Below are 72,089 nucleotides of genomic sequence, written 5' to 3' on the forward strand. Positions count from 1 at the left end.
GTCCTTAGACGACAGGTGTTCAATTATAGTGCCTTTTACACGTCCTGATGTATACTGTATGGGGGATGAACAATCGTTAGCGCGATCATTCAGTCCCTATACAGTTTGCATATTGTAAGTAGCACATCCTGCTAGTTAGTCCAATTATCGGCCAGCATAAAAAGACTTTAAAGGTGTTTTCCGAGATTTTTTTTACTGATGACCAATCCTCTGCATACTTCCGGTAAGAGGGACCCCCACCGATCAGCTGTTTGAGAAGGTACCTGTGAGCGCTACGGCCTTCTCCCTACTCACCAAGCACAGCTCTGTACATAGTATGGTGGTCGTGCTTGGTATCTCGCTCAGCCCCTTTCACTTCTATGGGGCTGAGCTGCTCGTAGGCCACGTGACTGATGAACGTGTCGTCACTGGCCGTGAGAAGGCCACTGCGCTACCGCGAGCGCCGCTGTCTTCTCAAACAGCTGATCGGCGGGGGTCCCAGGTGTTGAACCCCCACCGATCAGATACCGCAAGTCTCGTAAAATCCCTAGGATCGGTTCAGTGAGAGGGTCTTTATATATTCAACAGCCCTTGATAATATTTAGGTCAGGGTGGTGATTCCCACCCATTTTACCATAGAGGAACACCTGAAAAAATGTTTGCACATTCGGGGAGCCCCTAATGATGTTCCTGCCTCAAAGAGCATCGCTCTAGACCCTAATCAGAGCTCAAGGAACTCTGGTCTGGAAACACTGGGTTATGGAGGGACAGAGAAGGGGCGGACTCCTGTGACAGATGCCTACAAACTTCACAAAAAGTGTAAGAAAAAGCTCCATATTCTACATCTAAATAGATTACAAAAAAATCTTATTAATAATGCATAACTGAGATGGCTGCTGACAGGTTGCTTTTCTCAATCAGCGAGCACAGTTATCCGCTTTCTATAGGTACACTGCCTAATAGCCTGTTTAGGAGTTTGTACAGTAGTGCGTCTGCAGCGGCCAGCCTCTCTTGAAGTATTCAGATCTTTTAAGGCTAAATGAGTTGAGTGCAGAGAGTAGACAGTGATGAAACTGCTTTTCTGCTGTATTAATCAGATTTTTTTTATTACAACACACAAAAAACGACACACATTAAATTATAGACGCAGGGTGAGATGAATCAAAACTGACGTAAAGTACAACTGTCTTAGCAACCCGTCAGATTCCAGCTTTCATTTTTCAGAGCTCCTTTGGAAAATGAAAGGTGGAATCTGATTGGTTGTTACGGGGAACTAAGCCAGTTTTACTTTACACCAGTTTTTATAAATCTCACCCGTTCTGTCATACATACAGTCTAATAGAATAGCACCCAGCAACTCTTCATTCAAGATGGGATGTTTTTTTTACTCTTTCACTTCTAGGCAGCAATAATTCATAATCTAAGTCATTTTGCGCTTCTTGGCTTTTAACAGATTTGTACCCAAAAACTTCCATCGCCCCAGCACACACGTCTTGTATCCTTTGGACAGATTCAAACTGGAGAGATTTCCGCCATGCTCTAGAGACATTGACCGCGTCTCTGGAGTTGATAACAAACTTACTCCCTTGGCCACTTCCATGGGTTAAATTGTGTATCAAGTATTGAAGTTTGGGGGTAAAAGTAAGATTACCGAATTCATACATCTGCCTAGTTTTCTCGATAGGGTTCTGTACTATGTCTTCATAACGTACCATCATATAGCGACTATCCAAGCCACTGTGGTTGCCATTGGTGGCTGCAAGGTATATGTCTACTTGACTCTTACATATCGTTTCCATCAGTCTATAGGGTAGGTCCTCATCACTAGATTTGTTTCCCGATAAGCCCTTCATAATGATATTGTTATCGGAATGGAGCTCACCAGCCGCCCTCTCTCGGGACTGGAAGATGGCTCGTGGATCCCTCACCAAGTGAAGAACTTTGAAGTTAAGAGACGGATCTTTGAACAGTGGGTAAAGACTCTTCAAACTGAAGAACCTCACTTCTTTTACTACCACATGGCTGTAGGTATGACATGAGGTCTCAACGGTATCAAACGGGTACAATTTACAAAACTTCTGGCAATCGTTCTGGGATACGATGTCACCACGCCCAAAAACGTTGCAGGCTGGCGGAGAACATAAAGCTCGGCTGGTCTCCCACTGAAATAAAGTGGACTTAAGCCTATTCTGTGGCATATAGGCATCAAATACTGACATGTCGCATGAGAAGATGGAGCGGACCATGTCCCGCACGGCCATTTGTAAGACTTTAACGCTGTGATGTGGCAAGGAGTGCCACACGTGCCACGTAGGTTCCATCAAGTAGAAGACATCGGGGTGTTGACTGAAGATTTGACCGGTGAAGGAGGAACCCGATCTCCACGTAGAGAGGATGAGGATGTGCACGCGTTCAGGCTTGGTTTCGGGAGGAGGTGGCTTGTTGTATTGCAGCGACATCATAAGATAGATGTATCCCACTGTCTGAGCAGATATCAGGAATATCAGGGAAAACTTGCCTCCCCAGACCTTCCACATAATCTACATCAGCCCTATGCAAAGGGAAAAAGGGGAAAGCATTAAACAGGAAGCGTAGTGAGACTCATAGCTATAAAGCGACCTACGCCACAAAATGAGGAGTTGTGAGGAACTTGATGGAATATTAAGGCAAGGTCAAGCCAGTTTCATCTAGTGATGATAATAACGTGTAAAGGGGTTTTCTGAGAGTTTTTTTTTTTTACTGATGCCCTATCCTCTGGTCCAAATGGAGAAGATGAGGAAAAAGGACATCTACATCCAGGCATGGGATCCAGCCAGTTGCCTCCAGTTCTCCAGATCAGGTAGTTAAAATTACAACTGGATGGGAGAACCGTGTTACCGGCTGAGTCCCGATCCGGTGCTCTGGCGGCAGCAGGGCAGCTGGAGACGTTCGCTTCCATTGCGTCACGCACCGTTGATAGTTTAGCTCCTTAGTTGGGTGGAATGTGTGTGTGTAGTGTATATATGGTGCATTTGTGTGTGTGTATCATGTATATACAGTGCTGCCCATAATTATTCATACCCCTGGCAAATTTTGACTTAAAGTTACTTTTATTCAACCAGCAAGTAATTTTTTGACGGGAAATGACATAGGCGTCTCCCAAAAGATAATAAGACGATGTACAAGAGGCATTATTGTGGAAAAAAAAAATTCTCAGCTTTTATTTACATTTGAGCAAAAAATACAAGATGTTCCTCACTGTGGAAAATCTCAGAGGACGTGGTCGGAAGCCAAAAGTGACACCTGTGCTGCCAGGAGGATAGAGAGGTGAAAAAGAATCCAAGGATCACCACCAAGACCATCCTGGTGAATCTGGGCTCTGCTGGTGGCAATGTCTCAAGGCAGACAATCCAATGGACACTGCACAATGCAGACCAAGGAGGACTCCACTTCTCCAGATAAGGCACACACATAAAGCTCGCTTGGCCTTTGCAAAAGCTCATCTGGACAAAGAAGACGACTTCTGGTCTTCTGTGTTATGGTCAGATGGAACAAAAATTGAATTGTTCGGTCACAATGATGTTTCCTTCATTTGGCGTAAAAAAGGAGAAGCCTTCAACCCAAAGAACACCATCCCCACTGTCAAACATGGTGGTGGGAACCTAATGCTTTGGGGGTGTTTTTCAGCCAATGGACCAGGGAACCTAATCACAGTAAACGGCACCATGAAAAAAGAGCAATACATGAGGATTCTCACCGACAACATCAGGCAGTCTGCAGAGAAACTTGGCCTTGGGCACCAGTGGACATTTCAGCATGACAATGACCCAAAACACACAGCAAAAGTGGTGAAGAAATGGTTGCAGACAACAACATTAACGTTTTGGAGAGGCCCAGCCAGAGTCCAGACTTAAATCCAATTGAGAATCTGTGGAGGGAGCTAAAGACCAGGGTGATGGCAAGAAGACCCTCCAACCTGAAAGATGTGGAGCTCATTGCTAAAGATGAATGGGCAAAAATACCTGTGGAGACCTGCAAAAAGCTGGTCTGCAATTACAGGAAGCGTCTGATTGCTGTAATGGCCAATAAAGGCTTTTCTATTGATTATTGAGAAGGGTATGAATAATTTTGGACTGGACACTTTTTGCTCAAATGTAAATAAAAGCTGAGAAAAGTTTTTTCCCACAATAATGCCTCTTGTACAGTCGTCTTATTATCTTTTGGGAGACACCTATGTCATTTCCCGTCAAAAAAATTACTTGCTGGTTGATTAAAAGTAACTTTAAGTCAAAATTTGCCATGGGGTATGAATAATTATGGGCAGCACTGTATATGGTGTATTTATGTGTGTGTACCGTGTATACATATGGTGTATTTGTGTGTGTCATGTATATGGTGTATGTATATGTAAACATGTGTCGTGACACCGCGTTTCTGACATTAAGTAGGGAACCTGTCGTTAAAAATTTGAATCCCACCCCTGTCTACATCAGAGGAGACGTCACTGGATGTAAGAGACATGTAGTGCTGTATTCTAGTAAGGTTACTTTCACACTCGCCGCAACTGCCCGCCGGATCAGGCAATCCGCATGCAAGCGGACAGCATTTGTAGACGGATTCGGATGCGGATCCGTCTCACAAATACATTGCAAGAGCGGATCCGTCTGTCCGTTTGTCATACGGACAAACAGATCCATTTCTATTTTTTTTTCACATTTTTACGGACGGGTCCGGCATTCCAGTATTTTGAATTGCACTAATACATTCCTATGGAAAAAAAATGCCGGATTCGGCATTCAGGCAAGTGTTCTGTTTTTTTGGGGGCCGGAGATAAAACCGCAACATGCTGCGGTATTATCTCTGTCCTGATCAGTCAAAAAGACTAAACTGAAGACGTCCTGATGCCTCCTGAACGGATCGCTCTCCATTCAGAATGCATTAGGATAAAACTGATCAGTTCTTTTCCGGTATTGAGCCCCTAGGACAGAACTCAGTGCCGGAAAAGAAAAACGCAAGTTTGAAAGTACCCTAACAATAAGGCTACATGCACACGACCGTATGTGTTTTGCAGTCCGCAAATTGCGGATCCGCAAAAAAAACGGATGATGTTTTTTGCGGATCCATTGTAATAATGCCTATCCTTGTCCGCAAACTAGAAAAAAAAAAGGACATGCACTATTTTTTTTGCGGAGCAACGGAACGGACATACTGATGCGGACATGCACACAACCATATTTTGTTTCCGTGTCCGCTCCGTTTTTTTTTGCGGATAGGATGTGGACCCATTCATTTCAATGGGTCCGCAAAAAACACTGTGTGCTGTCCGCATCAGTATGTCCGCCAAAAAAATAGTGCATGTCCCATCTTTTTCTACTTTGCGGACAAGAATAGGCATTATTACAATGGATCCGCCAAAAAAACGGATCCGCAAAAAAAAGGATGCTGTGCGGAACGTCATCCGTTTTTTTGCAGATCCGCAATTTGCGGACCGCAAAACACATACGGTCGTGTGCATGAGGCCTTAAGGTGTATGTCAAAGCATTATTTTGTGACATCTTTCAGTCTGAGTAGTGAGTCTCTAAATAAGGCCTCATGCACACAACCGTATGTGTTTTGGATAGGCCCCACCTATCATGCGGTTTACTCAAATCACGCTAGAGGGGTGTCTAGATTAGTGGCGAAAAGTCTCCCGTTTCATGTATTGTCTGTTCAATTAGACCCTTATGGTAGATATGTGATTCTACATGCCTGTGTCAGAGGCTTGCAGTACTTATTTGTGGGTCTATATATTCCTCCGCCTTTTCGCAGAGAGGTCCTGGATGTAGTTTTAGCTAAAATAGCAGGATTTCCAGTGATGCCCTATATTATTATGGGCGACTATAATGCCACTTTAGATCCTATACGAGACAGAAGGTTCCTCAGGCCTCGCACAGTAATGTGCTGTCACATTGGGCTAGCACATATGATTTAATAGAGGCGTGGCGCTATTTCCACCCCACGGAGGCACAATTTGCGTGCTACTCCGCTTCCACTGGTTCCCTTTCTCGTATAGATCTGGCCTTTGTTAGCAGAGATTTATCCCCTTATATCAAGTCCAGCGAATATCTACTGAGAGGGGTTTCGGGTCATGCCCCCCTCCTGCTGATTCTGTCACAGCCGTTGGCCTCAGCAGATAAGCAGTGGCGGTTAAACCCTATGTGGCTCGAAGTACTACCAGTGGTGAGTGATAGTCTGGAAGCCATAGGAAACTACTGGGCAGAAAATGAAGGATCTGCGAATCCTCTGGTAGAATGGGATGCTTTTAAGTCAGTAATGAGGGGGACACTGATCGCTGCTATAGCTACCCACAGGAAGGAACTGACAGTGAGGCCCCATGCACACTGCCGTGTTTCACAGCCGTGTGCGGGCCGTGGAACCGCGGCCTGGATCCCTCCTGAGAGCAGGAGCGCACGGCGTCACTGGTTGCTATGACGCCGTGCGCTCCCTGCTGCCGGCACAGTACAGTAATACACTGGTATAGATCATACCAGTGTATTACTGTATTGCGGTGGCAGCAGGGAGCGCACGGCGTCATAGCAACCAGTGACGCCGTGCGCTCCTGCTCTCAGGAGGGATCCAGGCCGCGGTTCCACGGCCCGCACACGGCTGTGAAACACGGCCGTGTGCAGGGGGCCTGAAGAGGATGAAACTGGAAATTGAGTTAGTTGATAGTGAGAGGGAATTTATACTAGATCCGTGTCCTGAGAAGCAGATTTTGTGGCTGGATGCACAGCGTAGGTTTACTTTACATTTAACTGAATATACTGAGAAGAAACTTTTAAATCAGAGACAAACAATTTTTTCAGATGGGGATAAGTGTGGTAGGGCTTTAGCGTACCTGGCTAGATCTGAGACTCAGCAAACGGTGGTGGCTGGAGTTCTGAATGATCAGGGGCTCTTGTTGAGGGAGCCTAGAGATGTCTGCCGCCAGTTTGCCTCCTATTACGCGATGTTGTATGCCCCCAAGATTACACGCTCCTCGGGGGAGATTACTAATTTCCTAGCAGGTATTAACATTCCTTCTTTGGACAGAGAGGATAGGGAGGTCCTGGTGGCAGACATATCTGACCTGGAGATTGAAGCGGCCATTAGCTCCTTAGCAACCAAAAAAACCCCGGGACCCGATGGGTTTCCTGCGGAATGGTACAAGCGGTTTTCTGAAGACCTTGTTAATAGATTTGGGAAGCTGTTGAGGTATGCGCTGGAACGGGGATCGTTGCCTCCATCTTTCTTGGAAGCAACGATAGTAGTGATACACAAACCCGGGAAACCGCCCGACCAGTGTAGCTCTTATCGGCCTATCTCACTTCTGAATCTTGACGTCAAAATCTTTGCGAAGGTGCTGGCGTTAAGATTGAGGGGAGTAGTTCTCTCCTTGGTGGGGGTAGATCAATCGTGTTTTATGCCAGGGAAAGCTACGGATATTAATTTAAGGCGATTGTTCACTAATCTTCAAGTCAAACATGACAATAGAGGTATGAGGGCCCTGGCATCTCTGGACAATGAAAAAGCCTTTGATTCTGTAGAGTGGGAGTTTATGTGGGCAGTGCTGATTCGAATGGGTTTTCCAGAGAAATTTCTGTGCTGGCTGCAGATGCTTTACAGATCCCCTTCGGCAAGAGTCAGAGTAAATGGATACACATCAGACTCCTTTCCCTTGGGTAGAGGTACTAGACAGGGCTGCCCTCTCTCCCCCTTATTATTTGCATTAATTATGGAGCCTTTGTCGATACTCATTTCCTCTAACTCAGGTATAGAAGGCTGGGAAATAGCTGGAATTTCAGAAAAGATTTCATTGTATGCGGATGATATGCTGGTATACCTAGCTGATCCTGGGAAGTCCTTGGACACCCTTTTGAATGTTGTTGATCGTTTTGGTAGCTTCTTAGGTCTCCGTGTGAACTGGACTAAGTCTAGTCTCTGTCTAATTGATGACTTTGACCCGGCTCGTATTTCAGTGAACAATAAGCTCCAGATTGTGGAGGAATTTACGTATCTGGGAATTGTTGTTCATAAAGAGGTGGCAAAGTTTTATGATTTGAATATGGTTCCTACAATGCAATCCATTACTCGAAAGCTGGAAGCATGGGAAAACCTCCCTTTAACTCTGATTGGGCGTATTAATGTTGTAAAAATGATTCTTCTCCCGAAACTGCTGTATTTATATAGGGCTGCCCCAGTGCTGCTTCCTAAGAGACACTTTGCTACCTTGGATAGAGTAATAGCTCCCTTTCTCTGGAGGAAGTCTTCTCCCAGAATTGCGAGATCCACCCTTCAGGCATCCTATCTGCGGGGGGGCCTTGCTCCACCCAATCTATACATGTACTATGTAGCGGTGCAGTTAAATTATGTGGCGTGGTGGGTACGGGCTGACGCAGGTAATCCGGCAGTAGTGTTGGAGGCAGCTTTGTTGGGGTCCTATGAAGCACTTACAAACTTGGCTTATAGGAGGGGGGCTAGGTCTACAGTACATTATACCCAATCAATGGCGGCTGCGGTACAGGTTTGGGTTAAATGGGGGCGGGTGCGCAATCCTGGAGGAAGGGATATTACTTGGTCGCCATATCTGCCATTATGGAAAAATAGAGTGCTACCAGAGCTGTTCTTATTAATGGGGTTTGAATTCTGGCCCCAGAGGGGGGTGCGTTACCTTACCCAATTGTATGATAAGGGCCTCTTTAGAACCTTTAATAGTTTGAAGCAGGAGTTTGATTTGCCCCAGCATTGTTTGTTCAGGTATTTTCAACTTAGGCATGCCTGTCAGGCTCAGTTTGGTAGCGATCCTGTAAAGCTGGAGTGTGGTCCAGTGGAGGCAGTGGTTAGGAGAGTTCCTTTGGTCAAGCCGGTGTCAGCTCTCTATGCATCGCTGATGGCGTTACAGGACTCCCCCATGGATAACGCTTTTGTCAGGTGGAGAAGGGATGTTGAGGGTTTGGAGGATGTGCATATTAAAGAATTTAGCCATACATGGAGAGCTACGGTGGTAAGTGCTAGGGACCAGTTGATTCAAGTGAAGTGGCTTCATAGGATATATTATACCCCTGAGAGGTTATTTAAAATGGGTAAGTTGCCAAACCCTCAATGCACAAGATGTGGTCATGAAAACGGCTGCCTTATTCACATGGTTTGGCAATGTCCGATCATTCATGGCTTCTGGGAGGAGATTCATAAGTATATTAATGAAAAACTGGGCTTTCCCAATGTTTGTACTGAGCTCACTAGTTTGTTGGGGGTAGTGAATGAGATTATCCAGACGAAATTTGGTAGGAAGCTATATAGAGCACTCTTATACTATGCTAGGAAAACTATCCTTCTTAATTGGAAACCCCCTAAGAGCCCTACGGTGCAGCAGTGGGTACGCCTAGTTAATACTGACCTTGACTTCTATAAGTTTGTGTATGAGCAAAGAGGGATTCCTGACCGTTTTAATGAATATATGGGACCCTTGGATTGGAGCTCAGACTCTGGTGCCATAGGCAACAGTGAGTTTTGTTTCCGGCCAATGAAGGTGTGTATGAGTGGGTGAGTGTATGTGCAGTATGTTTTACCATCCTGGGACAAAATTTGTTGGGTACTATTCATATTGAACTTGATATTTGCTTCTAGCCTCAATAAGAGATAAAAGGAGCTGCTATGTCTGATCCCATGTAATTGAATGTACTGAACTCAATGGCTGATTGTCTGTATTGTAGTGTTTGTTACGCTTTTGCTAAAATTAATCAAATAAAAAGATACTATTAAAAAAAACAACCGTATGTGTTTTGCGGTCCGCCAAAAAATATGGATTACTTTTTTTTGCGGATTCATTTTTTTTTTGCCGAAATTTCCCGGTCCGCCAATGCCTCCTTACAGCCGGCAAGTGGAAGTTTTTAGGGATGTATTTTGTGATGGACTGTGGTATTTGGCTCTGTTGGGGCGGTATAATGTGCCACGATACGGTATTGCTGGCCCTGCCTTCCATCAATTTGAACCCGACTACAGAACGGGGCCACTTTTAGTATTTTTCCCCAGTTCCCAGCCCCTGGATCCACATCTATCTTTAGAGAAGAGGTTGTCTTTAATGATGAAGGTTAAAACCTTGGTGGTCTAGGTTAGTAAGAGGGTGTTAATGCGAGAAAGCCTGATGGTACAGGGTGGGTTTGAAGTTAATACATTTCATCCTGGTTCATGTTTGTGACTGAATAAATTTATGGTAAAAATAACCCCATTATAAGGTATAAAGGGGTTTTCCAAGATTTTCATACTGATGACTCAGGATAGGTCATCAGTATCTGACCAGGGGGGGTCCAACACCGGGACCCCGCCGATCAGCTGTTTGAGAAGGCACCGGCACCCCTGTGAGCACCATGGCCTTCTCTTAGCTTTTCCTAGGCCAGTGACGACATGTTCTTTGGTCAAATGACCACGGAGCGTAAGTGAAGTGATGCCTCTCGCTCACCGCTCCGTGGCCTCCCTACTCGGCACCGCGCTGCACTGGCCAGGGCCTTGCGTGCACACATCGTCAGCGTGCTGGCTGACGCTGTGTGTGATGTCAGGTCCCTCCCAGTGCATGCTGGGAAGAAGACGCGTTCCGACTCCTGTGGACAGCCAGTAAAGGTAAGTATAAAGTTAGCGGTGGGGTGTGGGATTTGAACTGGGCTGATGGCGCTGGAGGACATAGATGATCATGGCAATGGCATAGAGGGGCTGATGGCGCTGGGGGAGTGGGGGAAGGGACATGGGTGGCATAGAAGGGTTGATGGCGCTGGGTGTTGGACATTGCATGGAGGGGCTGATCTAATGGCACTGGGGAAGTGGGGGACATGGTGGATGGCATGGAGGCACTGGGGAAGGGGGACACAATGGATGGCATTGAGGCACTGGGGGAGGGGGACACAATGGATGGCATTGAGGGGCTGATGGCACTGGGGGAGGGGGACATGGTGGATGGCATAGAGGCACTGGGGAATGGGGACATGGCAATGGTGGGGCTGATGGCACTGGGGGAGTGGGGGACATGGCGGACGCTGATCTGATGGCACTGGGGGAGTGGGGGACATGGTGGATGGCATGGAGGCACTGGGGAAGGGGGACATGGCAATTGATGGCACTGGGAGAGTGGGAGGCATGGCAATTGGGCTGGCAATGGAGGGGCATACCTTAGATACACATTCTGGCAGAAGAACAGCCTGGAGTATACAGTATTGGGTATAGCCGGATACAACCAGCTCTCATTGACAATAATGTGGTCCAAGGCCACCTGTCCATGTTCCGGCATACAAAGCTTGAATGCTGTAACAAGGCCGGACCCCATTAGTCAATCGCTGCAGCAGCCGGCAGGATCCAGCTATACCCGATATGGTCCATTCTGGCTGTTCGTCTGACAGAATGTATATTGCAGCTGTGAAAGAAGCCTCATGTGTGTGCAGTTACTTATTAGATTACTCGATTAATCATAAAAATAATCTGTAGAATACTCGATTTCAAAGAGACACGTAGACCGCGCCGCAATCTTGTACAAACATCCGCTCGCACATTGATCCATCTGTGTTGGCTGGGCTGCCCACCTGTCCATCTTTCGGACACACACTGTAGTAATCTCCCTCCGCTATACGCTGGACTAGGAAAGACACACAGACGGTGCAAATACAACGCCTCCTGCAGAAGACGGGGGACATGGAAAGCAAAAGCTCTGGCTTCTGAAATGCAGAAATGGAGCGTATTTATCTACTATCTATCTCATATCTATCTATCTATCTATCTATCTATTATCTATTATCCATCTATCTATCTATTATCTATCTATCATCTATCTATCTATCTATTATCTATTATATATCTATCTATTATCTATCTATCTATCTATCTATCTATTATCTATCTATCATCTATCTATCTATCTATCTATTATCTATCTATCTATTATCTATTATCTATCTATCTATCTATTATCTATCTCATATCTATCTATCTATCTATCTCATATCTATCTATCTATTATCTTCTATCTATCTATCTATTATTCTCAGAGCATTATGCAGCGAGCAGTAGCTAGCGAGATCTAGCTATTAGCGAGCTAGAGCGACGCGAGCTCGATCTACGAGCAGCGAGCGACGATACTAGGATCTATCGATCTAGCTAGTAGGAGCTAGCTAGCTATCGATCTATCTATATCATAGATCATCATCTAGCTATATTATATCTATCTATATATCTATCTATCTATTAGCTGCTCATAGCTAATCGTAGTCTATTATCTATCTCATATTCTTATCTATCTATCTATTAATCTATCTATATCTATCTCATATCTAGTCCTATTATCTATCTCACTATATATTATCGTATCTAGTGCATAGTTGATACGTTTGAAAAAAGACATAAGTCCATCAAGTTAAACCAAGGGATCGGTGCGAGGTGAATCTCAGAGGGAAGTGAGACTCAGATTTCGACACAGTTTTATAAGCAGTAATGTTGTTTACTTTTAGGAATTGATCTAAGGCTACTTTTTACACCAGCGTTTCTGCTGGATCGGGCAGGGTTCAGCAAAAACGCTTCCGCTCTGATAATACAACCGTCTGCATCCGTTATGAAGGGATCCGGTTGTATTATCTGTAACATAGCCAAGACAGATCCGTTATGAACTCCATTGAAAGTCAATGAGGGACGGATCTGTTTTCTATTGTGGCAGAGAAAATGGATCCATCCCCATTGACTTGCATTAGGGGTCATGCTGTCTTGCTCCGTATCCCAGGACGGAAAGCAAACTACAACATGCTGCGGTTTGCTTTCTCCGGTACGGGAAACCCACTGAACGGAACAGAATGCATTTTGGAGCGCTCCGTTCTGTTCAGTTCAGTTTTGTCCCCATTGACAATGAATGGGGACAAGACGGAAGCATTTTTTTGTCCCCAATTATTGTCAATGGGGACAAAACTGCAAAACTAAAACGCTAGTGTGAACGTAGCCTAAACCCTTTATAAACCCGTCCCCTGTTCCTGCAGTGACCGCGTCCTGAGGACGTCTATTCCACAGATTCACCGTTCTTACAGTAAAGAAGCTTTGACGCTTCCGGAGACTGAACCTTTTCTTCTCCAGTCGGAGGCAGCGCCCCCTTGTCTTCTGAGGGCATTTTACCTGGAACAGTCTATCTATCTATCTATTATCTATCTATCTATCTATCTATTATCTATCTATCTATTATCTATCTATCTATCTATCTATCTATTATCTATCTATTATCTATCTATCTATCTATCTATCTATCTATCCCATATCTATCTATCTATTATCTATCTATCTATCTAATATCTATCTATCTAATATCTATCTATCTCATATCTATCTATCTATCTATCTATCTATCTATTATCTATCTATCTATCTCATATCTATCTCTCTATCTCATATCTATCTATCTATCTATCTATCTATCTATCTCATATCTATCTATCTATCTATCTATCTATCTATCTCATATCTATCTATCAAATCAAATCAGCTTTATTGGCAGGACTAAATACATTTTAGCGTTGCCAAAGCAAGTGGGAAATAATTGGGTAGGGTTGGGGGATGGGGACAGGTCCAGGGTGGGGGTATAGGAGTCCATGGTATATCAGGCTCCTCTCAGTCTATGGCCGTTGTGTTCTCCTCTTCCCCAGCAGTATGGAGAGTCTCTCTTCCTCCTCCATGGAGGTGAAGTCTGGGCAGAGATCATATCTATCTCATATCTATCTATTATCTATCTATCTATCTATCTATCTATCTATCCCATATCTATCTATCTATCTATCTCATATCTATCTATCTATCTATCTATTATCTATCACATATCTATCCGTCTTGTACATTATATATATATATATATATATATTTGTGGAAATACTTTCTAAATATCTACAAGACTTAACAAATGTCCCCTCGGGTCAGCTCATGATGGTTGAGTCTGGTCCAGATTTTGAGAAGTATTTTGTACACAATGAATGAAACAATGTATATAGTTAGTGTTAGTATCAGTTAGTATTAGTATTAGTTAGTATTAGTATTAGTTAGTATTAGTATTAGTTAGTATTAGTATTAGTTAGTATTAGCCGGGGTTATAACTTCCTGGCCTCCTAATCCCGACACTAATACTACCAGCCTTACCTGTAATCCCTGTGAGACCTGGAGCCGACGGGTGCAGCCGCACATCTGATCCCAGTCCCTCCTGCTGCATTGTTTTTACACCTTCGTTTCCGAGTTCTGCCCCCATGTACTGTATTGTCATATGCTTTTTGACCCTCCTTTATCTTTTACTTTCTAGATGCAATCTAGAATCGAGTTTATTGCATGAGGCACAGGGATGAGTGTTTGCATTCAAAATACCTAGTAAAATAGATAGTCATTAGCAGAAGCCCCTGCTCCGAGAATCACATAGTACAGAAGACATATTGGGCCAAGTGTAGAGTAACTAGTAAGTCGGTGCCAGTACCTTTCATTCCTGGTCATCATTTGGCCAGGCACCCAGCATCCATGTGTGAAAGCAATGGACAGGTGCAGCTCACCTGAGCTTAAGGGTCTTCCTGTGTGTGGCCTTCAGGCGTCTGATGAGGGTGCATGGACGCTCATGGATACTTAAACAGGGAACATATCCATAGACATAGCTGTAGAAGTCCAGCGCTGTAAAATTATAATATTGACTATTTTACGCTATCATATTAATGAGGTTACAGATAGGTGAGTGCATCACTTACGCATTTCAACAGTTAATAGGTGTAGGGGCAATTACTTTTTCACATAGGGGCAGGTTGGTGGCCCTATAGTGAATTAAATCATCCTTTAAAAACTGCTTTTTGTATTTTCCCAGGTTATCTTTTTCTGATATTCAAATTTGCTTGATAATCTGAAAACATTTAAAGGGGTTATCCCATCTTAGACAATGGGGGCATATCGCAAGGATATGCCCCCATTGTCTGATAGGTGCGGGTCCCACCTCTGGGACCCGCACCTATAACGAGAACGGAGCCGGGGAGAGTTGTGGCTGGAGGACCCCGGGTTTCCCAGGGTCCGACCACCACCAGGCGCAGCTCCCCGCCTCTCCCATTGAAGTGAATGGGAGCGCACCGCACATGCGCGGCCAACGCTCCCATTCATTTCTATGGGGCCAACGGAAATAGCCGAGCCAGCGCTCGGCTATTTTCGGCGGCTCCATAGAAATGAACGGAGGGCGGCTGCGCATGCGCAGTGCGCCCGCCTCCACTTTCTCTGCTCCGTTCTCCTTATAGGTGCGGGTCCCAGCGGTGGGACCCGCACCTATCAGACAATGGGGGCATATCCTAGCGATATGTCCCCATTGTCTAAGATGGGATAACCCCTTTAAGTGTGACAAATGTGCACAAACAAAAGAAATCCTTAAAGGAGCAAATCATTTTTCACTTCACTGTGTATATATATATATATATATATATATATATATATACAGTCAGGTCCATAAATATTGGGACATGGACACAATTTTTACATTTTTGGCTCTGTACACCACCACAATAGATTTGAAATGAAACGAACAAGATGTGCTTTACCTGCAGACCGTCAGCTGTAATTTGAGGGGATTTACATCCAAATCAGGTGAACGGTGCAGGAATTACAGCAGTTTGCATCTGTGCCTCCCACTTGTTAAGGGACCAGAAGTAATGGGACAATTGGCTTCTCAGCTGTTCCATGGTCAGGTGTGTGTTATTCCCTCATTATCCCAATTACAATGAGCAGATAAAAGGTCCAGAGGTCATTTCCAGTCTGCTATTTGGAATCTGTTGCTGTGAACTCTCAAGATGAGATCCAAAGAGCTGTCGCTATCAGTGAAGCCATCATTAGGCTGAAAAACACAACAAACCCATCAGAGAGATAGCAAAAACATTAGGCGCGGCCAAAACAACTGTTTGGAACATTCTTAAAAAGAAGGAACGCACCGGTGAGCTCAGCAACACCAAAAGACCCGGAAGACCACGGAAAACAACTGTGGGGGATGACTGAAGATTTTTTTTTCCTGGTGAAGAAAACACCCTTCACAACAGCTGGCCAGATCAAGAACACTCTCCAGGAGGTAGGTGTATGTGTGTCAAAGTCAACAATCAAGAGAAGACTTTACCAGAGTGAATACAGAGGGTTCACCACAAGATGGAAACCATTGGTGAGCCTCAAAAACAGGGAGGCCAGATAAGAGTTTGCCAAACGACATCTACAAAAGCCTTCACAGTTCTGGAACAACATCCTATGGACAGAGGAGACCAAGATCAACTTGTACCAGAGTGATGGGAAGAGAAGAGTATGGAGAAGGAAAGGAACTGCTCATGATCCTAAGTATACCACCTCATCAGTGAAGCATGGTGGTGGTAGTGTCATGGCGTGGGCATGTATGGCTGCCAATGGAACCGGTTCTCTTGTATTTATTGATGATGTGACGTCTGACAAAAGCAGCAGGATGAATTCTGAAGTGTTTCGGGCAATATTATCTGCTCATATTCAGCCAAATGCTTCAGAACTCATTGGACGGCGCTTCACAGTGCAGATGGACAATGACCCAAAGCATACTGCAAAAGCAACCAAAGAGTTTAAGGGAAAGAAGTGGAATGTTCTGCAATGGCCGAGTCAATCCCCGGACCTGAATCCGATTGAGCTGCATTTCACTTGCTGAAGACAAAACTGAATGGAAAATGCCCCAAGAACAAGCAGGAACTGAAGGTAGTTGCAGTAGAGGCCGGGCAGAGCATCACCAGGGATGGAACCCAGCGTCTGGTGATGTCTATGCGTTCCAGACTTCAGGCTGTAATTGACTGCAAAGGATTTGCAACCAAGTATTAAAAAGTGAAAGTTTGATTTATGACGATTATTCTGTCCCATTACTTTTGGTCCCTTAACAAGTGGGAGGCACAGATGCAACTGCTGTAATTCCTGCACCGTTCACCTGATTTGGATGTAAATCCCCTCAAATTACAGCTGACAGGCTGCAGGTAAAGCACATCTTGTTCGTTTCATTTCAAATCCATTGTGCTGGTGTATAGAGCAAAAAATTTTAGAATTGTGTCTATGTCCCAATATTTATGGACCTGACTGTATATAACTGCTCGAAAAGCATAGGCAGGACCCTCTGCTAGCTGAAACCTTTTTCAAGGGGTTATCCAACCCCTAAAATACCTCCCCATAAGCCTGGGCCCCTCACAAAGGTTGTACTTACCTGGCTCCCCGGCACCCGCACGGCCGCTGCTGCACCTCCCCGTCATGCAGATGAAAATATCCAGTGTCGAGAGGGTAGCCAATAGCAGCCCATGATGGGAACGAACCTCCACAGCTTTGCGGGAGACGCTAGGGAGACTCATTCCTATCACAACCTGTTATTGGCTGCCACAACCTCCCGACGCCACATGTTTTCATCCGCGCAACGGGGAGATGCAGCAGCGGTCGTGCGGGCGTCAGGTAAGTACAACCTCTGTGAGGGGCCCAGGTATATGGGGAGGCATTTTAGGGGTTGGATAACCTCTTTAATATGATGGAATAAAGTACTTTTACAATTTCCTATGTTTTTCTTCTGATCTACGATTGCACATGATTGTATTATTTAGAGTGATAGAGCCAATACATCACCCAATGTTTTCTGCTGTTTGGAGGAGGTTGTAAGTAGGACACCGTGGGCTCTTCCATAGCTGATTACGAGAAGTTAAAGGCTAGGATATGCCCTCATTGTCTGATGGGATCCGTACCTACAACAAGAACAGAGCAGAGAGAGTTGTGGGGCTGGAGGACTCTGGGTTTCCTGGAGTCCGTCCACCACCAAGCGCTGCTCCCATACAAGTGAATGGGAGCGCACTGTGCACATGTGGCCCCTGCTCCCATTCATTTCTATGATACAGACGGATATAGCCGGGCCAGCGCTCAGCTATTTTCAGAGGCCCCATTGAAATTAATGTAGGGAGGCTGCGCATGCGCAGTGCACCCTCCATTAATTTCCCAGCTCTATTTTCACCCCTGGGACCAGCACCTATCAGACAAGGGGGCATATCCTAGCGATATGCCCAAATTGTATGTGATGGGAATACCCCTTTAATTACTTTGAAACTACACATTGGGGGATCATTATAAATATTCTTGATAAATTAGAACGGGTCCAAAGAAAGTCTACAAAATTGGTGGCGGCGGTCCTTAAGGGTAAATAGCCTTTTCAACAACTTTATTAAAAACCATTCTAAAATTATACAATGTCAGAAAATGGTATTTTACTCTGTGAGTAGTAGATGGTTAGAACTTCCAGCAGATGTGGTTGGAAAAATGCCAGTAAGAGAAGTTTCACCTGTATGAGGAAGTAACATAGGGGCAGGCTAGATGGACGATGTGTCTTTTTCTGCCAACATTCTTCAGTTTCTATGAGGTATCATGTTCTCCACGTAGCATGAGAACGGACGTCCTCATTTTTGTCATAGAAGGCAGAATTTTTTCACACGATCTGCACAGATTTCAAGAAGAAGGAAGAAGAAGTTTCTGTTTGATGCAAGGCTTGTAAATATTGATTTCCTACAGAAAGACGTGAAAAAGATCAAAGTGCAGATGGCTACTTTTTCGTCACAGAAATGGTAAAAATATGCAGATGGTCGGATCTTTTTTTAAGAAATTTAGGTAGGAATTTGATAAGACTGATGTTCGTGAAAATGATTGGGAATGAAGGTTTCTATGAACGATGAACAATGAATCTGTATGGGAATGAATGATCATAGTGATGATCATTCATCCAAATATGAAGCTTAACGAACGGGCAATGTCCTTCGCCCCGTGCTTCGACCCATGTAAAAGGGCCCTAAGGCTATCCAACCATCTGTTGTTTTTTTGCCCTCTGGCGTGGTAGGAAAACTGATGTCATCCAGTGCATCAGTAACAATGCCAGATGTCTCCTGCCTTTGGAACGTAAAAATGCAGCATGCGGCCCTTTTCCTTCCAACGATCTCCATCTATGGACACTGGACTGGTGTACAAAATGCACAAAAATATTATCAATTGTGCTCAGCTAACTTGATGCACACAACTAATGTTTGCGAACCCAGCCTAAGAGATTTAAGTTGCCGCGCAACTGAGAGGTCCGGAAAAGTCTACAATTGGCAGCATGATGGTAATAGAAATTCTATTTCTACCACAAAGACTCAAAATGGCCCGGAATCTCATTTAATAGAATTTATTCCAATAGCGCAATGCTATAATGATCCTGTTTTTGGCCTTTTTACATATAAAATATAGCTTTTATTATTACATTTACAAAAGAAAAGGGAAAGTGCCCTTTGTGATTAAAAATACAGGATGCACTTAGTTATGTTGACTCCGTTTTTTTACTAGGATGGAAGCTCGAAGTTTACAAGTGGTAGCGTAATAGTAATAAAAAGGCACAAGGTAAACGAATGAAACAACAAAAATCTCATTAATCCTGTAAGATGGCAACATAGTGAACAACGTAGGACGGAAGCTTCAAAGAAGAATTCATTTTATAGAATCTTGTGGTCAATATGTCTTCATAGCTCAGATTGTGAGCCCCATCGAGGACAGTTGGATGCTAAATGAGTATATAGTAGCGCTATATAAGTGCATAAAATAAATAAATACATACTGCCACACGAATGAACGTTCCAGACTAGTTCCATTTTCACTTGGAACTACAGAATTATTTTTTTTCAGATGCATTAGGTTGAAAACTTGGTTTTCTGATCAAATTTCATGTGATAAAATTGAGCAGCAAACAGTCATGCGAGCAATAATGCTGCACTACAGCAAATGTCTGAGTACTCTGAGCCCATCACCTGTAGGTACAGTAGTTACTTTTTAGTGAAGCCTGCTGGTGTTTTTCCCAACATGTGCTCCTGTTATTTGTGTAATTTCTTTCCATGTTTGACTTGGTTTTATCTTGACTGCACGTGACCTTATTTGTCTGTCCTCTGACTTGAACATGACCCTGTCTCCTGATAACGATTACTGGTCCTGAGCCTGGTCCTGGGCCTGTTTACCGCCCAAGACTTGTTTGACTATGACTACCAACCAGTTTTTCAGCCTGACAGCCTATTGAGGACTATCCTGGAGGCCGCAACCTGGGGATTCACATGCAGCTAAATCCAGATCCTAGGACTGGGATTAAAGAATGAAAACAAGGAGATCCATGAAACTCCATGCCCTGGGTTAGGCTATCTTTTGTGCCAGATTGCTGCCAAACCAAGTAAGAGCAAAATGCCAAAGATTGAAATTACCTGATGACACATGAAGAAATAATTGCCTAAGATGACCTTGAGGAAACTGTTATCATTATAGACACAATTCACACTTGAGTGGTGAAGGTATATACAAATGAAACAGTGAAGACATCCCAGTGGCCACGAATCTGGAATGGAGTGGCAGTGAGCAGGTAAATATACAATGTCTTGAAAAAGTATTCATACCTCTGGAACTTTTCCACATTTTTTCAAGTTATACCCACAGACTTAAATGTATTTTATCGGGATTTTATGTGATAGATCAACACAAAGTAGCAAGTCTGGGTGAAGTGAGAAGAAAATGATACGTGGTTTTCAACATTTTTCATAAATAAAAATCTGGAAAGTGTGGCGTGCATTTGTATTCAGACCCCTGAGTCAATACTTTGTTAGGACCACCTTTTACTGCAATTACACCTGCAAGTCTTTTGGGGTATGTCTCCACCAACTTTGCACGTCTAGAGGCTGACATTTTTGCCCATTCTTCTTTGCAAAATAGCTCGCACTGGATGGAGAGCATCTGTGGACAGCAATTCAAGTCTTGTCTCAGATTCTCAATGGGATTTAGGTCTGGACTGTGTTGGCCATTCTGACACTTGAATATGCTTTGATCTAAACCATTCCATTGTAGCTAGGGCTGGATGTTGAGGGTCGTTGTCCTGTTGGAAGGTGAACCTCCACCCCAGTCTCAAGTCTTTTGTAGCCTCACCCTCTACCAGGTTTTCCTCCAGAATTATCCTGTATTTAACTCCATCCATCTTCCTATCACCTCTGAACAGCTTCCCTGTCCCTGCTGAAGAAAAGCCTCCCTACAGCATGATGCTGCCACCACCATGTTTCACAGTGGGGGTGGTATGTTCAGGATAATGTGCAGGGTTAGTTTCCGCAAAAAACAAACAAAAAACTTTGGTCTCATCTGACCAGAGCACCTTCTTCCACATATTTGCTGTGTCTCTTACATGGCTTGTGACTTGTGGGACTTCTTATGGCTTTCTTCTTGCCACTCTCCATAAAGGCCAGATTTGTGGGGTACACGACTAATAGTTGTCCTGTGGACAGATTCTCCCACCTGAGCTGTGGATCTCTGCAGCTCCTCCAGAGTGACCATGGGCTTTTTGGCTGCTTCCAGTCCTTACCTGGGCTGTCAGTTTAGGTGGACAGCCATATCTTGGTAGGTTTTCAGTTGTGCCATTTTTGGATAATGAATTGAACAGTTCTCCGTGAGATGTTTAGAGACTGTGATATTTTTTTATAACCTAACCCTGCTTTACACTTCTCAACAACTTTATCCATGACCTGTCTGGTGTGTTCCTTTGTTTGTTTGTTTTTAAGTTGTTTGATCACTAATGTACACTAACAAAACTCTGAAGCCTTCACAGAACAGCTGTAGATGTTCTTAGAATAAATTACACACATGTGGACTCTATTTACTAATTAGGTGAATACTGAAGGCAGTTGGTCACACTTCACACATACGTACTTCTTTGTGTTGATCTATCACATAAAATCCCAATAAAAAACACTTAGGTTTGTGAGTGTAACATTAATAAACATAGTTAAAGGGTTCCGAATACTTTTTCAAGGCACTTCACAGGTACTACTGGAGGATGGGCGGCAAATACAGCTAAAAAGTTACTGGACAACCCCTTTAAAGAATTTAAGGGATATTGAAATTGATAGTGAAACTTTGCTAGCGTCATGTGACGTTGTGAGTTTGAACATGTTCCCTATGTCTTAAAGGGGTTTTACAGGATTTGAATATGGATGACCTATCCTTAGGGGTTAGAACCTTGTGGTCTGTATTTATCTGAACTATCTTATTTCATCACTTTTGTTCCGTATAGCGTTTTTTTTCCAAGGTGTTTTATGTTGTGGTACTTTGTATTGGTTCTAAATATATATCGCAATATATTTGTGAGGCATTTCTTTGTGTCAACATGTAATTAGTACCAGAAGCAGCTCCCTTCTTGCAGGCGATTGCCACCTTTTATCGATTGTTGCTTCTTTTTTTTAATCATGAGTTAATAAAAAGTAAAAAAAAAATTATATTACTTTGCAGTGTGTGTCTTTGGTTGGTGTTTGCATAGCCACAGTGTGTATTGTTTTTCCCAATTTTGTAGGTGCGGTTCTATATTACACGTGGTTAAGTACAAGGAGGTTTTGTTGGGCTTGCTTAGGCCATGGGATTGCTATGGGGTCAAACATAACACCCATATATGCAATCAGTTTACATGATGGTGCTTGATTGATATTTTGTCTATGTGCCATGCCACTTTAGAAATGTTGTGGAGTGGTGGCGTTACATAGACGACGTCTTTTTACTACAGAGGCGCTGAGAAGAACTTGTGAAGGAACTCCCTTCGTTCTCTTCTGCCACTCTGTAGGCTAATAAATTGCATTGGTACAGGGAGGAGTAGACGGCAGCTTTTCTCTGGGGGCATCTCCTTCTTCCTGGCTGTGAGCAGCGGAGCGCGTTACAGAAGGGGAGAAGGAGACACCCCTTGAGAAACATGGCCTTCTCCTCCTTCCGGTACCGGTGTTATTAATTAGCATACATGGCAGCAAAAGAGAACGAGGGACACAGCGGGGGAACGGAGCACCGTATCCGAAAAGAAATGAGCGCACGGATATCTACTCATCATGCCCTACACTGCCAGGTACTAATATTGTAATGTCAGGACCAGTGAAAGGTCCTCTTTAACAGACCAGTTTGTCAAAAAAAATCTGAGAATTCTGCTGAATTGGATTCCTGTAGGACTCTCTCCTGTATAGCCAATTTTTAGGGGTGGACCGTACTGCAGATGATTATATTCGTGATCGGCATCTGAATGACGTATGTCTTGAATCTCATAAAAAGGGTTTCCATTGACGCATACATATCTTGGTGTCTGGTGACACGAGTGATAAAAAAATTACACTTGTCACGCACAAACATTGGCAATTTTTATGACATATCTGTCCTGTTACGACATAACTTTCCTTATATCTTAGAATTTCCGGTTCCACCACTCGTGTCTTCTAAGGTCACTGAACTTAGAAGACATGTGGATTTACTCAGATGTGGGTTCACGTTAGGCTGGCCATAAATATTCATTGTATATCAATTTTGGTGGGACCGGCCACCATCTAATATCTGTGGGGGCTTCTCTACCCTCCCCAGAGAACAGAAGTCTGAGGAGATAAGGATCAGGCCTGATGCTTTTAATACTGGAGAGATAAGCCAGCGCCTGAGGCGGTATGACAGGTAATATCAAATTAGGCACTTTACTACCCGTCAAAGCAAAGCTGTTGTACCATGTAGACTGAGACAGAACCATCACAGGTCTACGATACGCACTAAAAAGGTGATTTACCAGTTCCAAAATATTTTATAGAGGTTAAAGAGGACCTCTCGCCGCTCCTGACAGGCCTGTTTTAATAGCTTCATGCATTCCCCATGTAATGACAATTCTGGAGCATCTATTCTTATGGCTCTATGTTGTGCCATTCCTTTATTATTTCTACTAGAAGCTATGAATGAATTGCTGGCAGTCTGCAGTAAGGGTACAGGAGGAGGTAACCAGTTGGAGGTGTGTCCCTGCACAGACTCACTCTATCCAATCAGTGCTGCCATTTTCAGACTGTGCAGGGACACGCCTCCAACTGGTTACCTCCCCTCTGTACCCTTACTGCAGACTGCTAGCAATTCATTCATAGCTTCTAGTAGAAATAATAAAGAAACAGCACAACATACAGACATAAGAATAGATGCTCCAGAATTATTATTACATGGGGAATGCAAGTGTTTACTAAAACAGACATGTCAGAAGAGGTGACAGGTGCTCTTTAACACTGTGTCAGGCAGTTGAGGTCTAGGATAATTGATTATGCACCCCCCCCCCCCATCCCCCCTCGAGACTTGGCAGAGATAGGGAAGCAATCCTAAAGGCAACTTTTAGGGTACTTTAATTTTCAAACAGGTCGCCCTGTCTTCTCAGTCCACCATGGGGATTGGTTAATGAGTAGTTTTTCTTTTACTATACAGTGCCTTGAAAAAGTATTCACACCCCTTGAACTTTACTACAATTTCTCATGTTACACCCACAGACGTAAATGTATTTTATTGGGATTTTATGTGATCGACCAACACATATTAGCAAGTGTGTGTGAAGTGAGAAGAAAAGGATACAAGGTTTCAAAATTTTGGACAAATAAAAAATCTGAAAAGTGTGGTGTGCATTTCCCGAGGATAGGTCATCAGTAAAGAAAAATTGGGAAAAACCCTTTTAAGGACAATTCAAATATCTGCAGCCTGGACGACCCCTTTTAAGGGAAGCATGCCCTATTCCAATATGACGCCTGTCTTAACAGTTGGGCATGTGCAGAAGCACCTGACTAATGCCAATTCGGTCGTATATGATATCAAGCGTGCGTACTAAGCCACAGGCACAACAGCATCTGACTTGCTCTTATTCATGAATAACAAGTTTCATTGACAACCTAGAAGAATTGTGAATGCAGCTCTGGAGTACAATACAGGATGAGCGCTAGCAGGGGCATAACTATAGGGGGTGCAGAGGTAGCAGGAGCCTGAGGGGGCCCAAAGACCCTTGTGGTGCATAAGAAGACAATGGTATTATAGAAAGTGCATGCTGGTCAAGTTACACATCTGGCTGGAGGAAGGGGTTAGGTCAAGAATTTGGCATGGGGGAAGGGGGGGGGTGCCGTTTCAATTTTAGCCTCAGGCAACATAAAGGCAATGTGCTTCCCTGCCCCCTGACCACAAAGCACTGAGGGAAGGGGGCCCAAGCTGAACTCTTGCACTAGGGACCATGAGCCTTTAGCTACGCCCCTGAGCGCTAGATAGGTCATGCAATGCGCTCACAACGTGACAACGCTTTTAAGTTAGGTTGTAACTGTATATTGTATTTGTAGAATACAATGTTTTGGGTGGGCATCATACCCTTTTACCATTTTTGCACGGTCTCTCTATTTCCTTTGCTGTAATGCAGTCTCCTGTCTGTTCCTCTTAGCACGTGGAGCTGTTGTCCCCCGACCGCGGCCAGTTTCGGACCAGCACACTGTTGGCTCACACATGACGCAGATGGTGTAGTGTGGAGGGAAGAAAAGAAGGAATGCCAGCTTATTTGCTCAGTAATTTGTTCACCTTGCGTTGCGAAATTCTTGAACATCATAGTTAATCCCTCCTATCAGAGTTACATTGTAATGACTGTAATTTTACCCCACGATATAATCAATCTCCAGGAACTGCATTGTCCCAGACTTAGCTCTTATTACGCGACACATCCAGACTACGATTCTGGAAAATTTCTATTGTACTTGTTTTTCCTGCAAGCCTGCCCTGTCATAGCCATCTGTTCTTGGTCACTGCCTCCAACGAAATCAAAGCCCTCTACACCCTACATAAAACTTGAGGTTTGCCCGTCCACATGACCAACCTCCAGATTCAACCCTCCGCTGCCCTTGCTGTGTAATTCTCTTTCCACAAGCTCCACACTGTCTCCATGAATGGGCCTGCTCTATGAATCTATGGGGGTCCTGGCGCCTGGACCACCATTGATTAGAGCCTATGATGCATCCAGTTGACATGTCACAGCCCAGGCGGCTTTCACTGCTAAAATCTCCCTGCATTTCTTGCTCGCATGATGTCTGATCAGTACTTTTTCTGGTTGATTTGCAGCCTGAAAAGACAAGCAAAAAGCAAACCTATGGAGATGCTGGGGGCATGGGGATCTGGAAAAATATATTCTTTGCCTGTGAATATCGGGGAGGAGTCCGTACTGAGCCCATGTTGACTCTGTCGCCCTTGGAAGTGTCATATATATATATACTAAGCACTGAATAGTAATCTGATGTAGGAAATAACTGTCATTAATACATTGCTGGTGGATTCCAGTGACAACCAGCAGAATAGTGAGTGCAGCTCTGGAGTATAATACAGGATGTAACTCAGGATCAGTACAGGATAAGTAATGTATGTACACAGTGACTCCACCAGCAGAATAGTGAGTGCAGCTCTGGAGTATAATACAGGATGTAACTCAGGATCAGTAATGTAATGTACACAGTGACTCCACCAGCAGAATAGTGAGTGCAGCTCTGGAGTATAATACAGGATGTAACTCAGGATCAGTAATGTAATGTACACAGTGACTCCACCAGCAGAATAGGGAGTGCAGCTCTGGAGTATAATACAGGATGTAACTCAGGATCAGTACAGGATAAGTAATGTATGTACACAGTGACTACACCAGCAGAATAGTGAGTGCAGCTCTGGAGTATAATACAGGATGTAACTCAGGATCAGTACAGGATAAGTAATGTATGTACACAGTGACTGCACCAGCAGAATAGTGAGTGCAGCTCTGGAGTATAATACAGGATGTAACTCAGAATCAGTACAGGATAAGTAATGTATGTACACAGTGACTGCACCAGCAGAATAGTGAGTGCAGCTCTGGAGTATAATACAGGATGTAACTCAGGATCAGTACAGGATAAGTAATGTATGTACACAGTGACTACACCAGCAGAATAGTGAGTGCAGCTCTGGAGTATAATACAGGATGTAACTCAGGATCAGTACAGGATAAGTAATGTATGTACACAGTGTCTCCACCAGCAGAATAGTGAGTGCAGCTCTGGAGTATAATATAGGATGTAACTCAGGATCAGTACAGGATAAGTAATGTAATGTATGTGCACAAGTGACTGCACCAGCAGAATAGTGAGTGCAGCTCTGGAGTATAATATAGGATGTAACTCAGGATAAGTACAGGATAAGTAATGTATGTACACAGTGACTACACCAGCAGAATAGTGAGTGCAGCTCCGGGATATAATACAGGATGTAACTCAGAATCAGTACAGGATAAGTAATGTATGTACACAGTGACTGCACCAGCAGAATAGTGAGTGCAGCTCTGGAGTATAATACAGGATGCAACTCAGGATCACTTTGGGATCAGTAATGCAATGTATTTATATAGTTACTCGGCTTATTATGTACTGTGTATAAAATGGTTTTCAGTGGTGGAATAGTATAGGAGTAGAGGTCCCCTCTGTGCGCCCCTTCCTGAATCATAGGAACATCTTGAGAAAAAGGCATCCATATGTGAACACGTGTCCTCTTCTAACACTTGTATTTGTTTCCCTTTTTAAATTAATACTTGGACCACATTACTTGAGGAACACCACATGTGCTGATTTCTAAGATGCTTCTAATCCTCGTTTTTAATGTTTCTGCCAGTACTCTCGGCTGTTGCATCAGAAGCTGTTTGGTCTGGGTGAGCTCAGTCCATACAAAATCATCTGAAAGTTTTCAGGCATAAAGACTTCTAAGGTCTGGGGGAAACGTGTGGTGAGATTGTATCGTTACTGCAAACAAAAGGCTACTCGAAGGTTACCATGTGCCATTCATATACTGCTGGCATGGTGGCAAAGGGGCCCTCCACATGCAATGCTACCACTGCATCCCTTACAATCGTGTCCTTGTGTATGTCTGCACTGAGGGAATTTATTATGGAAGATACAAGATGCACTTCCCTCCCATCTGGTCCATGGGAAAGCCGAGTTTGTGCCCAAAATTGGGCCGCCCAGCAGCAAAACTTCTCTCCCTAAATCAAGAAGTGTATAATGAAACCATCAGATATTTATACAGTCAGGTGCATAAATATTGGGACATCGACACAATTCTAACATTTTTGGCTCTATACACCACCACAATGGATTTGAAATGAAAGAACAAGATGTGCTTTACCTGCAGACTGTCAGCTGTAATTTGAGGGGATTTACATCCCAATCAGGTGATCAGTGCAGGAATTACAACAGTTTGCATCTGTGCCTCCCACTTGTTAAGGGACCAAAAGTAATGGGACATAATAATAATCATAAATCAAACTTTCACTTTTTAATACTTGGTTGCAAATCCTTTGCAGTCAATTACAGCCTGAAGTCTGGAACGCATAGACATCACCAGACGCTGGGTCTCATCCCTGGTGATGCTCTGCCCGGCCTCTACTGCAACTGTATTCAGTTCCTGCTTGTTCTTGGGGCATTTTCCCTTCAGTTTTGTCTTCAGCAAGTGAAATGCAGCTCAATCGGATTCAGGTCCGGGGATTGACTCGGCCATTGCAGAACATTCCACTTCTTTCCCTTATAAAACTCTTTGGTTGCTTTTGCAGTATGCTTTGGGTCATTGTCCATCTGCCCTGTGAAGCGCCGTCCAATGAGTTCTGAAACATTCGGCTGAATATGAGCAGATAATATTGCCCGAAACACTTCAGAATCCATCCTGCTGCTTTTGTCAGCAGTCACATCATCAATAAATACAAGAGAACCAGGTCCATTGGCAGCCATACATGCCCATGCCATGACACTACCACCACCATGCTTCACTGATGAGGTGGTATGCTTAGGTTCATGAGCAGCTCCTTTCCTTCTCCATACTCTTCTCTTCTCATCACTCTGGTACAAGTTGATCGTGGTCTCATCTGTCCATAGGATGTTCTTCCAGAACTGTGAAGGCTTTTTTAGATGTCGTTTGGCAAACTCTAATCTGGCCCTCCTGTTTTAGAGGCTCACCAATGGTTTCCATCTTGTGGTGAACCCTCTGTATTCACTCTGGTGAAGTCTTCTCTTGATTGTTGACTTTGACACACATACACCTACCTCCTGGAGAGTGTTCTTGATCTGGCCAACTGTTGTGAAGGGTGTTTTCTTCACCAGGGAAAGAATTCTTTGCTCATCCACCACAGTTGTTTTCCGTGGTCTTCCGGGTCTTTTGGTGTTGCTGAGCTCACCGATGCGTTCCTTCTTTTTAAGAATGTTCCAAACAGTTGTTTTGGCCGCGCCTAATGTTTTTGCTATCTCCCTGATGGGTTTGTTGTGTTTTTTCAGCCTAATGATGGCTTCACTGATAGTGACAGCTCTTTGGATCTCATCTTGAGAGTTGACAGCAACAGATTCCAAATGCAAATAGCAGACTGGAAATGACCTCTGGACCTTTTATCTGCTCATTGTAATTGGGATAATGAGGGAATAACCCACACCTGGGCATGGAGCAGCGGAGAAGCCAATTGTCCCATTACTTTTGGTCCCTTAACAAGTGGGAGGCACAGATGCAAACTGCTGTAATTCCTGCACCGTTCACCTGATTTGGATGTAAATATCCTCAAATAAAGCTGACAGTCTGCAGGTAAGGCTGACAGTCTGCAGGTAAAGCGCATCTTGTTCTTTCATTTTAAATCCATTGTGGTGGTGTATAGAGGCCCAGGTTCCCTTCTTTGTCCCTGGGTTGAAGGGTCATAGATCAACTGACATTCTTCGGGAGATGAGCGTCTCGAATGCACATTTGGCACCTCTTATCTTTCAGGAAATCAATACAATCAGATAGGTAAAAGTCAACCTGTCTCCTCTATGTAAAATAAATGCCAAAGGTCAATTGTCTAGTGGACGATTCCTCGAAACACTAGAAGTAGCGCTGTAATGACTGTACTCAAGGCGCCATAATTTTGGCAGTGCCAGGAACCCTCCATAATAACGAATACACCATTGCAAGTTTAACATCTTTATTCATACAAAAAACACAAAAATAACTTACTTTTTTAATTTACAATAGATATAGATATATAGTAGACTGCATGCATTTAGAGTATGTCATATAAAAAATACTACAGTCGCATAGTATATAATATTATATCATATATGGAAATACAGTATTATTTATGATTGCAGGAGATTGTAATGGCAAGGGTGGCACATCGCTTTTCTTTTTATTGCTTCTCCCCCCCCCCCACCCCATCGCCAACCAAAATGTGAAAAGTACAAAAACCGTAAATAAAACATGATATATGGCTGGACATGGAGTATAGCTGGAAGTAAGGTGACCATTTCGGTGCCTGGAACGCAGTAGTGGAGTTATTAAGGGATTTCATGCCTTCAAAATCCTGGCTTGTTGCTCATTTGTCACATTCCAGTTCCTGTGTGACTTCTCCGTCTTGATAATGCTCTGAGCAGAATTCACAGATGCGTCGGCAGGCCTCAACCATCATCTCCTCGGGAACCGTGAGGACTACCCGGAAGTAGTTGGGATATTCGAAACACTGTTGAGAACATTAGGAATAACAATCACCAACCAAGGTTTTGCAGCTTTCCTAGTAAAGATTTATCGCCCCATAGCGTTCATTCCAACATAGATATAGTAAATTTGATCTATGCCAGTAAAAGAACACAACTAAGTTACCAGGTGGCGCTGTGCTGAATGAATAAGTTGCCACCTGGAGACTGTATTATGAATAGCAATATATTTCTGTCACCACCAGATCTCTGAGAAGCTCTGACAGACATTCTTCAGTACCTCTAGCTTGAGGTTCTTTTGTTTTGGTTTCGTTTTGTCATCTCGTTTCCCTCTCTCAGCTGTCATCTAGTTGCACTGATTGCATCCCTTTATATCCCCTCCCATACTGCATCACTTTGCGGTTTATAAAACTTCCTGAATTGTGCTCATGCTGGTTGCTGCAACTGATGCTTCTACAGATAAGTCTGTTCATTTATTTGTGTTTTCCTGTTGGCTTGATCCTAGGTGACCCTGACTCCCTCTGTATTAAGTGTAGGGAGCCGGTGGTCGTGTCCCCTCACTATTATAGAGTTTTCAGGTGTCACACAGTCTAGGTACGAGAGCATGCAATTATCTATCATAAAGATCTTTGCATGGGCTGAGCAGTCAGGGACAGCTCTAGGGCTTTTATCGGGCTGACGCTTATGTTCCTTAGTTTGGGATCAAGTCAGTCGGATCTTTATTTGTATCTTCTAGTTTTCTGCAACACCATCCGTGACAATTTCTATAGGAAAGAATTATTTTTTGGGGGATAGGTTGCAGAATTTTACTACATTGTAGTTCTGTTGCGTATGAGACATGAGGATCAATGGGAGTACTGCAGCTATAAAGTATTGGATGCTAAAGAACATTCATGCCTTACGTGTTGCGTTTAACCCACATTGCAAACCTGTGCAGCCTGGAGCATAACACGCATGAAGACTTACTGTAGCAGGGAGGCAGAAGACTGACTGCTCGGAGATCATTCGTTCCGTAAAATCCACATCGCTCTCAAATTCGGGAAAATGTTCCATATCAATGCCGACCTACAGAAGGAGAAGAACAATACTTTGACTACTATTTCTGAATAATTTCATTGGAACCATTGATATTACTGGGATGTTGTGTTGTCAGCCCGCTTTCCACATGTATAATAGGTATATTAGTCATTTTAATGGTGGCTTGTGCCTAGACAGGTTCTCCATAGCTCAGGCCATAACATAGATATTTCAATTGTGTGTAAGATTGAAAAACAGCAAGAGATATGGTAGAGTTGCTGATCACATTAGTTACTAAATATTTTAGCGTTAATCCGTCCATACACATAAGCTAAATATGGTCTGGGATCTGTCACTTTGGATTTCTTTGGACGTTGTTGGCTAAAATGCAAGTGTATGGCATGGTTGACCTAACGCAGCCAGTCATTTACAACTTTTTCATAAACCCATTGACTACGTGTGAGTGTGCCCCTAGAACACACACATTGCATTACAATGACGTGTGTAGTATCGACGTCTTGGGGGGTTTATATTCATATTTAAATATCATGTATCTTGAAAGGTTAGACTATATGAAGGAAGATAGTATGATCTAAAAATTATTTCCATAAATATGTAAGACCATAGGGATACCATTGATCACAGTCATGTTTACTGCTGCTGGTATTGGTCTGGTATGGATCCAATGGGTCCACTAAATGTCCTATGGTGATGAGAAGTAGAAATCTGGGACACGTGTTCTACAAAACTGCGTTTCTCTGTAGCACTTGAAGGAATAAGAGGCGGGATTCTATTCGTAATTCCTTAAACAAGTTCTAAATCTGCCATGTTTTTATTTTTCAAAAGATATACTTCGTTTAAGTAGATGTCTTCTAACCAAGTAGATGTCTTCTAACCAAGTAGATGTCAGCTAAGTATGGCCGGTTTTAAAAGCTGTTTGTTGTGCAGATCTGTCCTAGATCAAAGGTTCTAGGTCAAAAGTTTACAGAATTTTCGACCACATGGTTGTCTGGCCGATTTATTGCTTACCATCAAGTACATGGCTCCTGCTGGTCGAATAGGGCAAAGTCCAGGGACCGAGGAGAGGGTACTGTAGCATAGGTCAGCGTTAGACTGCAAAAAGTACACAAAGCAAGAATGGATTTCAGTGGATAGTCCAGAAAATAGTTGACTCGGAACAATGTGAAGCCAAAGTAAAGAGTAGAGGGAGTAATATTGTATCAGATAAGACCAGTGCTAAAGCCATGACCTGAATCTTTGACGCAACAACCCGACATTACGCAATTTGTTCTTTAAACACTGACCTATTTACCAAAGACTAAACTGACAACTTCTAACTTACTCAATATATTAAGGGGTGTTATCATTGATAGTGCTCCAAAAACCAACCAGTTGGATATTTGGACAATTTGGATATTTGCTAATTTGTCAATTTGTCTGATTTAATTTAAATGGGTTTTCCAGGAGTAGAATATTAATGACCTATTCTCAGGACAGGTCATTAATGTCAGATCGGTAGGAGTCTGACTGCCTGGGAACCTCCGACAATCAGCTGATGTAGGAGGCTGCGGCTATCCAGTGAGCACTGTTGCCTCTTCGTAGGCCATTGACATCATGTTCATAGGTCAGGTGGCACATGTGAAGCTCATTCCCACTCAAGTGAAAGGGTCTGGACTGCAGTACCAAGCACAGTCGCTATACAATATAGCGGAGGTGATGAGACTCGGTCCACCACTGATCAGATATTGCTGACCTATTTTGAGAAAACCCCCTTTAAGGATTAAGGCACATAATTTTAAGCTTAGCTTTGCTAAGGCCTGAGCACTCAAGTATGGGATTTCTGTAATGGCTTTTTTGGTATTCCTCAAGCAGCACCGAAAGAGTTGACCTTGGGATGGAAAGGAGGTTTCTTGGCCAAAATGATGGTGGCTTTAGCACAGTAGATTTAGTTCTGAGAATTTTTGTTTGTCTTGTTCAGGATACGGTACATAGATGACGTTACAAGACAATGTTGTCAATATCAATACTATGACCCTCTATTCAAGGAAGTTCCTGATCTCAAGAACATTATTATTAAGCATTAAGGTCATTTTGTGGCCATGCACGGTACATAGATGACGTTACAAGACAATGTTGTCAAAATCAATACTATGACCCTCTATTCAAGGAAGTTCCTGATCTCAAGAACATTATTATTAAGCATTAAGGTCATTTTGTGGCCATGCACACTAAGAAAGAGAAATAACTGCCCTTCAACTACTCACACCACTAGAAACAAAAGAAAGAAATATGGCCACTGATGGATTTCTAGGTAAGAACGTTTTTATTTCACGGAAATAGAGCATTACCGTAGTTACAATACCCATATTTATAAAGGTCCACCACCAGTGAAGGTCTACCACCATTTTACTACTACAAGTGGCTAAGGGTTAGAAGTGAAGCACAGTGTTAATGAAGACTTACCTTAATGAAGTTTATAGTGTTTTCATAAAAATGCTGAGGTGTCCTTTTTATTATGTGATCGAGAGCTCCCTGGACAATGGTACATGGGCCGAGGATCCTTTGACTGAGTCTCACAAGTCCTTCTCGGATCTGAAACGCAATGTGAATAATATTAGATCTAGGCTGAATGTAAATGAACTTGTGTATTATCATTGTACACCATTTCTATACATTGATGGCTGTTCTTCATTTTGTTTTAAAATGCTGCGCTTTTACAATGATCAGATCGTCAGGTATTCCTAAATGGCGACTGTTTGGTCTTATAATTAGAAATGATAACTGTTTTGTGTTCCATCCACTTAAAATGGCCTCCCTAAAATGGTCTTCTTAAAATAGTCGCCTTAAAAGGGGCTGTGAAAAGGTTTTAGGGTCAGAATGGCTTAAAAAGTATTAACCACCTTATCGATCCCCCGGCGCTACTGATCTGGGCAGTGGCGTACGTTGAGAAGTAAGGGCCAAGCAAGGATCAAACCAGGTCCCCCCACAGGACAGAAGGGTTTCTGCCTAAACCCCTTTCAGTGATCCTTGGGACATTTTTTCCACGGCCTCATTTGCTAAACGTTGTTCCTAGAGGGTAGCGTCCTGACCAAGTTTTCATCCTCAGTAGAAGAGGAGATGATCCCAACTAAGACTGGACCCTCTCTTGCCCTGGACCCCATAGCAGTCGCATGGTCTGCCACTATGGTAGTTATGCCCCTGGTTCTGGGGTTTTGGGTTCCCCACCAGTTCCTACTTCATGGACCCACTTCACTTGGAAACATAACCTCTGAGCCAGTCACAGGCTACAGTGATGACTTGCTGATTGGCTGATCAGTCACTTTACTGTATCAACAGGAGTAGGTTTACTTTTCAAGTGTCTTCCTGGAGATTTTCAGTACAGTACTTTGTTTGATTCCATGAATGCCAGACTAAAAGAATTTTATTTTACTAGTCATGATAAGAATATTTTACTAAACCAATAAATTGTAAAAAGTGACGTTTATTCACCTCCTTGCCAAAAATGTCTTTCCGATCGTGGATAAGGATCCACCCCATTCTCCATCCTGGCACCAACCAGCGTTTAGCGAGACCACCACAGGACAGGACTGGTACATTAGTACTCAGTGGCGCTAATCCCTGGAATGCCCCATACTCAAAAACCTAAAGGAAAATAATTCATATTATTTTTTTCATTAGAATTTTATCAATTAATAATATTAATAGTACCATCATACTGCCTTTAAAAAAAAAATTCTAAATATTTAGCAGGTCACTAACTAAATCATGGTTATAATAGACATCAGATTTGCACACAGTTGGATATTCTAAATTTTTACTATAATAATTTCCTTATGACGCTGTTTTGTTGCCATCTACAGTTTGTATTTCATTAGATTATTTTTGGTTATTCCAAAAAGTGAGAGCATTACTCTTATGTACGGGGAAGGGGAGGATGACTCTGTTATGTGCCCAAAACATCTGGAGACTAAATAATGAACATTGTGGCCAAATAAAATAAAAAATAAAACCTCAAAGGAGTGCACACAACTGCAAAATCATTATGACATCTAAGGAACATCTAAGTGAGAAGAAGGGGTGGACTTAACATAAGGTAAGGGGTCCTGAAAGAGCCACTAACCAAGCGTGAAGCCAGACTATCAGCAGAGGCAGAAGCCGCTGCTCCCACCTCGCAATGATTTACACTACAGCTCGGACTTGGTCTGATTGGCTGCCGTTTGAAAGCAGAAGCCCACCAAAAGATCGGCAGGTGTTCGAAGCAGGCAGTGCCGATTTCCACATCAAAAACATACACAAAAAAGTAGTATACCAGAGAGAATAATAATGGTATACATTAAGACAAATAAACTTCAGATAAACTCACCATGTCGCCATATATTTCATCGGCCAAGATGGGTACACATTTCCTGGAGGCCACTGCAGGAAGAGATGTGACAACTTAATGAAGTGGTACTGTATTAGTCAAGTATGTGGTGCATTTTTTTAATAAGTCTTTGGGAGATGGTCAACTGGAAGCTTAGACGCATCCCTGCAGAGGTTTTTGGAAGGCAACATTGCCACCTTAACAATTAAGTAAAGTGCCTGCCTAATTGCCCCTACTCCAACCTACTAAATATATAAGGCAGGTGGGATCTTTGCACATTAAAATCTGCAGTTAATGTATTAATTGACTGCAGAATTTAGTGTACAAAGTTGCCAGCTGTCTCCTATATATGACATAAGAGAAGGGGAGGCTTATGATGTCTATATCATTTCCACAACCACCATTCACAGTCCCACCATTCAAGTGACATTAATGGGGGAACGAGAAAAACACTTACATGGTGACCTGGGTTTCATCTTTTCAGCTGCAGATCCGCCAATTCCCAGGCTCCCCTTGTGTCCTTCAAGATGGCTGCCCAGACAGACTACCTGATGCATTCTGTGCATTGGTAGTCGAAGACATAGTTACAAAAAAAAAAACACATAAGTCCATCAAGTTCAACCAAGGGATAGGTGGGGACCCGAATCCCAGAAGGAAGTGAGACTCAGATGTCTACACGTCCTTTAGGAAGTGTCTTGGACTACCAAATGCACAGTATGCATCGGGTAATCTGAGAAGAAGTGCGACCATCTTGGATGGTAGAAGAGGAGCCCGGGAATCGGTAGATCTGCAGATATAAAGGAGGGCACCATGTAAGTGTTTTATTCGTTCACCAGTCCATGAATTTATTTTTTTCGCTGGTAGACATCTTGTGCCCTGTTTTGAATCCATCCATTGATATACATTAGTGGTTTTCTAGTTTATTCCGTATGGCCATGCTCAAGGTATATATGACAGACAGTACATAGTTATAGGATTCAGTCATCCCCCGGTCTACTAACCGGCAAGGATTTTTTGCAAATGTTTCTTGCTGAACACCGAGCCGCAGGGGTTGGATGGGTTGTTGATGATGATACAGGCTGTTTTTTCATCCACCAGAGATTCCATCTGTTTCAAATCAATCTCCCAGGACTTCTCAGGCTAGAAATGCAACATACCGAATAAATATTTAGTTCTACTTTCCTAGCAACCATATGAATATTGTCTGAAATTACTGTGAGTTTCAATCTAAAAATAATTTTTTGCCCTAAAAAAAGAAAGACTACTCATCCTTGAAATTGGCTTTTGTAATATTAGGTACTTAAAGACGCCCACAGAATAGGTGTGATAGCAATCACACTGTGGACCCACACATAAGACACCAGTATTAAAAATGGTACATGGTAGGTGGTGGGTAGGGGCCCAGGAGCTTCGAGTTGCACCTTTGAATATGCCAAAATTTGATGGCTATGCAGTGGGTATCGTAAACGATGACCTAAATCTAACAGTTTTAACATCTTGAGATAAGGGAATGACTCAAGGACTAGTAATATGTGTCTGGTTTATCAAATAGTATGGACTTTGCAGTTCTCTCTTTCTCCCTTGGACTAATGATATACAGCCAAGTTATCAGTTCTTAGACTTAGACTATAAAATGTGTACTTACTATCAAATTGTACAGTTTCACTTCTATCCCCAGGGACAAAGCCAAGGTTTTGTAGAGAGAGAATCCGGGACATGGCACCAATATGTTCTGTCCAGGATTGGCCAAAACTGCAAGAGCCAACTCGATAGCCTGGCTGCAGCCACTTGTGAGGATGACATCCTAAACGAGGAATAATTGTAATTATGGCACGGAACTAGAGCAACTCTATAGACTAAAGGTTTTAACTAATGTTCTTCCAACAATCAAACACCTACTTTGGCTTCTAAAGGGGCTTCAGGGCAAGTGTAGTACTTGGCAATCACTTCCCGGCTACACTGGTATCCTGCAAATACAAGACAAGTATAGTGTTGATTGCATACAATAACAAGCAATTTAATTCTATTGTCCTTTTGGATTATACAAGTTTATTTTGAGGATTTTATGACAGTGATGACTGTGATGACTCTACTGTTCTGGGTTCTATGCACTGATTATTATTATTTATTATTAAAGCGCCATTCACTCCATAGCGTTGTACATATGATAAGCGGTGCACATACATAATACAGACAATTGCACTAATGATAAACAAGACGAGTTACAGACTGGTACAGAAGGAGAGAGGGCCCTGCCCGTGAGGGCTTACAATCTACATGGTATGGGAGAAGGACACAGTAGGTGCGGGTGAAGTATGTCATAGGCGGTATAGAGGCAGCAGGGTCACTGGTTGTAGGCTTGTCTGAAGAGGTGGGTTTTCAGGTTTATTTTGAAGGATTCCACTGTAGGTGAGAGTCTGATATGTTGGGGTAGCGGGTTCGAGAGTATGGGGGATGCGCGGGAGAAATCTTGGAGGCGATTGTGGGAAGATGTGATAAGAGGAGGTGGAAACTATTCTTGATTCTAGCCTTGTGATGACTACTTTTGTCTGGATTTGATAATGTTCTTCAGGCTTGTACAGTAGTGATGACTCTGCTAGTCTGGATTCTATATCAATGACTTCTGGACTTCTTCTGGATTCTGTGATGGCCACTATTCTTGATTCTTGGCTAGTGATTTTTTTTCCCCTGGATTTGACTTTACTATTCTCCTGGCTTCGTCAATAGTGATGACGCTGCTAGTCTGGATTCTATATCAATGACTTCTGTTCTTCTGGATTATATGATGCCAATGACTAGTGTTACTCTGGAATCTACGACATTGATGACTCTACAGTTATCTTTAAACACGTTTGGGACAATTTTACTCAGTTATTAAAGTATAAAAATTCTGGATAATATATTGCTAGCCAATAATCAGTGGTCTTTAGGCTTACCTATACTTGGAGCATAGCCATTATACTTTTGAGAGTCAATTGCATCTTTCATAGCTCGAGCGACTTCATCATTAGTAGGCAGGTTTCCAAATACTGTGGGGTCACCTAGAATAAAAGTTTTCTTGTGGTTATCATGTTAATGGTGATCACATAGCTCCTATCCTGTAATGATTGCTGCCTCCAAGACCATATCAGAAGAACAGCGGAAGATCACCCAGATACTGACCTATAGATAAGGCAATCATTGGCTTATCAGGATTAGGCCTGGCTTTCATAGTGTCCACAATGGCTCTTATAGGATTGAACGTCTTCTTTGACATTTCCGATGCTCTCACAGCCCATCTTGGCTTTCGGTTTTTCATCTTCTCGATGCCATTAGGTCTCTGAATATTGACATGAACATCAAGGATTTTAGGGTGGACAGGAGAGCCATTCATCTGGATCACGTAGGAATCTGTCTGCATTTTCTGCAAAAGTAAGAGAATGTTAAAAGAAGCACATGCATTTCTTCCCTTTTCTATATTTTTTTTTATCAGCTCTTTTTTTTCTAGTGTTTTTCCACTTCAATTCCTGAAGGAAAAACAGCAGATAAAAATTCTGTACCCAGAACACTGTGGAAATGCTAAAAATGCTAAACAAACCCTGTCACAATGCAAAACAAAAAACAGCTTTAAAGTAACATCTGGAGTATAAACAAAATAACAAATGACAAAAATAAGTATGCATGAAACCATCCTTAGGGTACTTTCACACTTGCGGCAGGACGGATCCGACAGGCTGTTCACCCTGTCGGATCCGTCCTGCGGCTATTTCGCCAGTGCCGCCGGACCGCCGCTCCGTCCTCATTGACTATAATGGGGACGGGGGCGGAGCTCCGGCGCAGCACGGCGGTGCACGGAGAAAGGGCGCCGGACTAAAATTACTGCATGTCAGGCTTTTTAGTCCAGCGGCTTTCTCCGTGCACCGCCGTGCTGCGCCGGAGCTCCGCCCCCGTCCCCATTATAGTCAATGGGGACGGAGCGGCGGTCCGGCGGCATGGCGAAATAGCCGCAGGACGGATCCGACATGGTGAACAGCCTGTCGGATCCGTCCTGCCGCAAGTGTGAAACTAGCCTTAAAAAGACCATAAAATTACAGTAGTAATTAAAATTACTACAGGTAGCAAAATGATTATATTTTTTTAATAGGTATGTACTAAAGATACTGTGGAATTATAAATGTCATATATAATCCATTTATATATAATTCATTTATATATAATTTATATAAATTTATATAAGTTATATAATTTATTTATATATTTATATATAATTCATTATATATAATTAGTTTATATATATATATATTTATATTATTTATTAAAAATATAATAAAAAAGTTTTTTATATATTCATTGCTTTTAATTATCAATTTTTTTCTAATAAAAAAATAATGATGAAACTTATTTTAATTACTGCTTATAATAACTCGGTATAAAATATGAATGTTTCATCATAAAATGTGTATCATATTTTAAACTAAGGAGTATTAAGCAACTATTTGCATATATATATATATATTTGCCTACATTTACCATTTTAATTTGAAATATATTATAGAGTGAAAGTAAACTTATTTTAAAATATTAAAGTAAAAAATTATATAAAAGCAGTGCGCATATAATAACGATAACAATAATAATATTAATCTTAAACATTAACATATTTTTTAACGAGTAAAGACATCGTTATCTCAGAAGGATATCAGAAAAACACAATGGAGTGGTTATTAATACAGTTCATGGTACAAAAATAAATAAAAATACACAGTGCCAAAAAAATAAATTTAGAATTGTTACGAACAGCAATAATTTTTTTCCATAATTAGGTAACATTAAAGAACATAAAAAGATTAAAACTATATTTAGGTAACCTTCAATTTCAAGAGCAGTAAAATACCCCCAAAAAATATATAATAAAGTACTAAATATGGAATGTAATAAATAATTGTTAAATAGATACTTTTCATTAATTCATCATCAATGATTTTATTGTAATATCAGGTTACCCGTACCTGTCAGGTTAAACGTGCGCAGGGATGAGGGATTCTTTTGTCTCTCGGAAATCTAACACAGCTGACAGGAGGAATCGCAGACTAGGTAACATCCGTCCATGAAATAGTCCCAAAAAAATGGGTGTTGGACCTGTCTCCCTGCTCCTATTGGCGGAGAAGAGTGGGCTGTGTTCCATTTGCTAAACATACCTCCTGTCGCTTTATGTACCATATTGAACTGATTTTGAAGGCATTGTAGTTAACTATTTCAGAAATTTCCTCTTCTGTAAAAACAACATTGTGTCCTATGTATGGATGTGTGTAAACAATATGCATCAGGTCACAAGAATCCGAGTGTTCAAAGTGCACCCTATAAGGTACAATGAATATTAGCACAGGCAATGTATGATGTAAATATGTCCAGTGTAATACATATGTACATAGAGATTAATAAATGCAAGGACCAGTTTACACAGAGGTTTTTGTGGCAGATTTTCGCTTGTTTCTCTTCCAATTCATTTCAATGGGAAGCAACATTTATTTTATTTTTTTGCCCTATTGTGGGGTGGAATCCGCGCTGAATCTCCCTTTGGAATGAATGGGAAACGTAAGAAAGACAAACCGCTCAGTACCTGTACAAGCATTTTTTCTGTTTGTTTGCTTTTTCACGGATCTGCGCCAAACCAATGAAAATGCAGTTTTGTATTGAATTAAATGCCCATTGGTTAAAAAAAAAATGTATCAAAAATGCAAGAAAAGATACACTGAAAAAACATCTGTCATGTTAACATATAATTATTGCTAACTGTTTATTTTTTATTTAAAATACAGAAAAAAATAACCTTCAATTTTTCTTTTTTTGTGTATTCATAGAAACCCTACTCCTTCCCTCTAGGACGGGAGATGCCAAAGCACAAGAGACCACAATCATTATCGAATGTATCAATTAAGGTAGGATAAAAGAATAAAGCAGCCGTAAACGGAACCATTCATTCCAATGGGTCCGCAAAAAAACAGAAGGTACTCCGTGCGCATTCCATTTCCGTATGTCCGTATTTCCGTTCCACAAACAAATAGAACATGTCCTATTATTGTCTGCATTACGGACAAGGATAGGACTGTTCTATTAGGGGCCGGCTGCTCCGTTCCGCAAAATACGGAATGCACATGGATGTCATCCGTATTTTCTGCGGATCCATTTTTTGGCGGACTGCAAAATACATACGGTCAGGTGCATGAGGCCTAAGGGTTAGTTCACACAGTCAGTGTTTGGTCAGTGATTTTCATCAGTTATTGTGAGCCAAAAACACAGGTGCAGATACTTCCATCATACCTTGGTATTGGCTCACAATCACCGACCGATAGGGACCCGCCTGTTTTGGGCCTTGAAGCGTCCCTGCAGGTCCAAAATTAAAATCTGACTATACTTGGGAAACGAATAGTCAACATACCTGGTGTCCTTCTTAGGGACGATGGTGCCTCCGATGCACAGTAATGGTTCCCTGACACCTTCTTTACAAAATGGGTGCTACAGTCTTTCCTATGAAGATTGATGCCCCCACTCGCTTCACTGCCCGGGGTTGAATCAGCTACCAATGATGCCAGTGAACGTGTCCATCCCATCTGTGGCTTCCCCTGCAGGTGTCCGCATTGGTTCCGGGGTAAGGATGCGTGTTTAGACATGCTGAGAGTCTCTCCATAAGAAAAGTCAGTGTATATATACAAGTATTGTATTTCCCGCACTATAAGACGCACTTTCCCCCCCTAAAGTGGGAGAAAAATAGCAGTGCGTCTTATAATGCAAATTCTAATCAGGAAGCGCTCATTAGTACAGTAAGATCAGTGAGCGGTGAATGCAGCGGGTGCTAGCTTTACTCACCGCTCCCTGGTCTTCTCTATGACCTGACATTGAGCGATGATAGGGTCAAAGTAGAGCGCTGCAGGAAATGCTCGGCGGATTTCCCAAGTGGCAGCACCATCCAGCGCAGGAGAGGTAAGTTCTTTATTTTTTGTCTGATCTGAGGTCTGATGAAGATTGGGGGGGGGGGGGGGGGTCTGATATTGATATGAAGACTGATGAAAAATATTGTTCCTCCTCTAAAACCTAGGTGCGTCTTATGGGTCAGTAAATACGGTATATAGGGTAATGACATGTAACCCTGAGGGTCATTAAAGAGGACCCCTCCCTTATTCTGACATGTCTGTTTTTAGCAACTATATGAATTCCCCGTGCAATAACCATTCTGGAGCCTGAGTTCTTATGATTATGTTGTGCCATTCCTTTGTTATTCATGCTAACAGTTATGTATGAATTGTCAGCAGTCTTTAATGAAGGTTCAGATGGGCGTTACCAGTTGGGGGTGTGTCCCTGCACAGTACTGATTGGATAGTGTCAGACTGTGCAGTGACACGTCCCCAACTGGTAACACCCAGCTGGACCTTCATTGAAGATATTGGGCTGGCAAGTCATTCATAACTTCTAGCAGGAATAATAAAGGAATGGCGCAACGTAGAGTCCTAGGAACAGATGCTCCAGAATTTAGACACTTATTTACTTATGACAAGAGTGTCTTACGGTATTTTGGCTGCACTCCCATAAAGAATGGAGATCAAGTCATGCCTCGTACATGCTTCAAAGGGTCCGGGAGAGCAATCCTAGAGGGTACTTTAAGAAAAGCATGCTCATGGCTTGCACAGTTGTGAGCATGCTTCTTTAGGATACTGGGCGGGTTCAACATTGTCCCTCCCCCGAGTTAATGTATCCAGTATATGGAAACAATGTATCATATGGTAACAATCTCTATCAGGTCAAATGTAGTGAACTCAGTTAGAGCATTGTTCTTTCATGCTGGTGTTACATGATGAATTGTGACGCCTCAAAACTAAGAAGTCACAAAGAATTTCAGATTTCAGATATTTTTTTATATTTATAGCTATATATGACCAACTTTGGCAGAGGCAAATCTGACATAAGAGCAGAAAACCCTAAGACATACATGACAGGATGTTCACCAGCTGTGCCCACTGGATCCCATTGACTTATAAAGAGGTCCCTTGGGTTTCATTGTGGTTTCCGCCATTTTGGTCGGAGGAAAAGCGTCCCCTGCTGCGCTATTCTTCCCAGCAACCATGATGGAATAATATGTGATGGAGATGCCAATGTGAGCTTTAGGTGACAACTTTATGAATCCGGATGATCGGGTGGATCTCCTTTGGCCAATAAGAATCTGTCTGGTCTGGAAGTGTTACTATCCCTTTAAGGCTTTCGATAGCTGCGATAGACTACACTTCAGATTGGAGCAAGGTCATCTAGGTGTGTTTTTTCTTTCATATGCCAGTTCAATGCCCTCCTGGACGGTACAATACCACCGAGCAAACAGACGTTGCAGTAGGATACCGGGTTTCTGGAAATTTTATTTAAAGGGGTATTCCAATCTCAGACAATGGGGGCATATCGCCACCTCTGGGACTCTCACCTATCTCGTAAATGCAGCCAAAAAAAAAAAAAAAGCCAGCATGGTGGTGGCATTGCCAGCAAGCGTTCCTATTGGCCCACTGGAAATATCTGATCTTCAAACAGCTGATCGGCCGGGGTGTCGGGAGTTAGACCACCACCGATCGGCTATTGATGACCCATCCTAAGGATAAGCCCTCAGTATCGAAATCCCGAAAATTCTCTCTTTAGCATATTGGGGCAGTGGGTTTTGAAGGTCACAGAGTATGGGAGGCAATGTCTTGAGAAAGAGTGTATGCACTTTAGTATTTTGATCAGTATTTTTAAACCTTTCTACCCCAGAGGTTTAATGTGTTTTCGTTTTGCGCTCCCTGCCTTCCCAGAGCCATAACCTTATTTATTTTTCTATTCACACAGCCGTATGATGGCCTGTTGTTTGCGGGACTTTCCAACGCCACCATTTAATATTGCATATGATGTAGTAGGAAGCAGGGAAAAAAATCTAAATGGGGTGGAATTGGAAAAAAAAAGAAGCAATTCCGCCACAGTTTTAAGTTTATTTTTATTTTTATTGTTTAATAACATTTTTATTGAGTTTTCAATAAACAGTATACAACAGCAAGGAAATAGTACAAACGCTTGTACGGTACAAAAAGATGCACATGGAGATACACAGCATATAAAGGTACCCACATATAAGTCCACCAGTCATGGTCCAAGTTTACAAGCCTTAGTAAAGTCAAATATGGTGATACCAGAGGCATAACTACCATAGCGGCATGGGGCCCAGGGCAGGAGGGGGCCCAGTCTTAGTTGGGATCATCTCCTCTTCTACTGGAGGTGAGAACTTGGCCAGGACTCTACCGTCTAAAGGAACAACTTTTAGAAAATGAAGCAGTGGAAAAAAATGGCCCAAGGGTCATTGAAAGGGGGTTAGGCAGAAACCCTTCTGTCCTGTGTGAGCGGCCCGGTCTGGCCCTTACTTCTCTATGTACGCCACTGGGTGATAATCTGTCTCTGCCTGAGCCTCCTTCCCCAGAGACCATAAAGTGTACCCTCATATGAATAGGGAATTTAGAGAGGTTCCCTCACCACACTGGGTCTGGAAGAGGAGAAGCATGGGAACCAGAAATCCAGGGTAACCACTGATTCTGGAGGAAGATCCAAATGTAAGTCAGATATGTCTCTAGCTAGGGTAAGGTTTGATGAGTGTGCAGTGCCACCACATGTGGGAAGGTGTTCCTTTTTGTCCACATCCACGCCAACAAGATGTTGGATAGGTAGCACATGGGATAGTCTATCCTGCGTTAAGTACCACCGTAGTTGTATTTTTCTGTTTTGTTCAGCATGATTTATACATTGGGATGACTCAACTGCCCAATACATGGCGGAGTGCCACTCCAACATAGAAAAGGTTTTCCTTAATTCACTCTCCCACCTGAGCATGATAGGAAGCTTAGATTGAGCAGAGGGGCTGGAGAGGGAGAGGTAGAGAGTGGAAGGTCCTTTTTTTAAGTCCAGATACCCTGTTAAACAAGTTAGCAATCTCTACAGGTGAACTCTCCTGTCCCCCATGTACTAGGGAAGAGAGGAAGTGCCTGATTTGTAGGTACTGGTAGAACCAGGGGCACACCACCAATGAGGCCAGGTGAGGCCATCGCCTCAGGCAGCACATGTAGGGGCAAGGGGGGGGGGGCATCTGACGGGCCATGAGCTGAAGGAAAAGGGTTAGGTTAAGAAATTGGCATTGGGGAGGGAGGGGGGTGCTGATTCAGTTTTCGCCTCAGGCAGCAGAAAGGCTTAGGAGCACCCCTGGGTAGAAATAGGAATTAGGCTGGTTGGTCACTGGGTGAATTACACTAAACACAAGATCCTGTCGCTTGAATACAAGTTTTCCAATATTCGTTTTAATTTCTTCTCTTATCTCCAAGCCAATAGTTATCTCCATAACCTGCTGTCCAATATAGCCCCCCGGGAATGGAGTCCAGCTTTACAAGCCTCCCTTAAACATACCCGAACTGTAAGGGGACATACCACTAGTTACTATAAATTCTTGCGCACCCCTCTGGACTATAAGCAGGCCAAATGGCTCAAAGATATTCCACAATTAACAATCTCCACCCTAGACCAGGCTTTGGAACGTAACCTTCCCTATTTGCCATCTAGCTATTATGGTAAATGACCTTACAGATATACCACCGGGCATACATCTCTCCAGTTCTGGGTTATCGTATGGGCGTCTTCAAATCTGATAACTGCTTCCGATGTAAAGAAACGGGGGAAGATATTTTCCACTGCCCAGTGATACAATCTTTCTGGCGTAAAGTCCACACAGTTACTACCACCCATCTGATCTTGGCAGCACCTCTAGATCCTACATGGACCATATTTGTATACATTGACCCAACTATCACCAGGTGCATCCCTGGTAGTCAGAAATTATTATGTCTGATAGCAGCTGCAGGAATTAAGACCATCCTCCATACCTGGATCGACCCTACACCCCCACCGTTTAAGATATGTCTCGAGAAAGTCTCCTTCGTAATGAAGATGGACTGGATGGAGGCATCTTCCAGGAAGGAGATCCATGTGAAGCAGATATGTAGTCATAGATATGTTTCCGTTGACGCGTCTTTTATTAGGCGACCCGCCAATCTCAGGGACATGACTCCGTCTGATGGCTCACTCGGTGTGGCCGCATGCCTGCTTAGATTTATAGTCCACCAACTTTGGAGGAGAGGTGATCACATTGGGCTCCTGTTGTGTTATTCCCACCCTGGGGTCTGCGGGGTGTTAAGTTATGGTTTCTAAGTTCAGCTGCGTTACTCACCCATCACCACGATTTCCCTTTATTTTTTTCCTCTTCCCTTTCCCCTTCACTCTCTTTACTTTCACTAGACGTAGTAGCATCAATATTTCATCCTGATTGTCTGTCTTGGGACTTTTATTGGTGACATGTTACTTAACGAGCTGCTGTAAAGTAATAATACCTTGCATACCGCACTGCATGTGCTCCTTTATTACGTCCAAGATAGATGGCTGGCACTCCACAATTCAGAGAATTCTTTTTTCTTTCTTGGTGCTCTGCGATGGGATGATATCCCAGTATTTATAGGAATAAATTCACGGCAATCTTAAGTAATTGGCAAAATGAGCTTTGATTGTTTATTCAAGCCACCGATGGTTTTCAGTTTTATCGGGCCCAATAAAACTAAAAACCATTGGTGGCTTGAATAAACAATCAAAGCTCATTTTGCAAATTACTTAAAGGGTTTCTACCACTTGCATATCACATATTTGGTGATCAGACACTAGCGATCCGCTAGTGTCTGATGTAGCTTACAAGCTAATTATTACCTTAATCCGTTCGGCCCATACCTCAAAAAAAGCACTTATATCTTTATGCAAATGAGCCTCTAGGTGCTATGCAGGTGTTTTTCCAGCACCTAGAGGCTCCGTCTACCTTTCAGTTTGCCGCCCATCGCCTCGCTCCAGCACGCCCATCTCTTACCGTATTCGATCCTCCCCCTGCTTCTGCCTTCAGAAATCCCGCGCCTGCGCCGTTCGTCGCGGCATTCGGAGGCATTCGGCGCAGGCGCAGTCAATGTCTGACCGCTCCGTGCTCAGACATTTCCACTGCGCCTGCGCCGATGTCATCGGCGCAGGCGCAGTGGAAATGTCTGAGCACGGAGCGGTCAGACATTGACTGCGCCTGCGCCGAATGCCGCGACGAACGGCGCAGGCGCGAGATTTCAGAAGACAGAAGCAGGGGGAGGATCGAATAGAGTTGAAGATGGGCGTGCTGGAGCGAGGCGCTGGGCGGCAAACTGAAAGGTAGACGGAGCCTCTAGGTGCTGGAAAAACGCCTGCATAGCACCTAGAGGCTCATTTGCATAAAGATATAAGTGCTTTTTTTGAGGTATGGGCCGAACGGATTAAGGTAATAATTAGCTTGTAAGCTACATCAGACACTAGCGGATCGCTAGTGTCTGATCACCAAATATGTGATATGCAAGTGGTAGAAACCCTTTAAGAGTGCCGATAATTTACTCCTTTATTATGTCAGCCTGGAATAAAAACATACTGGAATGAATTACCGAAATAAAAAGAAACAAAAAGGTTTTGTACCAGGAACTTGTGAGCAGGACTTCCATTGCTCAATCACATACAATATTGGCACAATGAGGTAAAAAGAACACACAAGTCTGCAAGTTTGAAAGACTGTCAGTGCTGGGTTAGGGCTCATGCACAGGAACGTATTTTCTTTCCGTGTCCGTTCCGTTTTTTTGTGGAACGGTTTGTATGTGGAACCATTCGTTTTGAAGGGTCCGCAAAAAAATTAACGTGCATTCTGTTTTTGTACGTCCGTTCCGCAAAGAATAGAACATTACAGACAAGGATAGGACTGTTCTATTAGGGACCGGCTGTTCCGTTTTGCAAAATACAGAATGCACACGGACGTCATCCGTATTTTTTGCGGGTCAGTTTTTGCGGGCCTTAAGCAAAATACATACGGTTGTGTACATGAGGCCTTAAGCAGAGCTCCTGGTGTGGACTTGTATTTACTACAGGCGGCTGAAGTGCTTCATGTTATACAGATATAAACAATAGGTCATTTCCACATTCCCTTTGAGCAGCATTCTCGCCCACTGTGAAGGTTGGTAAATGTCCTACTGGGACCCGCCGTCTTGGACCACCAAACAGTTTAAATAGAATATAGAAAATATTACTTCTACTTAATAAATCAGTTCACACTTTTATTGTAGCTCCAGTGACACAAAGTAAGCTACTGAATTTTCAGACTTTAAGGGTCTTTCAAGTATAAATGCGGCACATCATAAAATTAAAAAATATATATATTTGTGGTCACGGCTACCTGTGTGACGAAGGGAACTAGAGACGTGACCATCAACCTGCCTAACTAACTAGATCTAAGCGACTTGAATTGTGCCATAACCGCTGCGTAGGAGGGACGCCTAAAAGAGGGCAAAACACTACAACTCAATGATTAGCCATACTTTATTACAAACCAACACTACATGACCAAATCCTGAAATGCAAGCAACATCTCTTGATTGGGCCGAGGTATATACCTATTAAAACACGAAGAGCGCTAACGACCTAGTTTGCAAATAATATGGTCCGGCACTCTGTACCTGGAGGCAGCGGATGCTGCACCTATACTGAAAGAGTGACCCGACACGGTTGCCAGGTTCAACCGCAAATTGGACACCAGCATACGGACATGACATACAAACTGAGAGGTGGAGAGTGGTGCTGTGGGAAACGGCAAACGAGGACTGTCTGGGTCTCGGTCTGTTAAGGCTGTCGGTAACTGCTGAAAGACCTGAACCAGGCACCATGATTGAGACGTTGGAAAGAAAGTGACCTGAGTGGGGGGTCCTGTCTGAGATGTCTTGGTGATGGGTAAGGACAGCGTGTAACCGTCAGGGCTCAGGCTCAACTGGTTGAGGCTGACAAACCTGCTATTGGTGGAAGTGCACGTGAACCTGCCCGGCCTTATGAACCCGTAGAATGCTAAGTAGATGGCGGCTTTAGGCACTAAACTGGGGATTACACCGAAAGGGGCTCTAACCAACATGTCAGACAGGTCCCGAAAGATCTTACCAGTGATGGCCTGTCTGCGAGGCTGGCCTTCCGTACTACATTTACCCAAACCTCTCAAGGCGGCTTTGATAACATGAGCAGAAAACAGGGACCCCCGCTCCGGATGACTAATGGCAGAGAAATGTTGTACCCCAGCCAGGTAGGACCGAACAGTGTTGTGGGACAACTTCAATTCCGAGTGGCAGTATCCTATGAACGCCGAAATATAATCTATAAAGCTAGTATTTCCCTGGGGGTATCTCTCCTGAAACCTGCCGAACAGATCCCAACCTGTGTTGTAACTCCTGGCCGTGTCAGATGACAGTGACCTGGCTACCAGGCTGTGGGCAGTAAAGGTTTGCTAGTCCAGAACTAACGCTGAGTAAGGAGGAATCGAGGCCCCTATGACATCTGCTTCTGGCATGACCTGTGAAAAGAGGGAGAAGTTAGCCCGTGACAAACGCGTCAGCCGCCACGTTCTGTGTACCTCGGACATGGGAACAACAGTATGAAAGACATAACGTGTGGGGATTTATAGCTACCTTTTGTTAAAATGTCCACTGTAGCCGAATTATCTGAAATGAACACGACTGTGGAACTGGCCTATTAACTACCCCAAACGTATGCGGCAGCCACTATGCGGTACAGTTCAAACAAGGCTGAAGTCTGTAGAAAACCCGGGATCTGTCTAACTTCTGCGGGCCATGTCCCGGCCATCCAGTGGGTGCCAAAAATGGCTGCAAAACCAGTGCCAGCAGAAGCATCAGGAAAGACCATGGGAGATGAACTAGAAGCAGCGGGGATGAAAAAAGAAATCCTGTTCCACTGACTCAGGAACTGGTCCCACATCAGTAGATCTGCCACTGCCTGACCATCTACAGGGAGTGCAGAATTATTAGGCAAATGAGTATTTTGACCACATCATCCTCTTTCTGCATGTTGTCTTACTCCAAGCTGTATAGGCTCGAAAGCCTACTACCAATTAAGCATATTAGGTGATGTGCATCTCTGTAATGAGAAGGGCTGTGGTCTAATGACATCAACACCCTATATCAGGTGTGCATAATTATTAGGCAACTTCCTTTCCTTTGGCAAAATGGGTCAAAAGAAGGACTTGACAGGCTCAGAAAAGTCAAAAATAGTGAGATATCTTGCAGAGGGATGCAGCACTCTTAAAATTGCAAAGCTTCTGAAGCGTGATCATCAAACAATCAAGCGTTTCATTCAAAATAGTCAACAGGGTCGCAAGAAGCGTGTGGAAAACCCAAGGCGCAAAATAACTGCCCATGAACTGAGAAAAGTCAAGCGTGCAGCTGCCAAGATGCCACTTGCCACCAGTTTGGCCATATTTCAGAGCTGCAACATCACTGGAGTGCCCAAAAGCACAAGGTGTGCAATACTCAGAGACATGGCCAAGGTAAGAAAGGCTGAAAGACGACCACCACTGAACAAGACACACAAGCTGAAACGTCAAGACTGGGCCAAGAAATATCTCAAGACTGATTTTTCTAAGGTTTTATGGACTGATGAAATGAGAGTGAGTCTTGATGGGCCAGATGGATGGGCCCGTGGCTGGATTGGTAAAGGGCAGAGAGCTCCAGTCCGACTCAGACGCCAGCAAGGTGGAGGTGGAGGTGGAGTACTGGTTTGGGCTGGTATCATCAAAGATGAGCTTGTGGGGCCTTTTCGGGTTGAGGATGGAGTCAAGCTCAACTCCCAGTCCTACTGCCAGTTTCTGGAAGACACCTTCTTCAAGCAGTGGTACAGGAAGAAGTCTGCATCCTTCAAGAAAAACATGATTTTCATGCAGGACAATGCTCCATCACACGCGTCCAAGTACTCCACAGCGTGGCTGGCAAGAAAGGGTATAAAAGAAGAAAATCTAATGACATGGCCTCCTTGTTCACCTGATCTGAACCCCATTGAGAACCTGTGGTCCATCATCAAATGTGAAATTTACAAGGAGGGAAAACAGTACACCTCTCTGAACAGTGTCTGGGAGGCTGTGGTTGCTGCTGCACGCAATGTTGATGGTGAACAGATCAAAACACTGACAGAATCCATGGATGGCAGGCTTTTGAGTGTCCTTGCAAAGAAAGGTGGTTATATTGGTCACTGATTTGTTTTTGTTTTGTTTTTGAATGTCAGAAATGTATATTTGTGAATGTTGAGATGTTATATTGGTTTCACTGGTAAAAATAAATAATTGAAATGGGTATATATTTGTTTTTTGTTAAGTTGCCTAATAATTATGCACAGTAATAGTCACCTGCACACACAGATATCCCCCTAAAATAGCTAAAACTAAAAACAAACTAAAAACTACTTCCAAAAATATTCAGCTTTGATATTAATGAGTTTTTTGGGTTCATTGAGAACATGGTTGTTGTTCAATAATAAAATTAATCCTCAAAAATACAACTTGCCTAATAATTCTGCACTCCCTGTAGCTGTACTAGACTATCCTGCTGTCGTGCCGTGGGAAGAAGAGCCAACAGACGGGAAATTAATGACCTACCCTGTGGAATAATACGCATAGCAAAGTTTAACATCCCCAATAACGACTGTAAGTCCGCCTTCGTCGCCATCCTCACTGCTGTGAACTTGTGGATGACTTCCTTTATCCTCACCAGTTGGTCTTCAGGCAGTCTGGCTAACATGTTCCCTGAATCTAGCACGATGCCCAGGAACGTGATAACAGTGGTTGTGTCCTCAACCTTCCTGGGCGACACTGGCACACCTAGCTGGGAGAAAACTGCTCGTAAGGTTTCAAGCCCCTGAGGTGTACGTCCCGGATGTTCAATCAGATAGTGGATGACATGTTCGCAGTGGAACTTGGTTTCCAAAATCCAATGCAGGGCCTTCGCAAAACTGATCAAACCACCAAGGGCTACTCTTGAAGCCAAACGTTAGCTTCATGGCAAAATAGTACCTCCATTTTATACCATGCCATTGCCAGAGCGCAGGCATGATGGGAAGGAGTTTGAAAGCATTGGATATATTCAGCCTTAGACGAGTAGGTCCCAGGCCCTAACTTTATGATGGTTGCTATGGCCTGATCTATCGTAGAATACTTCATGCAGACTTCCTATGAGGGAATTGAGGCTGGCAATGTGAGAAGCATGCGGGGCTGAGAGGTCGTAGAGCAGCCTCTCCTTTCTGCTAAATTTACCTGTGACTACCCCTACCGGGCTAACCCTTGAATGGAGACACCGAAAAAAGGCCCTATGAGAAACCCGTTCTCTAACTCAACCTCTAACAACTTGTCCACTGAAGTTGGGGCCCTCTCAGCAGACTGTACATTTTTGCACTCGTACGTAACCTCTGGCAGGGCGACCAGTCCTTTATGGAACCCTACCACGAACCCGGTGATCAAGAAATTGACGAACTTAGGGTCATGGTGACCTTGCAGATATAACTGTAAATAATCAGTGTTTATGACACTCATGTAAGCTTTATCTGACTTTAATGTGCACGCTATCTTAGGGTGAGCTCCGAAACAACTGGTGCAAACATGAAGCAGACGACATTGGCTGTAAGTACAAGCTGAGAAATTGAAGTTGTTGCAAATCTGGGATCTCCCTAACTTTGTTATCGGAGAGATCTCGAGTGGCAATCAGTAAGGAAGCTAGATTCACGTCTCTACCTTCAAGTATGTCCTTCTTGATATTCGAGGGAATGAAATGAGCAGGTGTGACGTTGGGCACAGGGGACATTGTACCTGAGCAACCTGCGGTGGATGTGGAGGCAACAGGTACATCTGGTGGAGGATAAGTGAAAACTGCACCCCGAGACTCCACTGTCTCCAACATCGCCTGAATATTGGTGATTGAGGACGTAAAGTTATTGACCATGACATGCAACTGTGAAAGAGAAGTCTGTACTGTGGCCATAGACACCTGCTCTTGGCTAGGACCTGCTGTACCGCAGTAAGCGGTACAGCTCCGCCTTCTTAGTAGTGGCCGAGAAAGGGATACCACTTTTCAACAACTCCGACGTGAGCTTGGGAATGGTCCAGCTTCGGAGCAACGGAACACTGCCACCCTCCGACATCCTGGCGACGTTCTCATCCACGGAAGCTTCCACTATGCCAGACGCATGTGACATGTTGCAACTGCTGATAATAAACATACATATTGGACAACTCGAGTATGCGTAACTAACGAAAACCAACAAGTGCCACCAAGAAGGCTGACCGACGGAAGCGGAGGAAAGCCCTGAAATAACATGACGCCGATTACAGCGGGCCCCCGTGACCGTTACTCACTGGCTCGGTTTAAACCGTGGAAGTGAGACATGCATAGGCACAGAATATGGTGAGGGTGTAGTGACGAACCAGAGTGACCCCTTGTCTACCACTGAGCATATGCTTGTAAATTAAAAAAATTATTATTATTTTTTATTTTATTTTTTCGGGCACGAGTGGGCAAACCTGTGACCCACCATAAGTGAATTACCAACGGCCATTGGAGAGTGCAGAGGAGCTGCCGAGAAACATACAAATGATGAATCTGCGGTGACAGGCGTGACGTGACAGGTTGAACTCGTGACACCATAAGTGAAACTAAATGAGGCTTACCAGGAACCTGACGTAAATCAACCGGAAGAAACGGTAAGTAGGCCAGTAACCTAATGAGACAACCAACCCATAAGAAGAAAACGTGTAAGCTAATAACAGAAATATTCCCCCCCCCCCCCAACACACTTTTTTTGACCTGAAAATAAAGACAACGTACTATTACCACCATAGCTCTGGAGCATGCAGACCTCGACAGAAACCTTATGTGACCACAAAGCTTACATAACATGGACCTACGCTGCTCTAGTTGGGTAAGCTATCAGTTCGTATCCCCCAGCAAACGGGGAAGGGCTATGTATAAAAATCCATATGCATATTCCTGCTGTGGTCCAAGTGATCAGATGCAGATCCCGATCAGCTCTGCAGTGATGCTCAATAGTCTTGTTACCACCTGCAGGGGCTGTGGCCCCCCTATAAAGCTCGGATCACATCTGTGTTACGGTATTCCAGTAACCTGTTTCAGCAGAGGAGCAGACCACCTGAACCACCAGACCACCTGAACCACCAGGAGCAGACCACCTGAACCACCAGGAGCAGACCACCTGAACCACCAGGAGCAGACCACCTGAACCACAAGGAGCAGACAACCTGAACCACCAGGAGCAGACCACCTGAATCACCAGGAGCAGACCACCTGAACCACCAGGAGCAGACCACCTGAACCACCAGGAGCAGACCACCTGAATCACCAGGACCAGACCACCTGAACAACGGACCCATTTCAATGGGGCCACATCTGTTGTTACATTCCGCGGCCCCGCAAAAAATATGGAGCATGTCCTATTCTTGTCCACGCTTGCAGACAAGAATGGGCATTTTCTATATAGCGCCGGCCATGTGGGGTCCGCAAAATGCGGAACACACATGGCCGGTATCTGTGTTTTGCGGATCCGCAATTTGCGGACTGCAAAACATTTACGGTCGTGTGAATGCACCCTAAATGTTGCTAATATATCAGTCCCAATTACTGGAGACATCAGCAATAAAAAAAATAAAAAAATGTTATACTGTGTAATACTGTTGAGGGGGCCCTTACCAAATCCTTTAGACCTCCTCCTCCTGGATGGGCCCCTTCTCGGTCAGGGCCCCAAAGCAGCCGCTTCCCCTGCTTCCCCTATAGCTATGCCCCTGGTGACGATCAATGGTATTTTGGATAAGTAAGAGGATTATCTATGTCTTCTCCTGTGCACATAAGGTCTTATTAGTACCGTTGTGTCCCTTTGACATCCGTCTTTGCCGTCTTATGGAATGCGAGGTACGGCGTGAATGGCGGCGGTTTATGAACAGCGCCTGATATGGTGGCAACTGGGATTATTAATTTATTAATCGACTGTTGCCCTTTATATAAGTATAATACAGTGTCCGCTCTTTCCTCCAGATCTCGAATATCTAAGTAGATGATGGAATAAAGGGCACTACTACATCTTCTATGCTGGCTTAAAAACGTGAACGCATTGCACCCGCACTGAATCCTGACCAATTGATTTCAATGGGTCTGTGTACATGAACGTTTTTTATCAATCATCAGTTCTGCTTTGCGTGAAAAACGCATGGTCTATATTCTGTGTTTTTCACGCAGCCCTAACTCGATAGAAGTGAATGGGGCTACAGTGAAAAACACATTGCATCCGGAAGCAGGTGCGGATGCGATGCATTTTTCACAGATGATTGCTAAGGGTGGGTTCACATCTGCGTTCTGGATTCTGTTACGGCTTTCCGCTATAACCATAACGGAATCCATATGACGGAAGGACGGATCCGTTATGCTGCCCATAGACTTGTATTATGACGGAATGCAAATCGGAAGACTTTTAAAGGCATTCCGTCTTAATAGAAGTCTATGGGAATCATAACGGATCCGTCCCATTTCAGTTATGCAGGACGGAGAAAAAAGTCCTGTCAACAGGAATTTGTTTTCCGTCTTGCATAACGGGAACCAGACAGATCTGTTAAGATTCCCATAGACTTCTATTAAGACGGTGTCACCGCCAGTTCTGTGAGAAAGTCTGGCAGACGTTCTTCTCTACCTCTTGCATGATGTTCTTTGTTTTGGTTTCACTTTGTCATCTCCTTTCCTTCTGCCAGGTGTCACTTATTTAGACTAATTGTCTTCCTTTATATTCCCTCCCATACTGCTTCACTTTGCAGTTTATACTACTTCCTGGATTGAAGTGTTCACTGCTGGAGGCTGCTTCTGCTGTTTGCTCAGATAAGTCCTTTACTTTATTGTGTTTCCTTGCTGGCTTGATTCTAGGTGACCCTGACTCCGTCCGTATTAAGTGCAGGGAGCCGGTGGTCGTGTCCCCTCACTATTATAGGGTTTTCAGGTGTCACACAGACTTAGGTACGTGGGCATGCAATCGTCTACCATCGAGACCCTTGCAAGTGCATAGCAGTCAGGGAGAGCTCTTAGGGTTTTATAGGGCTCACGTATAAGCTCCTTAGTTTTGGATCAAGCCAGTCGCTCATTTATTCATAAGTTCCAGCTATCTGCAAACTTCACCCGTGACAGACGGATCAAAAGGGAATGCTTCTTAAAGGCTTCCGTTTTGACTTCCGTCTTATGGATTCCGTTATTTTCCCCTATAGCCATGTTATAACAGAAAGCCAGAAGGGAATCCAAAACGCAGATGTGAACCCACCCTATGAGATGTTCGTTTTTTTATCACGCGCGTGAAAAAAACACGCTTCAAAACGCATTGCACCCGCGCGGAAAAAACTTAACAAATAAACGCAATCGCAGACAAAACTAACTGAACTTGCTTGCAAAATGGTGCGAGTTTCCCTGAACACACCCTGAACGCATCCTGAACGCATCCGGACCTAATCCGTCACGCTCGGGCGAAAGAGGCCTTATGCAGCCGTGAATAAAAACTGCTTCTTTAATTGCCTGTTCATCTCAGCTCCTGTGACACGGCTCGTGTCGCGAACGTGACTGCGGGAATGTCTGCATCCTCTGTTACCTTTGGATTAGCTCCAGTTTTGCTTGTTCCCATGATGTTTGTGCAGACGGCAAAGAAATGGTAAAATGTTAATTATCCTGGCACTGAGTAAATACGTGGACTTGGCCGGCGCTCTCCTGCGGAGGATAACGACCCATCATTTACCAAAAATGTTTTCTGACCTACTGACCGAGAATTGGTGGCCAAAAAGGTGCCCATAGACGTATGTTCTCCAGCCCTGCCGATTTCAGTTTGATTGGGCAACTGTCTTATGTAACGACTATTCTTTGATATGATTTCCGGCACGGGAGTTAAACCGCTGACAGCGGCATACAATCACGCTCGGCAGAACTTAGCATGCATGTGTATGGGTGGGTCGGGAGGAGCAGGCTGAAAACGTACAGGGAGGAGAAGATGGCAATGAAAATAAAAAAGAAACTTTTTTCAAGGTTCAAATGAAAGAATAACTATACAACTTTTTTCCCGCTTCCCGCCACATCGGGGCAAAACTTGTCCTACAAATAACAATATAGTTACTGTATTTGAATGGAAAAAATAAAAAAGTTATGGCCTTGGAAAAGCAAACACGAAAAATCCTCCAGGGATGAATGGGTTCAAATGTTTTCTATAAAATGCAAACACTTTACATTTTTATTTGTTAATATTAAATACATTTTGTACATTTTGGCAGAATACACGTCACCCATAAAATATCTGATCAGATATAAAGGGAAACTGCAGGCGGATTCTGCTCGATATTTTCTGTTGCAATAAAAGATAGTTTTTACATTTGGTTTCATCAGTGGCAGTGATAAGAAATCCTGGCACCCGGCGTACAGCAATGTGTTTGCACACTTGGCTCCTCTCCTGGTGGTGAAGCTCCTCCAAGACTGATCTGTGAAGACAATGACGGCATCATATACTGTATACAATTTACAGCAGACCAATTTTATAGCGACCAGTCAGATCACATTAACAGTAAACTTGGAAAAAGTGAACCGAGGCTGGTGCTGCTGGTTCAGTAGACCTCAAGGTGTAGGTTACCATTAGAAAATATTTATTGCGGGCAGTGTGCCCCAGCAGCGCCGGCCTCAGTCCACTTTTTCCACATTTACGGACATTTCGATAACCGTTCTGGTTGGATAGCCTGACAGCAGCACTGTCACCGCCAGTTCTGTGAGAATGTCTGACAGATGTCCTTCTCTATCTCTTGCATGATGTCCTTTGTTTTGGTTTCACTTTCTCATCTCATTTCCTTCTCCCAGGTGTCACCTATTCAGACTAATCCTCTTTCCTTTATATTCTCTCCCATACTGCCTCACTTTGCAGTTTATACTACTTCCTGGATTGAAGTGTTCACTGCTGGAGGCTTCTGCCCGCTTTGTGAAATGCAGGGAGCCAGTAGTCGTGTCCCCTCACTATTATTGGGTTATCAGGTGTCACACAGTCTTAGGTACGTGGGCATACAATCGTCTACCTTTGAGACCCTTGTATGTGCTTAGCAGTCAGGGTGGGCTCTTAGGGTTTTATAGGGGTCACCTATATGCTCCTTAGTTTGGGATCAAGCCAGTCAGACGTTTTATTCATAACTTCCAGCTATCTGCAACATCATCCGTGACATTATAAACCGCCTTTACCGTCTTAAGCATGATCCGGTTTCAGCCTTTATTGACCGCATGCAAGGTCTTTCACTGGAGGTAGCAGATCTCCGTAAAACTGTGTCTCAGTTTCAGGTGATCGGTTCTGCTTGCGTTCATGGAGTTTGTTCCGAGCCTAAGATCTCGCTTCCGGATACATTCTCCGGGGGTAGTGAGAATTTTGTTCGCTTTAGAGAGGCTTGCAAACTCCACTTTCGCCTACTTCCCCATTGCTCTGGTGATGAGGAGCAGAGGGTGGGGATCATCATCTCGCTGCTCAGGGATAACGCTCAGTCTTGGGCCTCTTCGCTGCCGGTGGGGGCACGGCCCCTCCGATCGGTGAATTAATTTTTTGTAGCCCTGGGGCAGATATATGACGACCCTGATCGTATTGCTCTGGCTAAATCTAAACTGCATCTTTTATGCCAGGATAAACAGTCCGCAGAGATATATTGTTCTGAATTTCGGAGATGGGCAGCTGATACTGGTTGGAATGATGCTGCACTCCAAAGTCAATTTTGCTATGGTCTTTCGGAGGGATTGAAAGATGCATTTGCTTTTCATGAGAGACCTGCCTCGTTGGAGTCTGCCATGTCTCTAGCTGTTCGTATTGACAGGCCTCTTAGAGAGAGAGAGGAGATATCACTCCTTCCTGTCATATTCAGCCCAAGGACAGTGCGGCTGTCTCATTCAGTACGCAGGGGTCTCAGTCTGTCTCAATCCCCTCTGAGCAGGAGGCCATGCAGCTGGGTTTGCTTGCCTCTGATAGTAGAGGATTCAGCTCAGAGGAGCGTTTGTTTCTGTTGTGGGGGTATAAATCATTTGGCTAATGTTTGCCCCTCTAGGAGATTCATGGAGTTTTCGGAGGGTAATAAAAAAGAAACAAAAAGGAAAAAAAAAACTCTAAAAACTTTCCATTTGCTCCTATTGGCAAGGTTGATTCGGAAATTGAAGGTTTGTCATTTACTTGTAGTTCCCGTTTTCTCCTACCTGCCAGGGTGGCGCTAGATAGCAAGAACATTGTTTGTGAGACTTTTGTAGATAGTGGAGCAGCTGTCAATCTCATTGATAATCAATTTGCTATAACACATGGTTTCCAGGTGTGCACTTTGGGAAAGGATATACCTGTTTTTGCTATCGATTCTGCTCCACTTTCTCAAAGATCGTTAAAGGGCATAGTTCACAATATCCGTTTGATTGTGGGTGATGCTCATTTTGAGGATGTGTCATGTTTTGTCCTAAGCGGGTTACCTACTCCTCTAGTGTTGGGGCTACCCTGGCTCACTAAACATAACCCCACCATTGATTGGCAAGCAAGGCAAATAAATGGTTGGAGTGACTGTTGCAGAGAGAATTGCCTCACGACATCTGTTTCAGAGGTTTCTACCAAGACTGTGCCATCTTTTCTCTCTGAATTTTCGGATGTGTTTTCTGAGAGTGGTGTCCAGGAGTTGCCCCCTCACTGGGAGTACTACTGCCCTATTAATCTCACCCCAGGCGCCAAGCTGCCTAAATCTCGTTTATACAATCTCTCCCAACCTGAAAGAGTCGCTATGCGTGCTTATATCTCTGAGAGCCTGAGAAAGGGACACATCCGATCCTCGAAGTCACCTGTTGCCGCTGTTAGTTTTTTTTGTTAAGAAAAAAGATGGTTCTTTAAGACCTTGTCTGGATTTCAGGGAGATGAACCGTATCATAATTCGTGGCCCATATCCGCTTCCTCTGATCCTGGACCTGTTTAACCAGGTTGTTGGGGCTAATGTTTTTTCTAAGTTAAGATTTAAGAGGGGCATACAACCTGGTCATGGTCAGGGAAGGGGACAAATGGAAGACGGCCTTCAATACCCCTGAGGGTCATTTCGAGAATTTGGTTATGCCTTTTGGTTTGATGAATACTCCGGCCATCTTCCAACATTTTGTGAACAGCATTTTTTTTTTTTTCATGGAGAAATTTGTACTGGTGTATCTAGATGACATTTAGATTTTTTCTTCTGATTTCAAGACTCATCGGGACCACCTATGTCAGGTCTTGCTCATCCTGCGGGAGAATAAATTGTACGCTAAACTGGAAAAATGTGTGTTTGCGGTTCCGGAGATTCAATTTCTTGGTTTTCTTCTCTCCGCTTCTGGTTTTCGGAGGAAACCTGAGAAGGTCCGCACTGTGCTTGGTTGGGAGCTTTCTGAGAATCAGAAGGCGCTGATGCGGTTTTTGGGTTTTGCCAATTAGTACAGAAAGTTAATTTTGAATTATTCCTCTGTTGTCAAGCCACTCACTGATATGACTAAAAAGGGGGTAGATTTTTCTTCATGGTCGGTAGATGCGCTTAAAGCCTTTTCTAGTATTAAAGAGAGTTTTTCTTCCGCTCCCATTTTGGTACAACCTGATGTCTCTCTACCTTTTATTGTTGAGGTGGACGATTCTGAGGTGGGTGTGGGTGCGGTCCCTTTCCTGCCAAATGGCGACCGTGTGCCTTTTTCTCAAGGAAACTCTCCTCTGCAGAGAGAAATTACGATGTGGGAGATAGGGAGTTGTTGGCCATCAAATTAGCTTTTGAGGAATGGCGCCATTGGTTAGAGGGAGCCAGACAACCTATAACCGTGTTTACCGACCGTAAGAATCTGGCCTAGCGTCTGAGACCGAGAGAGGCCGGATGTGTCACGAGGGTGTCAAGAGCCACGTCTGACTCCGTTATACCCGGGGTCAGGAAGTCGCAGCGGGTGGCTGCGCGCTCTATGTCTAAAGATCACGTTGTTTCTTAGTGATTGTTTTCTGTGTTTGCCTTGCAATCCTTTTTGTCTCACTCAGGGATCCGTAGCTTCTCCTCCTCAGCTGTTTCTTGTCTGCCACTCCCAACCTCCTTATATTCTCCTCTCACTGCCTGGACATCTATACTGACCCACTGGAGCTGTGAATCCTGGTTGTTGTTCCAGAGTGCTACCCTCCGGATCCCTGTTGGGCTTTTTGTTGTCTCCTGTTGTCGCCCACCTGGGATTATATGTTTAGTCTGTATTGTCTGTCCTCCCCTTGGTGTTTTCCTTTAGAGCTAGTGGTGCGGACTAGTGTTCCCACCGCCCTGTTCACTATCTAGGGCTCATCTTAGGGAAAGCCAGGGTTTTAGGCACGTGATCGGCGTACGGGTGAGGAACCCGTCTAGGGACGTCAGGGCAGCCAGGTGCCAGCCGCAAGGTGAGTCAGGGGTCACCACCTTCCCTCTCACTTGGGCAGGGCCTTCCTCTTTCCCTCCCTCTGTGTAACGTATGTGATAGTCACGCCGATCGTGATAGGATGGTCTTTGTTCTTATATAAGGTTTAATTTTGTTGTCACATTCCGCCCTGGGGTTAAAAATGTGAAGGCAGATGCCCTGTCATGTTCTTTTCCGTGAGGGGGGAACTTTGAAGAGCCGGGTCCCATTTTGGCTGAAGGGGTGGTCGCCTCTGCTCTTTATCCTGATTTGGAGGCAGAGGTTCAGGCAGCCCAGGCAGAGGCTCCTGATCTTTGTCCTCCTGAGAGGTTGTTTGTGCCTCTCGCTTTACGACACAAGGTTTTGGAGGAGCACCACGATACTGTCCTTGCTGGGCACCCGGGGAGTAGAGCCACAGTGGATCTCATTTCTCGGAGATTCTGGTGGCCGGCTCTTCGTAAGATGGTTGAGGGTTTTGTGGCAGCCTGCGAGACCTGCGCTCGTGCCAAGGTCCCTCATTCACGGCCATCGGGTTCTCTCCTCCCGTTACCCATTCCTTCCCGTCCTTGGATGCATCTGTCCATGGACTTCATTACGGACCTGCCTGGTTCCTCGGGGAAGACTGTGATTCTAGCAAAATGGCGCATTTCATTCCCTTTCCTGGGTTGCCCAATGCTAAGACGCTGGCGCAAGCATTTGTTGATCACATTGTTAAATTGCATGGCATTCCTTCAGACAGAGTTTCTGATAGGGGCACGCAATTTGTTTCCAGATTCTGGAAGGCCTTCTGTTCTCGCTTGGGGGTTCGGTTGTCGTTCTCTTCTGCTTTTCACCCGCAGTCGAATGGTCAGACCGAACGCGTCAATCAGAATCTGGAGACATATCTGCGTTGTTTTGTGGTGGAGAATCAGGAGGATTGGTGTTCTCTTATGTCCCTTGCTGAGTTTGCTTTAAATAACCGTCGCCAGGAGTCCTCTGATAAGTCACCATTTTTGGTGCATATGGGTTACATCCGCAGTTTGGGATATTCTCTGGAGAGGGGTCTTCTGGTTTACCTGATGAGGACAGATTCTCCTCGTCTTTGTCATTTATTTGGCAAAAGATTCAGGGTAATCTGAAGAGGATGAGTAAGAGATATAAACGTGTGGCGGATAAGAGACGCGTGCCTGGTCCGGACCTGAATGTCGATGATCAGGTGTGGTTGTCTACAAAGAATATCAAACTGAAGTTTCCCTCCTGGAAGTTGGGTCCTAAGTCCTAAGTTTATTGGGCTTTACAAGATCTTGTCCGTCATCAATCCCGTTGCCTTCCCTCTTGATCTTCCTCAGACTTGGAAGATCCATAATGTTTTTCACAGGTCCCTATTAAAACCTTATGTCCAACCCACTGTACCCTCCTCTTTGCCTCCTTCTTCGATATTGTTGATGGTAATCTTGAATTTCAGGTCTCTAGGATTGTGGATTCTTGCATTATCCGCGGTTCTCTTCAGTACCTCATTCATTGGGAGGGTTATGGTCCTGAGGAGAGGATGTGGGTCCCATTTGCGGACATTAAGGCCACTCGTCTCATCAGGGCTTTCCATAGGTCTCATCCTGAGAAGGTGGGCTCTGAGTCTCCGGAGTCCACCCATAGAGGGAGGGGAACTGTCACCGCCAGTTCTGTGAGAAGGTCTGGCAGATGTTCTTCTCTACCTCTTGTATGACGTTCTTTGTTTTGGTTTCACTTTGTCATCTCCTTTCCTTCTGCCAGGTGTCACTTATTTAGACTAATCGTCTTCTTTTATATTCCCTCCCATACTGCCTCACTTTGCGGTTCATACTTCTTCCTGGATGAAGTGTTCACTGCTGGAGGCGGCTGCTGCTGTTTGCTCAAGGTAAGTCTTTTCCTTTATTGTGTTTCCTTGCTGGCTTGATTCTAGGTGACCCTGACTCTGTCCGTATTAAGTGCCGGGAGCCGGGGGTCGTGTCCCCTCACTAACTATTATAGGGTTTTCAGGTGTCACACAGTCTTAGGTACGTGGGCATGCAATTGTCTACCATTGAGACCCTTGCATGTGCATAGCAGTCAGGGAGAGCTCTAAGGGTTTTATAGGGCTCACCTATATACTCCTTAGTTTGGGATCAAGCCAGTCGGTCGGTTATTTATAAGCTCCAGCTATCTGCAACTTCATTTGTGACAATAAGATGATAACCTCTGGTTTCTTCTCCAGGGCCTTCTCTGCTCCTCAGCACAACTATTTGGGGACAGGGAATTATTGCCCATCAAATGGCACTGGAGGAATGGCGTTACCTTCTAGAGGGAGCATCTCATTCTATGGTGAGCTACACCGACCCACAAAAATGTGACCTTTTTGCAGTCTGCACAAAGACTGAATCCCCGTCAAGCCAGATGGTCCTTATTCTTTGCCTGTTTTGATTTCATTCTTCATTTCCATGCCACAGAGAAGAATATTAAAGCAGATGCTCTCTCGAGGTCCTTTGATGCTACTGATCGGGAGGAGGAGCCTCAACACATCATTGATCCCGCAAAAATTGCTGTTTGTCTTGTCAAGTTGTCTGAGATACCGCCAGGAAATACTTTTGTTGCGCAGAACCTCAGGAAGCAAGTTCTAGTCTGGGGTCATTCCTCAAAAATTGCAGGTCATGCCGGACAACGAAAGACTTTTAAATTCATTGCTCAATGGTACTGGTGGCCATCCATTCAGCAAGACTTCCAAGAGTTTCTCGCTGCCTGTCCATCATGTGCGCAGTATAAAACCTCCAAGCAACGTCCAGCAGGTCTCTTACTTCCTCTTCCTGAGGCTCCTTGGCAACAGATAGCCATGGATTGTATTACTGATCTACCCTTGTCCTCTGGGTATTCTGTGATCTGGATTGTGGTGGATCGTTTTTCCAAAACAGCGCACTTGGTCCCTCTGACTGGTCTTCCTTCTGCTCCTCAGCTGGTGAAAAAATTTATTGAACACATTTTTTGCCTCCGTGGTTTTCCCCACCGTATTATATCTAAGTTCTGGAGAGCTCTTTGTAATCTTTTGAATGTGTCTCTGGATTTCTCTTCAGCTTATCATCTGCAGTCTAATGGTCAAGTAGAACGTGTCAATTCAGCTTATCATCTGCAGTCCAATGGTCAAGTGGAACGTGTCAATCAAATTCTGACCACTTTTTTTGCGACATTTCACCAACCTCCATCATGATGACTAGGCCGATTTATTACCTTGGGCTGAGTTTTCGTATAATAACCATGTCAATGAGTCTTCCAAGAAATCACCATTTTGTGTTGTTTACGGTCAACAACCTAACATCCCGCTCCAGGTGTCTTCTACTTCTGGTACCCCTGCAGTGGATGCAACTTTAAGAGAGTTCTCTCAAATCTGAGAGAAGACCAGGGCAGCTCTTAAAGAGGCATTCGTGTGCATGAAGGAGGCTGCTAATGAAAGACGTAGAAATTCTCCTAAATTCCATCCTGGTGAGAAAGTGTGGCTTGCCTCCTAATACATACCTCGGCCTTCTTGCAGCTTAGCCTAGGTCAGTGACATCACGTTTATTAGTCACATGGCCTAGGTACAGCTCCGTCCCATTCATGTGAATGGAGCTGAACTGTGATACCAGGCACAACCACTGTACAATGTACGGCGCTGTGCTTGGTGAGCTGAGCGATGGCCACAATGCTCAGGTACAGTGGGCCACCCATGCTCTCCTGATGGCCACAGGTCAGGTACATAGTCATCTGATGCTCAACAGCCGCAGTTGCCCTCCTGAACTCAACTGTATTACCTTCCTCTGGACGGCTTACAGTTAAATACTGTGGAGAGGGCGGCAGTATTTAGTGCTGCACTGCAGTATTTGATTATTCTGGGGCGGTACTTTCTGCTGCACTGTGGTATTTGGTTCTGCTGGGGAGGAACCTTGTGCTGCACTGTGGTATTTGATTCTGCTGGGGAGGTACTTTGTGCTGCACTGAGGCATTTGGTTCTGCTGGGGCAGTATATTGTGCTGCACTGTGGTATCTGGTTCTGCTGGGGCAGTATATTGTGCTGCACTATGGTATTTGGTTCTGCTGGGGCAGTATATTGTGCTGCACTGTGGTATCTGGTTCTGCTGGGGCAGTATATTGTGCTGCACTGTGGTATTTGGTTCTGCTGGGGCGGTACTTTGTGCTACACTCTGGTATTTGGTTCTGCTGGGGCGGTACTTTGTGCTGCACTGTGGTATTTGGTTCTGCTGGGGCGGTACTTTGTGCTGCACTGTGGTATTTGGTTCTGCTGGGGCGGTACTTTGTGCTGCACTGTGGTATTTGGTTCTGCTGGGGCGGTACTTTGTGCTGCACTGTGGTATTTGGTTCTGCTGGGGCGGTACTTTGTGCTGCACTGTGGTTCTGCTGGCTCCACCTACTTGTGTTGCCCAGTCTTCTATCAGTTTAGTACTGCCCACAACATGGGGACACTTTTAGTTTTTTTTCCAGGGTCACTTTAAGTTTCAGTCCCCCCCTGAATCAGATACTGGTGACCTATCCCGAGGATAGGTCATCAGTATCAAAATCCCGGAAAACCCTTTAAGTCCTGCCTGCAGTTCAGAGCTCGGCTACTATATTGAGACATATACCGAATTACGATAGAGCCCATCCTGTTTGCTTTTCAATAAACTTTATTTACTCTGTTCTGGACAAGATTATAAATGTCCTTTCCGTGCCAAGCTTTCATCTCCTCTTTGATGTTTTTGGGGACTTTTTTGCGAGACGTCTGGACAGTACTTTTTTTTCGTGTGGTCCTCTCAGTGTCTTGAATGTTCCTGGGCCACTGATGCAGTAACACCACTCATACCTCCCCATGACATCAGAGCCTCAAGGCAGCAATGTACAATGTACGCTGCCATAAGCGGTGATGACGCAAGAGCTACGATTCCCAGAACTGTGGACAGGGTTCACTAAAGGACAGCAGTCCTACCAGCACTACACAGAGCCGTGCGCACAGCATACCGCCCCGCATATAGGAATCGCCTTGTAATGATAAACAGGGTGAGAGTCCCATGCACATACATAACTACGTCAGAACGGTCGCCTACCAAAGGGCAGATACATGTATTTTTTTTAGCCCAAACCAAATATTCTGCTGATAACGCAACCACATGTCTTACTGCACAACATTACTCAACCTCCTACTGACGCCGATGTTGCTCCATTACGGTCGGTAGCAATGGTAGGGATACAGACCTGGCCATTCATTGCACCATTGAGTGGTTCTTCTGACCAGGCTGAACGTGGATTAGATGTCAGGGAGCAGTGACCTGACAAATTCTCCTGCACCCATCTGCAGGGGCGTTGCTGGGGTCTCAAAAGATCTGGGGCCCAAGCCCCAGTGCATATGGACCAATTCCCTAAGTCGACCAACCGACCCCTAAACCCGCTATAGCTATAAGTATACAGCAGCACATACCTCCCACATCCAGAGCCTCCAGGTGATGTCTTCTCTGTCTTCATCTTCTCCATTCCGTCCGGACAACTTATCTCAGCTGTGCCTCGTCTCTACAGAGTGTGACACACAGACATCTTAGCTTTCTCATTTTTCTGTACCCCCAAATACTATCCTGAAAAAAATGAGTGCCCCCCCATAGTAATAGTGCTCCTCCTAGTCCTATCAATAGTAATTCCCTTCTAGAATGCCCTTATTAGTAATACTGCCCCCAACTGTGATAATGCTTCCCAAGAGTGCGCCCATTAGTTGAAGAGCCCTCCAGTATTAATAATGCCCTTATAGAGCCCCTAGTAGTAATAAGGCCCCCTATTGTTCCCCCAGTGGTAATAAAGCTCTCTGCAGACTCCTCAGTAGTAATAAGGCCCCCATAGTGCTGTTAGTAGAAATAATGCAGATCCCTCCTATAGAGCCCCCAATAGTAATAAGAATGCCTAATGTCTCCTGGATTTAAAATGCCCCCACAGTGCCCCCAGTATTTATATCGCCCCTACTGTTATAATGCTCGCCCTGAAGTGCCCCAGTATTTATATCGCCCCCTACTGTTATAATGCCCCCACAGTGCCCCCAGTATTTATAATGCCCCTACTGTTATAATGCCCCCACAGTGCCCCCAGTATTTATAATGTCCCCTACTGTTATAATGCTCAGCCTGAAGTGCCCCCAGTATTTATATTATACCCTACTGTATAATGCTTGCCCTGAAGCCCTCCCAGTATTTATAATGCCCCCTGTACTTACATTCCTCCATTTACTGTCCACAAAAATTATAGTTCCTCAGCCCATCCACCACACAGTCCCATGTAAATAACATTATTTCCCTTCTCCGCCATAGAGGGCCATGTAAATACCATCACACCATCTCTCTAGCCCCCTCCAATATACATGTAAATAACATCCCTTTCTAGCTACAGCCCCCTCTAAAATTCAGTCCCATGCAAATATCACATCATCTCTCCTACCCCCCTCAATATACAGTCCCACGTAAATACCATTACCCCCTCCCTAGCCGCCTTCAACACACCAATCCCAAACTGTATGTGTGTATCATGCTTATGGCTAACACACCCTGCAGCAGCATGCAGCACCATGGGCCAGAATTTTGGCGCATGCGCAGGAAGCATCTGATCCTCCGGATAAAGCAGATATGCTGCGCAGGCACCGAATCGTGGCACACAGCAACGGTGCGCTACTACAGAACCAGACGAGAGGGAGATAATGCCTGGCCCTGTCAGTCAAGGGAAAGGGGGTGGAAAATAGAGGAGCTGAGGAGAAGAAAATTTTGTTGTCAGTTCCCAGTGTGCGCCAGCGATCACATGCGGGCTGCCATCTTTAGTAAGGGAGACTCACCCGTCCGGCGATGCACAGGTAAGCCCTTACCTGTGCCGGGGGCCTTTATCGGGCTGTTCTCGGAACTGCGTACTCCCGGTGACCGCATTTGTTTCAGACCGGTTCCCGGCGCAGGCACAGGTAAGAGCTTACCTGTGCATCGCCGGACGGGTGAGTCTACCTTACTAAAGATGGCAGCCCGCATGTGTTCGCTGGCGAACACTGCGAACTGACCATCACTAGTGGGGACGTGGTGGAGTCATCGGCCCCGGCACATTCACTATCATGAATGCACACAACCATATGTATTTTGCGGTCTGCAAAACATAGATCCGCAAAAAAATACGGATGACGTCCGTGTGCATTCTGTATTTTGTGGAACGGAACAGCTGGCCCCTAATAGAACAGTCCTATCATTGTCTGTAATGGGACATGTTCTATTTTTTTGTATAACTTCAGTTTTTTTTGCGGACCCATTAAAATGAATGGTTCCGCATACGGTCTGCAATAAAAACATAACGGACACAGAAATAAAATACGTTTGTGTGCATGATCCCTTAATGGGGTTGTTCACCCCTGGGGACCATTTCTACAGACCCCTCAGCTTGGCGGAACCCGGTGGTAGTCATACATTTGTCATATTTATTTCTTTTTTTCTCTAAGGCCTCGTTCACACTTCAGTGTTTGGTCAGTGATTTCCATCAGTGATTTGTGAGCCAAAACTAGGTACAACTCTAAACACAGAACAGGAGCAGATCTTTCCCTTCTACCTCATGTCTGTGGAGGCTCCACTTCTGGTTTTGGCTCACAAATCACTGATGGAAATCACTGACCAAACACTGAAGTGTGAACGAGGCCTAACATTAACATGGATTTTTTCCCCCTAGTTTTTCATGTCCTATAGAAAAGTCTATGGGGGAACCCCCCCCCCCCCCCCCCCCCCACAAAAATGTGAGAAAGAAAAATGCTCTAGGGGCTATAGTAACCATAGTAACCAATCACAGCACAGCTTTCATTTATTATTGTGAAAGCTGCGCTGTGATTGGTTGGTATGAACAGTGTTTATATTAGACGTCTCATTAATCGGCCCCATCATTTGTAGGGCGTTTCGCTATAGACTGAAATGTGACCCTTAGGCCCCTTTCACATGGGCAATTTTTCCGCGCGGGTGCGATGCGTTACGTGAACTGAATCCTGACCCATTCATTTCAATGGGACTGTGTACATGAGCGTTGAGCCTAATGCCTCATTCACACGTCAGTGTTCAGTCAGTGATTTCCATCAATTATTGTGAGCCAAAACCAGGGGAGGCTCTAAACACAGAACAGGTGCAGATCTTTCCCTTAGGCTGGGTTCACACCTGAGCGTTTTACAGCGCGTTCCTACGCGCTGTAAAACGCACAACAGGCAAGAACCAATGATTCCCTATGGGAATGGTTCTCACCTGGGCGTTTTACAGCGCGTACGATCGCGCTGTAAAACGCCCGACGCTCAAACAAGTGCTTGAGCTTTTTTTTGGGCGTTTGTCGCGCGTTCCCGCACATAGATATTCGGGAACGCGCGACAATGTGTGCACCCCTGTCTCTGTATGCGCGATTGTAAACGCCCGTACAATCGCGCATACAGAGCGCTCGTTTCAGAACGCTCAGGTCTGAACCCAGCGTAAGGCCTCATGCACACTCGGGTTCGGACCCATTCACTTCAATGGGGCCGCAAAAGATGCGGACAGCACTGCATTTCCCAACCAGTTTGCAACAGCTGGAGGCAAACTGGTTGGGAAACATTGATGTAAACAATAGGTTGAAACACTTTCGCTGCTCATATTCTTCCGGTAACTGTATGTCGCTGGTTGCAAAGTAATGTATGGAGCAGGATGACAATGGGTGGCGACTGCGTTACACATCTGACACCTGCCCATAGAGGTCGGGATCAGAGATAACACTTAGGCCTCTTTCACACGGGCGAGTTTTCCGCACCATGCGTTCACCTCACGCATTGCACCCGCACTAAATCCGGACCCATTCATTTCTATGGGGCTGTGCACATGAGCGGTGATTTTCACGCATCACTTGTGCGGTGCGTGAAAATCGCAGCATGTTCTATATTGTGCGTCAAAGTGCGTAAAATCACTATATACACTAAAATACAGAAGATTCAAGTCCCCTAAGGGGACAAAAAAAGAAAGTTGAAAAGTTTTTAAAAATATATATAAATAAGAATATTTTTTTTTCTAAAAACCCGTGGGGTTGCGTCCCATACTTCCGTTCCGCAAAAAAATAGAACATGTCCTATCTTTTTGCTGAACGGGCGGATCGCGGACCCATTAAAGTGAATGGGTCCGCAATCTGATGTGGCTGACCTACGGCCGGCGATCGTGCATTGCAGCCCGCAGCACGGGCACGGGTCACACATGTTCGTGTGCAGGGGGCCTAAGCAGTAAAAAAATAATAAAAAATAGGACACATTTATTAAGACTGACGTTTTAGACACCAGTAAGCCCGGTGCTGGTGGTGAATCCGACGGAGTTATGTAGAGGCGCCGGCGTATCCACCGCCGCTTCTAAGTGTAAGACAGCTTCTGAGCTTCCGCACTGTTTTACATTTAGACCGTTTTCTATGCCTAAAACAGGCGTACAAAATGGTGAATGAGACGGGCCTGCTAGGTCGTCCCCTTTTTTTAGACCTGGCGTAAGCGGGTAAAAGTCGCAGATTTTTTGTGCCGCAGAATTACTTCTAATATAGGCGTATTTCTGTTTCATAAATGACCCCCAATGTGTTTGTGTGGCCACGTAACACCATCCATCTGGAGGTTCACAGGGCGGGGACCGGAAGACTGCTGAAAGAATGGAATGTGCCCACCTTAAGCAAACCGAGACCTGTTTACTGATGGGTTGGGGTCCCGGCTTTCCGTGAGTCTTACGCACCGGACGGTAATAATGGACTTTTTATCCGTTTAGTGCAGCTGTAAACTGTGATGTCTCCACAACATACATTCCCCATCTGACACTGCTTGCAGATAAGAGATTGTGACGCCCGACGTGCTTCCAGTAGACATTCGCTCGTTGCACATATGGAATGGGTTGGGCTGTTTTTCTATGTTCTGCAGCTGTCCCTCCCCGCGAGCCTCACATAGGGGTACCGGTCTGTGGCGTGATCAGAGTACACAACAGGGAGAGGACAAAGTGTACGGATTCCTGCTGGAAGAAAATAATCCTGCTCCCAATAATCACATAGAAG

The 72,089-nt window shown here is 44.3% G+C and overlaps 2 protein-coding genes across 2 annotated transcripts; both read right to left on the minus strand.

The window, feature by feature from the left end:
• Window positions 1-1,340: 1,340 nt before the first annotated feature.
• LOC122920117 (carbohydrate sulfotransferase 4-like) lies at window positions 1,341-2,516 on the minus strand. Its single transcript, XM_044269327.1, has one exon. The coding sequence runs from the start codon at window positions 2,514-2,516 to the stop codon at window positions 1,341-1,343; it is 1,176 nt and encodes a 391-aa protein (XP_044125262.1).
• A 27,267-nt stretch (window positions 2,517-29,783) lies between these two features.
• TAT (tyrosine aminotransferase) lies at window positions 29,784-40,811 on the minus strand. Its single transcript, XM_044270887.1, has 12 exons — window positions 40,677-40,811; window positions 38,851-39,091; window positions 38,625-38,729; window positions 37,588-37,655; window positions 37,334-37,492; window positions 36,690-36,828; window positions 35,689-35,741; window positions 34,815-34,967; window positions 33,789-33,917; window positions 32,355-32,438; window positions 31,275-31,373; window positions 29,784-30,334 (listed from the first exon to the last, which is right to left on the minus strand). The coding sequence occupies exons 2-12, from the start codon at window positions 39,086-39,088 to the stop codon at window positions 30,191-30,193; spliced, it is 1,371 nt and encodes a 456-aa protein (XP_044126822.1). The 5' UTR covers window positions 39,089-39,091; window positions 40,677-40,811; the 3' UTR covers window positions 29,784-30,190.
• Window positions 40,812-72,089: the final 31,278 nt, after the last annotated feature.

The sequence above is a fragment of the Bufo gargarizans genome, chromosome 10 (genome assembly GCF_014858855.1).
Source record: "Bufo gargarizans isolate SCDJY-AF-19 chromosome 10, ASM1485885v1, whole genome shotgun sequence".
Lineage (NCBI taxonomy): Eukaryota > Metazoa > Chordata > Amphibia > Anura > Bufonidae > Bufo > Bufo gargarizans.

Coding starts and splice junctions, on each gene's coding strand:
- LOC122920117 (XM_044269327.1), bottom strand. CDS start 2,516: ATGTGGAAGGTCTGGGGAGGCAAGTTTTCCCTGATATTCCTGATATCT.
- TAT (XM_044270887.1), bottom strand. CDS start 39,088: ATGCAGACAGATTCCTACGTGATCCAGATGAATGGCTCTCCTGTCCAC. Junction 32,439..33,788: donor ACACTATAAACTTCATTAAG/GTAAGTCTTCAT, acceptor TACTTTTTGCAG/TCTAACGCTGACCTATGCTA. Junction 31,374..32,354: donor CAGGAGCCATGTACTTGATG/GTAAGCAATAAA, acceptor CTCCTTCTGTAG/GTCGGCATTGATATGGAACA.